This window comes from Hyla sarda, chromosome 1, assembly GCF_029499605.1.
Source record: "Hyla sarda isolate aHylSar1 chromosome 1, aHylSar1.hap1, whole genome shotgun sequence".
In the NCBI taxonomy this organism is placed as follows: domain Eukaryota; kingdom Metazoa; phylum Chordata; class Amphibia; order Anura; family Hylidae; genus Hyla; species Hyla sarda.
In genome coordinates, this window is record NC_079189.1 from 617,793,838 (window position 1) to 617,854,785 (window position 60,948).

The 60,948-nt window shown below is 42.6% G+C and overlaps 1 protein-coding gene across 2 annotated transcripts; it reads left to right on the top strand.

Moving 5' to 3' along the window:
• Positions 1 to 21,150: 21,150 nt before the first annotated feature.
• Positions 21,151 to 59,077, top strand: LOC130312552 (C-type lectin domain family 1 member A-like). 2 transcript variants are annotated; one of them, XM_056552583.1, is made up of 7 exons: positions 21,151 to 21,219; positions 31,871 to 31,999; positions 32,680 to 32,769; positions 33,796 to 34,098; positions 50,597 to 50,742; positions 51,041 to 51,132; positions 58,819 to 59,077. In XM_056552583.1, the coding sequence occupies exons 1-7, from the start codon at positions 21,156 to 21,158 to the stop codon at positions 59,000 to 59,002; spliced, it is 1,008 nt and encodes a 335-aa protein (XP_056408558.1). In that variant the 5' UTR covers positions 21,151 to 21,155; the 3' UTR covers positions 59,003 to 59,077. The 2 variants fall into 2 exon arrangements, with proteins under 2 accessions (XP_056408558.1, XP_056408559.1); XM_056552584.1 differs by having other exon boundaries at positions 33,796 to 33,981.
• Positions 59,078 to 60,948: the final 1,871 nt, after the last annotated feature.

The following is a 60,948-nucleotide window of genomic DNA, read 5'->3' on the forward strand; positions in this document are numbered from 1 at the left end:
TTAATTTTTTAATGGTATAAAAAGTGACCAAAAATAAGCTTTTTTGGACTTTGGAATTTTTTGGCGCGTACGCCATTGACCGTGCGGTTTAATTAACGATATATTTTTATAGTTCAGACATTTACGCACGCGGCGATACCACATATGTTTATCTTTATTTACACTGTTTAATTTTTTTTATGGGAAAAGGGGGGTGATTCAAACTTTTATTAGGGAAGGGGTTAAATGACCTTTATTAACACTTTTTTTAACCTTTGTTTTGCAGTGTTATAGGTCCCATAGCGACCTATAACACTGCACACACTGATCATTGTTATCCCATAGGGACCTATAACACTGCACACACTGATCATCGTTATCCCATAGGGACCTATAACACTGCACTCACTGATCTCTTATACTGATCATTGTTATCCCATAGGGACCTATAACACTGCACACACTGATCTCTTATACTGATCATTATTATCCCATAGGAGACTATAACACTGCACACACTGATCTCTTATACTGATCATTATTATCCCATAGGAGACTATAACACTGCACACACTGATCTCTTATACTGATCATTATTATCCCATAGGGACCTATAACACTGCACACACTGATCTCTTATACTGATCATTATTATCCCATAGGAGACTATAACACTGCACACACTGATTTCTTATACTGATCATTATTATCCCATAGGAGACTATAACACTGCACACACTGATCTCTTATACTGATCATTGTTATCCCATAGGAGACTATAACACTGCACACACTGATCTCCTATACTGATCATTATTATCCCATAGGAGACTATAACACTGCACACACTGATCTCTTATACTGATCATTATTATCCCATAGGAGACTATAACACTGCACACACTGATCTCTTATACTGATCATTGTTATCCCATAGGAGACTATAACACTGCACACACTGATCTCTTACACTGATCATTATTATCCCATAGGAGACTATAACACTGCACACACTGATCTCTTATACTGATCATTATTATCCCATAGGGACCTATAACACTGCACACACTGATCTCTTATACTGATCATTATTATCCTATAGGGACCTATAACACTGCACACACTGATCATTGTTATCCCATAGGAGACTATAACACTGCACACGCTGATCTCTTATACTGATCATTGTTATCCCATAGCGACCTATAACACTGCACACACTGATCATTGTTATCCCATAGGGACCTATAACACTGCACACACTGATCATCGTTATCCCATAGGGACCTATAACACTGCACTCACTGATCTCTTATACTGATCATTGTTATCCCATAGGGACCTATAACACTGCACACACTGATCTCTTATACTGATCATTATTATCCCATAGGAGACTATAACACTGCACACACTGATCTCTTATACTGATCATTATTATCCCATAGGAGACTATAACACTGCACACACTGATCTCTTATACTGATCATTATTATCCCATAGGGACCTATAACACTGCACACACTGATCTCTTATACTGATCATTATTATCCCATAGGAGACTATAACACTGCACACACTGATTTCTTATACTGATCATTATTATCCCATAGGAGACTATAACACTGCACACACTGATCTCTTATACTGATCATTGTTATCCCATAGGAGACTATAACACTGCACACACTGATCTCCTATACTGATCATTATTATCCCATAGGAGACTATAACACTGCACACACTGATCTCTTATACTGATCATTATTATCCCATAGGAGACTATAACACTGCACACACTGATCTCTTATACTGATCATTGTTATCCCATAGGAGACTATAACACTGCACACACTGATCTCTTACACTGATCATTATTATCCCATAGGAGACTATAACACTGCACACACTGATCTCTTATACTGATCATTATTATCCCATAGGGACCTATAACACTGCACACACTGATCTCTTATACTGATCATTATTATCCTATAGGGACCTATAACACTGCACACACTGATCATTGTTATCCCATAGGAGACTATAACACTGCACACGCTGATCTCTTATACTGATCATTGTTATCCCATAGGGACCTATAACACTGCACACACTGATCTCCTATGCTGATCACTGGCGTGTATTAACACGCCTGTGATCAGTGTTATCGGCGCTTGACTGCTCCTGCCTGGATCTCAGGCACGGAGCAGTCATTCGTCGATCGGACACCGAGGAGGCAGGTAGGGGCCCTCCCGGTGTCCTGTAAGCTGTTCGGGACGCCGCGATTTCACCGCGGCTGTCCCGAACATGCCGACTGAGCAGCCGGGATACTTTCACTTTCACTTCAGACGCGGCGGTCAGCTTTGATCGCCGCGTCTGAAGGGTTAATAGAGGGCATCACCACTGCGTGACCCCGCGGCATATCGCGGGAGTCGGCGGAGGACGTAAATATACGTCCTTCATCGTTAAGGGGTTAATTTTTATCTATGTGCTTGTTTTGTGGCTTTCAAACATCTGAAGTCTAGTAAATTGGGTTCTTATGATTTATTAGACAATTTTACATTTTAAAAAATTCTTCACCTGATCACCGCTTCAAGGTCACAGCCACAGAAAAAATTCTGAATTATAAAAAAAGATCTCGCTCGCTACGGCTCCAATAAATGAGAATTCTAAAGTTTTTGTGAAAGTTAAAATGCAAATAAAAAGTATCTGCCAAAAAGAACAAAAAATACTAAAATTAGAAAGCACCTGTGTGTAGGGTCTGAGAGAAAAAACGGAGGTTGTCACATGACTGAAAAAACTGCTATAAATAGTTCAACGCGCAAACGTTTCTACACTTCCTTCACTTTTCGTTTTATTGTTCCTTTGTGGTTAAAGGGGTACTCCGGTGGAAAACTTTTTTTTTTTATTAAATCAACTGGTGCCAGAAAGTTAAACAGATTTGTAAATGACTTCTATTACAAAATCTTTACCCTTTCAGTACTTTTTAGCAGCTGTATGCTACAGAGGAAATTCTTTTCTTTTTGAATTTCTTTTTTGTCTTGTCCACAGTGCTCTCTGCTGACACCTCTGTCCATGTCAGGAACTGTCCAGAGCAGGAGAAAATCCCCATAGCAAACCTCTGCTGCTCTGGACAGTTCCTGACACGGACAGAGGTGTCAGCAGAGAGCACTGTGGTCAAGACAAAAAAGAAATTCAAAAAGAAAAGAATTTCCTCTGTAGCATACAGCTGCTAAAAAGTACTGGAAGGGTAAATATTTTTTAATAGAAGTCATTTACAAATTACAAATAAATAAAAATAAATAAATAAAAAATGTTTTCCACCGGAGTACCCCTTTAAATAAAAATAAAATACCTGGCACATCATTGAACATTGAATATAGTCCAATCATTTTATATACTTTACAAGTGAAAAATAAATAATAAAATAAAGTCTAAAGAATTATATAAAACCCCCTCCCCTAATAAAAAAAATTAATAAAACCAGGGTTTTTTTCATTTTACCAAAAATGTTTTATTTATTTAATAAATAATTAAATGTAAAATAATTCATGTATTTGGTATCGCAGCGTATGTAATTGTCCGATCTATTAAAATATAATGTTCATGATCCCGCATGGAAACCAGTGTAACCACGAAAAACACTAAAAATGCTGATTTTTGGTCACATCATATATCAGAACAAAAAATTTATAAAAAGTGATCAAAAAGTCCCATTAAAACAAAACAAATTATAAAAAGTGATCAAAAAGTCCCATTAAAACAAAAAATTTATAAAAAGTGATCAAAAAGTCCCATTAAAACAAAAAATGTATCGATGAAAACCTACAGATCACAACGCAATAATACGCACAAATAAAAAAGATACAGAGGTTGAAAATTGGCCATTTTAGGAATATTGTTAAAAAAGTTAGTTTATTTTTATTTTTAATTTTATTTTTTTTAATAAGGGCTTGTCCAGAAATGGAAAACCAGAACTAATTTCTTCCAAAAACAGCGCCACCCCTTGGGTTGTGTGTGGTATTGCAGCTCGGTTCCATTGAAGTGAATAGAGATAAGTTGTAATACCAAACACAACCTAAAGACAGGGGTGGCGCTGTTTTTGGAAGAAATTAGCTCTGGTTTCCTCTTCCTGGACAAGTTGTACAGTAATAGAAAATCTATATAAATTGGGCATCGTATTTTAGCGCTGTGGAATCTGTGTGCGCTATATAAGTAAAGAAGTATTATTATTTATTAATCGTCTTGACTGACAGAATATACAGAACATGTCACTGTGTTAAAACCAACCCCCCCCCCCCCCCAAAGTTACAAAATAGCGTTTTAGTGTTTTTTTTTTTTTTTCATTTCTCAATAATATTTTATAATATTTTTTTGTTTTTTTTATGGTAAAATGATTGATGTCAATACAAAGTACAATTGGTGGGAAAAAAAAAACAACAAAAGCAACAACAAGTCTCATACGGTTCTGTGGATTTTAGAAGGTGAGGAGGAAAAAAATTAGGCAAAAATGAAAGCGGTCTGTGTCCTCAAGGGGTTAAAGAGGGACTCTGGTGGAAAACTATTTATTTATTTATTTTTTCTTAAATAAACTGGTGCCAGAAAGTTAAACAGATCTGTAGTTTACTTCTATAAAAAAAAAGAAAAATCTTATCAGTGCTTATCAGCTGCTGTAGGCTCCACAGGAAGTTGTGCAGTTCTTTCCAGTCTGAACACAGTGCTCTCTGCTGACACCTCTGTCCATGTCAGGAACTGTCCAGAACAGGAGAGGTTTTCTATGGGGATTTGCTCCTGCTCTGGACAGTTCCTGACATGGACAGAGATGTCAGCAGAGAGCACTGTGGTCAGACTGGAAAGAACTACACAACTTCCTCTGGAGCATGCAGCTTATAAGTACTGGAAGGATTAAGATTTTTAAATACACTGTTCAAAAAAAGAAAGGGAAAACTTAAACACCACAATGTAACTCCAAGTCACTGACACTTGTGTGAGATCCCACTGTCCACTCAGGAACAACACTGATTGACAATCAATTTCACATGGAACAGACAACACGTGGAAATTATAGGCAATTACCAAGACACCCCCAATAAAGGAGTGGTTCTGCAGGTGGAGACCACAGACCACTTCTCAGTTCCTATGCTTCCTGGCTGATGTTTTGGTCACTTTTGAATGCTGGCGGTGCTTTCACTCTAGTGGTAGCATGAGACGGAGTCTACAACCCACACAAGTGGCTCAGGTAGTGCAGCTCATCCAGGATGGCACATCAATGCGAGCTGTGCCAAGAAGGTTTGCTGTGTCTGTCAGCGTAGTGTCCAGAGCATGGAGGCGCTACCAGGAGACAGGCCAGTACATCAGGAGACGTGGAGGAGGCCGTAGGAGGGCAACAACCCAGCAGCAGGACCGCTACCTCCGCCTTTGTGCAAGGAGGAGCAGGAGGAGCACTGCCAGAGCCCTGCAAAATGACCTCCAGCAGGCCACAAATGTGCATGTGTCCACTCAAACGGTCAGAAACAGACTCCATGAGGGTGGTATGAGGGTCCGACATCCACAGGTGGGGGTTGTGCTTATAGCCCAACACCGTGCAGGACATTTGGCATTTGCCAGAGAACAACAAGATTGGTAAATTCACCACTGGTGCCCTGTGCTCTTCACAGATGAAAGCAGGTTCACACTGAGCACATATGACAGACGTGACAGAGTCTGGAGACGCCGTGGAGAACATTCTGCTGCCTGAAACATCTTCCAGCATGACTGGTTTGGCGGTGGGTCAGTAATGGTGAGGGGTGGCATTTCTTTGTGCTTGCCAGAGGTAGCCTGACTGCCATTAGGTACGGAGATGAGATCCTCAGACCCCTTGTGAGACCATATGCTGGTGCGGTTGGGTTCCTCCTAATACAAGACAATGCTAGACCTCATGTGGCTGGAGTGTGTCAGCAGTTCCTACAAGAGGAAGGCATTGATGCTATGGACTGGCCGCCCGTTCCCCTGAATCCGATTGAGCACATCTTTGACGTCTCGCTCCATCCACCACAGACTGTCCAGGAGTTGGCGGATGCTTTAGTCCAGGTCTGGGAGGACATCCCTCAGGAGACCATCCTCCACCTTATCAGGAGCATGCCCAGGCGTTGTAGGGAGGTCATACGGGCACGTGGAGGCCAAACACTACTGAGCCTCATTGGGACTTGTATTAAGGACATTAAGGTTCCATCGAGTCTGGTGGAGAAGTTCTGAAGATGTTCTACACTAGACTGATAGGTACTGTCGTCTAGATATTCAGTATGTTATAATTAACTATTAATTGACTGAGTGTTATTAAGAGATCATTATTAGTCAATAGTGTCACCCACTGGTCAAGCAAGTAAACTAGATAAATATCTCAATCACATGACCAGGACACTATCAGTATAGTAAACACCTACTGAGTTATCATCGGATCAGTCTTATTTGTCTGGGGTCACCAGGTTGCCAAGACTGGCCGGCCGGCCATGTACAACCAAGGGACTACTCCTAGTACTACTATGTCCAACATCCTCTCATGTATAGTACTAGTTATAGGTTATGGAGAGCCAGCCCACCCTTTGCTCGGGGACGACCATGGTGAACAACTAACCGGATGTCCATGTCGAGAGCTGGAAAAAGTGACATGGAGAGAGAAGGTTGGACTGGGAGACTCCTCCCTCAGAGTCTCTCTAATGGAAGCTAGCCTGAGGGAAGGTCATGTGACCAAGTATTCATGCATCCTTTACATGTGTAATCCACCAGTGGTGGCAGCCGACAGCAGAATATTCCCCATTGCAGATCCTGAATAGCACAGTGTATGCAGAGACAGCAGAGTGAAAGACAAAATGACAAAACCCAGATAAAGATTTAGATACTTTGAGAGAAACTCTTCAGCCAGATGACAACCTTAGGCTACAGTAGGTGGGAGATTGTACAGGGACACTGCGGTCTCAGAAGGGATAAGGGGAGCGGGGGAGATTAGCAGATTTCTCAAAGAAAATGGCCACTACGCATAATGTATCTGAACGAGGTGGTCTTATGTCTTATGGGGAGATTTCACTGTATATACTGGAATACCCCTTTACAGGGGTGTAGCTATAGTGGTAACAGTCGCACAGGGGCCCTGGTGCCTAAGGGGGCCCGAAAGCACATTTGCCACATAAGAGACGAGCGTTATAATTGGCATATGGGGCCATGTTGCAGAATTTGTTTCAGGGCCCAGAAACTAAAAGCTCCGTCTCTGTCCCTTTAAATTGTCTTTCACCACAACACAATGACATTCATCATCTGATCTCCTATAGAATTAAAGGAAACACAGCGGACAACGGGGGTATGAGACATCTCCTAGTACATGAGACCTCACCATGTATTTGGGGTATTCTGATACCTCCAGGAATTCATTTTGTACCCATCCCCCTCATACATGATCTGTAGGACTCCCGGTACAGATCCAGCGCCGCTGATCACACAGATGGTAAAAGAGGAAGACCTCAAAAAGTCATATGGCCCGGCGAAAGTCAGCGACACCACAAGGGAATTCCCATTTATTTATAGATATGAAGTGAGAAAATCTATTCTGTGAGAATGTATAGAATGTATATGTAATGTATAGAATGTATATGTAATGTATAGGGTGTATATGTAATGTATAGGATGTATATGTAATGTATAGGGTGTATATGTAATGTATAGGATGTATATGTAATGTATAGGATGCATATGTAATGTATAGGGTGTATGTGTAATGTATAGGGTGTATATGTAATGTATAGGATGTATGTGTAATGTATAGGGTGTATGTGTAATGTATAGGGTGTATGTGTAATGTATAGGGTGTATATGTAATGTATAGGATGTATGTGTAATGTATAGGGTGCATATGTAATGTATAGGGAGTATGTGTAATGTATAGGATGTATATGTAATGTATAGGATGTATGTGTAATGTATAGGGTGTATATGTAATGTATAGGGTGTATATGTAATGTATAGGATGTATATGTAATGTATATAATGTATGTGTAATGTATAGGGTGTATATGTAATGTATAGGGTGTATATGTAATGTATAGGGTGTATATGTAATGTATAGGATGTATGTGTAATGTATAGGATGTATGCGTAATGTATAGGGTGTATATGTAATGTATAGGGTGTATATGTAATGTATAGGATGTATGTGTAATGTATAGGATGTATGTGTAATGTATAGGGTGTATATGTAATGTATAGAATGTATGTGTAATGCATAGGATGTATATATAATGTATAGGATGTATGTGTAATGTATAGGATGTATGTGTAATGTATAGGGTGTATATGTAATGTATAGGGTGTATATGTAATGTATAGGATGTATGTGTAATGTATAGGATGTATGTGTAATGTATAGGGTGTATGTGTAATGTATAGGATGCATGTGTAATGTATAGGGTGTATATGTAATGCATAGGGTGTATGTGTAATGTATAGGGTGTATATGTAATGTATAGGGTGTATATGTAATGTATAGGATGTATGTGTAATGTATAGGATGTATGTGTAATGTATAGGATGTATGTGTAATGTATAGGGTGTATATGTAATGTATAGAATGTATGTGTAATGTATAGGGTGTATATGTAATGTATAGGGTATATGTGTAATGTATAGGATGTATGTGTAATGTATAGGGTGTATATGTAATGTATAGGATGCATGTGTAATGTATAGGGTGTATATGTAATGTATAGGGTGTATGTGTAATGTATAGAATGTATATGTAATGTATAGGGTGTATATGTAATGTATAGAATGTATGTGTAACGTATAGGATGTATATGTAACGTATAGAATGTATGTGTAACGTATAGGATGTATATGTAATGTATAGAATGTATATATAATGTATAGAATGTATATGTAATGTATAGAATGTATATGTAATGTATAGGATGTATATGTAATGTATAGGATGTATGTGTAATGTATAGGGTGTATGTGTAATGTATAGGATGTGTATATAATGTATCGGATATATATGTAATGTATAGGATGTATGTGTAATGTATAGGATGTATATGTAATGTATAGGATGTATGTGTAATGTATAGGATGTATGTGAAATGTATAGGATGTATGTGTAATGTATAGGGTGTATATGTAATGTATAGGATGCATGTGTAATGTATAGGGTGTATATGTAATGTATAGGGTGTATGTGTAATGTATAGAATGTATGTGTAACGTATAGGATGTATATGTAACGTATAGAATGTATGTGTAACGTATAGGATGTATATGTAACGTATAGAATGTATGTGTAACGTATAGGGTGTATGTGTAATGTATAGGGTGTATGTGTAATGTATAGGATGTATATGTAATGTATAGAATGTATATATAATGTATAGAATGTATATGTAATGTATAGAATGTATATGTAATGTATAGGATGTATATGTAATGTATAGGATGTATGTGTAATGTATAGGGTGTATGTGTAATGTATAGGATGTGTATATAATGTATCGGATATATATGTAATGTATAGGATGTATGTGTAATGTATAGGATGTATATGTAATGTATAGGATGTATGTGTAATGTATAGGATGTATGTGAAATGTATAGGATGTATATGTAATGTATAGGATGTATGTGAAATGTATAGAATGTATATGTAATGTATAGGATGTATGTGTAATGTATAGGGTGTATATGTAATGTATAGGGTGTATGTGTAATGTATAGGATGTATGTGTAATGTATAGGATGTATGTGTAATGTATAGGATGTATGTGAAATGTATAGAATGTATATGTAATGTATAGGATGTATGTGTAATGTATAGGGTGTATATGTAATGAATAGGGTGTATGTGTAATGTATAGAATGTATGTGTAATGTATAGGATGTATGTGTAATGTATAGGATGTATGTGTAATGTATAGGATGTATATGTAATGTATAGGATGTATGTGTAATGTATAGAATGTATATGTAATATATAGGATGTATGTGTAATGTATAGGGTGTTTGTGTAATGTATAGGGTGTATATGTAATGTATAGGATGTATGTGTAATGTATAGGGTGTATGTGTAATGTATAGGGTGTATATGTAATGTATAGGGTGTATATGTAATGTATAGGGTGTATGTGTAATGTATAGAATGTATATGTAATGTATAGGGTGTATGTGTAATGTATAGGATGTATATGTAATGTAAAGGGTGTATATGTAATGTATAGGATGTATGTGTAATGTATAGGGTGTATGTTTAATGTATAGGATGTATGTGTAATGTATAGAATGTATATGTAATGTATAGGATGTATGTGTAATGTATAGGATGTATGTGTAATGTATAGGGTGTATATGTAATATATAGGATGTATGTGTAATGTATAGGGTGTATGTGTAATGTATAGGGTGTATATGTAAGGTATAGGGTGTATGTGTAATGTATAGGATGTATGTGTAATGTATAGGATGTATGTGTAATGTATAGAATGTATATGTAATATATAGGATGTATATGTAATGTATAGGGTGTATGTGTAATGTATAGGGTGTATGTGTAATGTATAGGATATATGTGTAATGTATAGGATGTATATGTAATGTATAGGATGTATGTTTAATGTATAGGATGTATGTGTAATGTATAGGGTGTATGTTTAATGTATAGGATGTATGTGTAATGTATAGAATGTATATGTAATGTATAGGATGTATGTGTAATGTATAGGATGTATGTGTAATGTATAGGGTGTATGTGTAATGTGTAGGATGTAAGTGTAATGTATAGGATGTATGTGTAATGTATAGAATGTATATGTAATATATAGGATGTATGTGTAATGTATAGGGTGTATGTGTAATGTATAGGGTGTATATGTAATGTATAGGGTGTATGTGTAATGTATAGGATGTATGTGTAATGTATAGGATGTATATGTAATGTATAGAATGTATATGTAATGTATAGGGTGTATGTGTCATGTATAGAATGTATGTGTAATGTATAGGATGTATATGTAATGTATAGGGTGTATATGTAATGTATATAATGTATGTGTAATGTATAGGGTGTATATGTAATGTATAGGGTGTGTGTGTGTGTAATGTATAGGATGTATATGTAATGTATAGGATGTATATGTAATGTATAGGATGTATGTGTAATGTATAGGGTGTATATGTAATGTATAGGGTGTATATGTAATGTATAGGATGTATGTGTAATGTATAGGGTGTATATGTAATGTATAGAATGTATGTGTAATGTATAGGGTGTATATGTAATGTATAGGGTGTATGTGTAATGTATAGGATGTATGTGTAATGTATAGGGTGTATGTGTAATGTATAGGATGCATGTGTAATGTATAGGGTGTATGTGTAATGTATAGAATGTATATGTAATGTATAGGATGTATGTGTAATGTATAGGGTGTATATGTAATGTATAGGGTGTATGTGTAATGTATAGAATGTATATGTAATGTATAGGATGTATGTGTAATGTATAGGATGTATGTGTAATGTATAGGATGTATATGTAATATATAGGATGTATGTGTAATGTATAGGGTGTATGTGTAATGTATAGGGTGTATGTGTAATGTATAGGGTGTATGTGTAATGTATAGGGTGTATGTGCAATGTATAGAATGTATATGTAATGTATAGGGTGTATGTGTAATGTATAGGATGTATATGTAATGTAAAGGGTGTATATGTAATGTATAGAATGTATGTGTAATGTATAGGGTGTATGTGTAATGTATAGGATGTATGTGTAATTTATAGGGTGTATGTGTAATGTATAGGATGTATGTGTAATGTATAGGATGTATATGTAATGTATAGAATGTATATGTAATATATAGGATGTATGTGTAATGTATAGGGTGTATGTGTAATGTATAGGGTGTATGTGTAATGTATAGGGTGTATATGTAATGTATAGGGTGTATGTGTAATGTATAGAATGTATATGTAATGTATAGGGTCTATGTGTAATGTATAGGATGTATATGTAATGTAAAGGGTGTATATGTAATGTATAGGATGTATGTGTAATGTATAGGGTGTATGTGTAATGTATAGGATGTATGTGTAATGTATAGGGTGTATATGTAATGTATTGGATGTATATGTAATGTATAGGGTGTATATGTAATGTATAGGATCTATATGTAATGTATAGGATGTATGTGTAATGTATAGGGTGTATATGTAATGTATATAATGTATATGTAATGTATAGGATGTATATGTAATGTATATAATGTATATGTAATGTATATGATGTATATGTAATGTATAGAATGTATATGTAATGTATAGGATGTATATGTAATGTATAGGGTGTATGTGTAATGTATAGGATGTATGTGTAATGTATAGGATGTATATGTAATGTATAGGATGTATGTGTAATGTATAGGATGTATGTGTAATGTATAGAATGTATATGTAATGTATAGGATGTATGTGTAATGTATAGGGTGTATATGTAATGTATAGGGTGTATGTGTAATGTATAGAATGTATGTGTAATGTATAGGATGTATGTGTAATGTATAGGATGTATGTGTAATGTATAGGATGTATATGTAATGTATAGAATGTATATGTAATATATAGGATGTATGTGTAATGTATAGGGTGTATGTGTAATGTATAGGGTGTATATGTAATGTATAGGGTGTATATGTAATGTATAGGGTGTATGTGTAATGTATAGAATGTATATGTAATGTATAGGGTGTATGTGTAATGTATAGGATGTATATGTAAAGTAAAGGGTGTATATGTAATGTATAGGATGTATGTGTAATGTATAGGGTGTATGTGTAATGTATAGGATGTATGTGTAATGTATAGGGTGTATATGTAATGTATTGGATGTATATGTAATGTATAGGGTGTATATGTAATGTATAGGATCTATATGTAATGTATAGGATGTATGTGTAATGTATAGGATGTATGTGTAATGTATAGGGTGTATATGTAATATAAAGGGTGTATGTGTAATGTATAGGGTGTATGTGTAATGTATAGGGTGTATATGTAAGGTATAGGGTGTATATGTAATGTATAGGATGTATATGTAATGTATAGGATGTATGTGTAATGTATAGGGTGTAATGTATAGTTTGTATGTGTAATGTATAGGGTGTATGTGTAATGTATAGGATGTATGTGTAATGTATAGGGTGTATATGTAATGTATTGGATGTATGTGTAATGTATAGGGTGTATATGTAATGTATAGGATCTATATGTAATGTATAGGATGTATGTGTAATGTATAGGGTGTATATGTAATATATAGGATGTATGTGTAATGTATAGGGTATATGTGTAATGTATAGGATGTATATGTAATGTATAGGATGTATATGTAATGTATAGGATGTATATGTAATGTATAGGGTATATGTGTAATGTATAGGATGTATATGTAATGTATAGGATGTATGTGTAATGTATAGGATGTATATGTAATGGATAGGGTGTATGTGTAATGTATAGGATGTATATGTAATGTATAGGATGTATATGTAATGTATAGGATGTATGTGTAATGTATAGGGTGTAGGTGTAATGTATAGGATGTATATGTAATGTGTAGGGTGTATGTGTCATGTATAGGGTGTATGTGTAATGTATAAGGTGTATGTGTAATGTATAGGGTGTATGTGTAATGTATAGGGTGTATGTGTAATGTATAGGGTGTATGTGTAATGTATAGGATGTATGTGTAATGTATAGGGTGTATATGTAATGTATATAATGTATATGTAATGTATAGGATGTATATGTAATGTATATAATGTATATGTAATGTATAGGATGTATATGTAATGTATAGAATGTATATGTAATGTATAGGATGTATATGTAATGTATAGGGTGTATGTGTAATGTATAGGATGTATATGTAATGTATAGGATGTATATGTAATGTATAGGATGTATATGTAATGTATAGGGTGTATATGTAATGTATAGGATCTATATGTAATGTATAGGATGTATGTGTAATGTATAGGGTGTATGTGTAATGTATAGGGTGTATATGTAATGTATTGGATGTATATGTAATGTCTAGGGTGTATATGTAATGTATAGGATCTATATGTAATGTATAGGATGTATGTGTAATGTATAGGATCTATATTTAATGTATAGGGTGTATGTGTAATGTATAGGGTGTATATGTAATGTATAGGGTGTATATGTAATGTATAGGATGTATATGTAATGTATAGGATGTATGTGTAATGTATAGGGTGTATATGTAATGTATAGGGTGTATGTGTAATGTATAGGGTGTATATGTAATGTATAGGATCTATATTTAATGTATAGGGTGTATGTGTAATGTATAGGGTGTATATGTAATGTATAGGGTGTATATGTAATGTATAGGGTGTATATGTAATGTATAGGATGTATGTGTAATGTATAGGGTGTATATGTAATGTATAGGGTGTATGTGTAATGTATAGGATGTATATGTAATGTATAGGATGTATGTGTAATGTATAGGGTGTATATGTAATGTATAGGGTGTATATGTAATGTATAGGATGTATATGTGATGTATATAATGTATGTGTAATGTATAGGGTGTATATGTAATGTATAGAATGTATGTGTAATGTATAGGGTGTATGTGTAATGTATAGGGTGTATGTGTAATGTATAGGATGCATGTGTAATGTATAGGGTGTATATGTAATGTATAGGGTGTATGTGTAATGTATAGAATGTATATGTAATGTATAGGATGTATATGTAATGTATAGAATGTATATGTAATGTATAGAATGTATGTGTAATGTATAGGGTGTATGTGTAATGTATAGGGTGTATGTGTAATGTATAGGATGTATATGTAATGTATAGAATGTATATATAATGTATAGAATGTATATGTAATGTATAGAATGTATATGTAATGTATAGGATGTATATGTAATGTATAGGATGTATGTGTAATGTATAGGGTGTATGTGTAATGTATAGGATGTATGTGTAATGTATAGGATGTATGTGTAATGTATAGGATGTATGTGTAATGTATAGGATGTATGTGTAATGTATAGAGTGTATATGTAATGTATAGGATGCATGTGTAATGTATAGGGTGTATATGTAATGTATAGGGTGTATGTGTAATGTATAGAATGTATATGTAATGTATAGGATGTATGTGTAATGTATAGGATGTATGTGTAATGTATAGGATGTATATGTAATGTATAGGATGTATATGTAATATATAGGATGTATGTGTAATGTATAGGGTGTATGTGTAATGTATAAGTTGTATATGTAAGGTATAGGGTGTATGTGTAATGTATAGGATGTATGTGTAATGTATAGGGTGCATATGTAATGTATAGGGTGTATGTGTAATGTATAGGATGTATATGTAATGTATAGGATGTATGTGTAATGTATAGGGTGTATATGTAATGTATAGGGTGTATATGTAATGTATAGGATGTATATGTGATGTATATAATGTATGTGTAATGTATAGGGTGTATATGTAATGTATAGAATGTATGTGTAATGTATAGGGTGTATGTGTAATGTATAGGGTGTATGTGTAATGTATAGGATGTATGTGTAATGTATAGGGTGTATATGTAATGTATAGGGTGTATGTGTAATGTATAGAATGTATATGTAATGTATAGGATGTATATGTAATGTATAGAATGTATATGTAATGTATAGAATGTATGTGTAATGTATAGGGTGTATGTGTAATGTATAGGGTGTATGTGTAATGTATAGGATGTATATGTAATGTATAGAATGTATATATAATGTATAGAATGTATATGTAATGTATAGAATGTATATGTAATTTATAGGATGTATATGTAATGTATAGGATGTATGTGTAATGTATAGGGTGTATGTGTAATGTATAGGATGTATGTGTAATGTATAGGATGTATATGTAATGTATAGGATGTATGTGTAATGTATAGGATGTATGTGTAATGTATAGAGTGTATATGTAATGTATAGGATGCATGTGTAATGTATAGAGTGTATATGTAATGTATAGAATGTATGTGTAATGTATAGGATGTATATGTAATGTATATAATGTATATGTAATGTATAGGATGTATATGTAATGTATAGAATGTATATGTAATGTATAGGATGTATATGTAATGTATAGGGTGTATGTGTAATGTATAGAATGTATATGTAATGTATAGGATGTATATGTAATATATAGGATGTATGTGTAATGTATAGGATGTATATGTAATGTATAGGATGTATATGTAATGTATATAATGTATATGTAATGTATAGGATGTATATGTAATGTATAGAATGTATATGTAATGTATAGGATGTATGTGTAATGTATAGGATGTATATGTAATATATAGGATGTATGTGTAATGTATAGGGTGTATGTGTAATGTATAAGTTGTATATGTAAGGTATAGGGTGTATGTGTAATGTATAGGATGTATGTGTAATGTATAGGATGTATGTGTAATGTATAGAATGTATATGTAATATATAGGATGTATATGTAATGTATAGGGTGTATGTGTAATGTATAGGGTGTATGTGTAATGTATAGGATATATGTGTAATGTATAGGATGTATATGTAATGTATAGGATGTATGTTTAATGTATAGGATGTATGTGTAATGTATAGGGTGTATGTTTAATGTATAGGATGTATGTGTAATGTATAGAATGTATATGTAATGTATAGGATGTATGTGTAATGTATAGGATGTATGTGTAATGTATAGGGTGTATATGTAATATATAGGATGTATGTGTAATGTATAGGGTGTATGTGTAATGTATAGGGTGTATGTGTAAGGTATAGGGTGTATGTGTAATGTATAGGATGTATGTGTAATGTATAGGGTGTATGTGTAATGTATAGGATGTATGTGTAATGTATAGGGTGTATGTGTAATGTGTAGGATGTATATGTAATGTATAGAATGTATATGTAATGTATAGGATGTATATGTAATGTATAGGGTGTATGTGTAATGTATAGGGTGTATGTGTAATGTATAGGATATATGTGTAATGTATAGGATGTATATGTAATGTATAGGATGTATGTTTAATGTATAGGATGTATGTGTAATGTATAGGGTGTATGTTTAATGTATAGGATGTATGTGTAATGTATAGAATGTATGTGTAATGTATAGGATGTATGTGTAATGTATAGGATGTATGTGTAATGTATAGGATGTATATGTAATATATAGGATGTATGTGTAATGTATAGAATGTATATGTAATGTATAGGATGTATATGTAAGGTATAGGGTGTATGTGTAATGTATAGGATGTATGTGTAATGTATAGGGTGTATGTGTAATGTATAGGATGTATGTGTAATGTATAGGGTGTATGTGTAATGTGTAGGATGTAAGTGTAATGTATAGGATGTATGTGTAATGTATAGAATGTATATGTAATATATAGGATGTATGTGTAATGTATAGGGTGTATGTGTAATGTATAGGGTGTATATGTAATGTATAGGGTGTATGTGTAATGTATAGGATGTATGTGTAATGTATAGGATGTATATGTAATGTATAGAATGTATATGTAATGAATAGGGTGTATGTGTCATGTATAGAATGTATATGTAATGTATAGGGTGTATATGTAATGTATAGGGTGTATATGTAAGGTATAGGGTGTATGTGTAATGTATAGGATGTATGTGTAATGTATAGGGTGTATGTGTAATGTATAGGATGTATGTGTAATGTATAGGGTGTATGTGTAATGTGTAGGATGTAAGTGTAATGTATAGGATGTATGTGTAATGTATAGAATGTATATGTAATATATAGGATGTATGTGTAATGTATAGGGTGTATGTGTAATGTATAGGGTGTATATGTAATGTATAGGGTGTATGTGTAATGTATAGGATGTATGTGTAATGTATAGGATGTATATGTAATGTATAGAATGTATATGTAATGAATAGGGTGTATGTGTCATGTATAGAATGTATATGTAATGTTTAGGGTGTATATGTAATGTATATAATGTATGTGTAATGTATAGGATGTATATGTAATGTATATAATGTATATGTAATGTATAGGATGTATATGTAATGTATAGAATGTATATGTAATGTATAGGATGTATATGTAATGTATAGGGTGTATGTGTAATGTATAGGATGTATATGTAATGTATAGGATGTATATGTAATGTATAGAATGTATATGTAATGTATAGGGTGTATATGTAATGTATAGGATCTATATGTAATGTATAGGATGTATGTGTAATGTATAGGATCTATATGTAATGTATAGGGTGTATGTGTAATGTATAGGGTGTATATGTAATGTATTGGATGCATATGTAATGTATAGGGTGTATATGTAATGTATAGGATCTATATGTAATGTATAGGGTGTATGTGTAATGTATAGGGTGTATATGTAATGTATAGGGTGTATGTGTAATGTATAGGATGTATGTGTAATGTATAGGGTGTATGTGTAATGTATAGGCCACTCCGGCCACACTGCAGACATTGATGAGGAAAAAGGGGATAATGACCCTCCGGCCACACTGCAGACATTGTTCAGGAAAAAGGGGATAATGACCCTACGGCCACACTGCAGACATTGTTCAGGAAAAAGGGGATAATGACCCTCCGGCCTCACTGCAGACATTGTCCAGGTAAAAGGGTATAATGACCCTCCGGCCTCACTGCAGACATTGTTCAGGAAAAAGGGGATAATAACCCTCCGGCCACACTGCAGACATTGTCCAGGTAAAAGGGGATAATGACCCTCCGGCCACTCTGCAGACATTGTTCAGGAAAAAGGGGATAATGACCCTACGGCCACACTGCAGACATTGTTCAGGAAAAAGGGGATAATGACCCTCCGGCCACACTGCAGACATTGTTCAGGAAAAAGGGGATAATGACCCCCTGGCCACACTGCAGACATTGTTCAGGAAAAAGGGGATAATGACCCTCCGGCCACACTGCAGACATTGTTCAGGAAAAAGGGGATAATGACCCCCTGGCCACACTGCAGACATTGTTCAGGAAAAAGGGGATAATGACCCTCCGGCCTCACTGCAGACATTGTTCAGGAAAAAGGGGATAATGACCCTCCGGCCACACTGCAGACATTGTTCAGGTAAAAGGCGATAATGACCCTCCAGCCACACTGCAGACATTGTTCAGGAAAAATGGGATAATGACCCTCCGGCCACACTGCAGACATTGTCCAGGTAAAAGGGGATAATGACCCTCCGGCCTCACTGCAGACATTGTTCAGGAAAAATGGGATAATGACCCTCCGGCCACACTGCAGACATTGTCCAGGTAAAAGGGGATAATGACCCTCCGGCCTCACTGCAGACATTGTCCAGGTAAAAGGGGATAATGACCCTCCGGCCTCACTGCAGACATTGTTCAGGAAAAATGGGATAATGACCCTCCGGCCACACTGCAGACATTGTTCAGGAAAAATGGGATAATGACCCCCTGGCCACACTGCAGACATTGTTCAGGAAAAAGGGGATAATGACCCTCCGGCCACACTGCAGACATTGTTCAGGTAAAAGGGGATAATGACCCTCCGGCCACTCTGCAGACATTGTTCAGGAAAAAGGGGATAATGACCCTCCGGCCACACTGCAGACATTGTCCAGGTAAAAGGGGATAATGACCCCCTGGCCACACTGCAGACATTGTTCAGGAAAAAGGGCATAATGACCCTCCGGCTCCACTGCAGACATTGTTCAGGAAAAAGGGGATAATGACCCTCCGGCCACACTGCAGACATTGTTCAGGTAAAAGGGGATAATGACCCTCCGGCCACACTGCAGACATTGTTCAGGAAAAATGGGATAATGACCCTCCGGCCACACTGCAGACATTGTCCAGGTAAAAGGGGATAATGACCCTCCGGCCTCACTGCAGACATTGTTCAGGAAAAATGGGATAATGACCCTCCGGCCACACTGCAGACATTGTCCAGGTAAAAGGGGATAATGACCCTCCGGCCTCACTGCAGACATTGTCCAGGTAAAAGGGGATAATGACCCTCCGGCCTCACTGCAGACATTGTTCAGGAAAAATGGGATAATGACCCTCCGGCCACACTGCAGACATTGTTCAGGAAAAATGGGATAATGACCCCCTGGCCACACTGCAGACATTGTTCAGGAAAAAGGGGATAATGACTCTCCGGCCACACTGCAGACATTGTTCAGGTAAAAGGGGATAATGACCCTCCGGCCACTCTGCAGACATTGTTCAGGAAAAAGGGGATAATGACCCTCCGGCCTCACTGCAGACATTGTTCAGGTAAAAGGGGATAATGACCCTCCGGCCACACTGCAGACATTGTTCAGGTAAAAGGGGATAATGACCCTCCGGCCACACTGCAGACATTGTTCAGGAAAAAGGGGATAATGACCCTCCGGCCTCACTGCAGACATTGTTCAGGTAAAAGGGGATAATGACCCTCCGGCCACTCTGCAGACATTGTTCAGGAAAAAGGGGATAATGACCCTCGGCCACACTGCAGACATTGTCCAGGTAAAAGGGGATAATGACCCTCCGGCCACTCTGCAGACATTGTTCAGGAAAAAGGGGATAATGACCCTCCGGCCACACTGCAGACATTGTTCAGGAAAAAGGGGATAATGACCCTCCGGCCTCACTGCAGACATTGTCCAGGTAAAAGGGGATAATGACCCTCCGGCCACACTGCAGACATTGATGAGGAAAAAGGGGATAATGACCCTCCGGCCACACTGCAGACATTGTTCAGGAAAAAGGGAAATAATGAGATGAAGGTGGTGACTCGGCCTCCAGGTTCCCCTGATCATCTGTGGGATGTGCTGGAGAAACAAGTCCCCTCCATGGAGGCCTCACACCTTACAGGATCTGATCCCACAGGACACATCACAGATCTATGGGGTCCGGGCCTGATAGGACTTGAGCCATGAGGGGGTTCGGCACAATATGGTGGGTGGGGATTTGGTTCCGTCTGATCGATGTCTCGTATCGTGTCTGGAGATTAGAATATTCTCAGTTCCTCTTTCGCTTACACATTTCTGTTCTCGCCCCCGATCAGGACGGACATGGCTGTGACTTACGCTGATCTCAGATTTGCCGAGATTCCATTGAGGGAGATCAAAGTGTCCGGTACTGTCCAATCTTATTCCATTCCGGGGGGGGGCGGGTTCTGCAGACTCATATATTATGTATATCAGGTTTTATTATAACTTTTATCTGTAGCAGAAGGCGTATACTATAATATATACTATAGTTATGGATATGACGCCATCTTGTGGTGGTCACCGGGATGATGTAGCGGGTGATGATGAGGTCCCCGAAGTGTCACGTAGCGGTGTAACCCCTCTAATACAGCTGCTACCCTACACAATGCCCCACCTCATGATCCACCTCTTTTCCCAGGCTAGGGGGTGGGGTTGGGACAACTCCTGTATTAATTGGCTAGGAGTCCTACATGTGACTAGATTTTGGTTTAATCTGTACAGAAATACAGTGATACAAGTAATAAATAACCCTCTGCATGCTGGGGAACTCAATATATGCATGTTGTGATGGGAAAACATATATATATGTACCACCCAAATATATATTTTTTGCCCACCCCGTATATTTTGTGGTAAAATGATGATGTAATTACAAAGTAAAATTGGTGGTGTAAAAAACATCATCATCATCATCATCATCATCATCATCATATGGGTCTGTAGGTAGGAAACTGAAAGATTTATAGCTATCAAAATGCAAGGAGGAAAGGACTGAGCCCTCTAAGGGTTAATATCCTAGCCCCTGACTAGTCAGATGGGTGGCACTTGGTACGGCTGATGACTCTTCCTAAAATCCTATAAGCTAAAAGAGAGACAAACAATTGATAAAATACCCAAGTAATGTCTAATAGTGAAGAATCAATCATTTTGTGAACAAATCAGATTCGTAGCAAAATTTTACAATAAAAGTTTGTGATGAGAATCTGATTTTTTGGTGATTTTCCTCAGGGAAAGGAGTCGGGACTGTTAGTCCTCCTGCTGGGTACGGAATATCCACCTGGCTCTAGTGTAGGGGGCGCCACAAATCCTGTCCACTTTTCTTTATAGGAGTCCTGTCTAATCTTTTCATGGAAGTCCTGTCTGATTTTTTGATAGGAGTCATGTCCGATCTTTTGATAGGTGTCCTGTCCAATCTTTTGATTGGTATCCTGTCTGATTTTTTGATAGGAGTCATGTCCGATCTTTTGATAGGTGTCCTGTCCAATCTTTTGATTGGTGTCCTGTCTAATCTTTTGATAGGAGTCATGTCCGATCTTTTGATAGGTGTCCTGTCCAATCTTTTGATAGGAGTCATGTCCAATCTTTTGATAAGTGTCCTGTCCAATTGTTTGATCTGAGTCATGTCCAATCTTTTGATAGGTGTCCTGTCCAATCTTTTGATTGGTGTCCTGTCTAATCTTTTGATAGGAGTCATGTCCAATCTTTTGATAAGCGTCCTGTCCAATTGTTTGATAGGAGTCATGTCCAATCTTTTGAAAGGAGACATGTCCAATCTTTTGATAGGTGTCCTGTCCAATCTTTTGATAGGAGTAATGTTTAATCTTTTGATAGGTGTCCTGACCAATCTGTTAAGCAGAGATCCTACTCAATACCACATGATTCATTACACTGGCTGGGCCGGTCACTTTGATGAATCTGTAACTAATTTGACAATTTCACGATGGGAGGTCTCCTTATCTCTAACAAACAGCAGAGGCCCCCAGCTGGGGTACAGACATGGCAGTCACACCAAGGTGCTTGAGGGGCCCAAAGGCTCCTCTGCCAAATAAGATGGCACATGATAACCCAGTGGATAGGCTGCAGTCTATAAAGCCCACCTATTGCTCAGCAATAGCGCAGACCCCAGTACAGCTGTCCCTAGTAGGGCCGTAGAAGGGGCAATGTGCAAACTACATGCAAAGACTGTAATACGTGTCCCCTTAGTCATACAATGCCCATATAGTACCATACTGTCCCCACATATTACCGTACTGTCCCCACATAGTACCGTACTGTCCCCACATATTACCATACTGTCCCCACATATTACCGTACTGTCCCCACATAGTACCATACTGTCCCCACATATTACCGTACTGTCCCCACATATTACCATACTGTCCCCACATATTACCGTACTGTCCCCACATATTACCGTACTGTCCCCACATATTACCGTACTGTCCCCACATATTACCATACTGTCCCCACATATTACCGTACTGTCCCCACATATTACCGTACTGTCCCCACATATTACCATACTGTCCCCATATAGTACCATACTGTCCCCACATAGTACCATACTGTCCCCACATATTACCGTACTGTCCCCACATATTACCATACTGTCCCCATATATTACCATACTGTCCCCACATAGTACCATACTGTCCCCACATATTACCGTACTGTCCCCACATATTACCATACTGTCCCCACATATTACCGTACTGTCCCCACATAGTACCATACTGTCCCCACATATTACCGTACTGTCCCCACATATTACCATACTGTCCCCACATATTACCGTACTGTCCCCACATATTACCATACTGTCCCCACATATTACCATACTGTCCCCACATATTACCGTACTGTCCCCACATAGTACCATACTGTCCCCACATAGTACCATACTGTCCCCACATATTACCGTACTGTCCCCACATATTACCATACTGTCCCCACATATTACCATACTGTCCCCACATATTACCGTACTGTCCCCACATATTACCATACTGTCTCCACATATTACCATACTGTCCCCACATATTACCGTACTGTCCCCACATATTACCGTACTGTCCCCACATAGTACCATACTGTCCCCACATATTACCATACTGTCCCCACATATTACCATACTGTCCCCACATATTACCGTACTGTCCCCACATATTACCGTACTGTCCCCACATAATACCATACTGTCCCCACATATTACCATACTATCCCCACATAGTACCATACTGTCCCCACATATTACCATACTGTCCCCACATATTACCATACTGTCCCCACATATTACCGTACTGTCCCCACATAATACCATACTGTCCCCACATATTACCGTACTGTCCCCACATATTACCGTACTGTCCCCACATATTACCATACTGTCCCCACATATTACCATACTGTCCCCACATAGTACCGTACTGTCCCCACATATTACCATACTGTCCCCACATAGTACCATACTGTCCCCACATATTACCATACTGTCCCCACATATTACCATACTGTCCCCACATAGTACCATACTGTCCCCACATATTACCATACTGTCCCCACATAGTACCGTACTGTCCCCACATATTACCATACTGTCCCCACATATTACCGTACTGTCCCCACATATTACCATAATGTCCCCACATATTACCATACTGTCCCCACATAGTACCATACTGTCCCCACGTATTACCGTACTGTCCCCACATATTACCATACTGTCCCCACATATTACCATACTGTCCCCATATATTACCATACTGTCCCCACATATTACCATACTGTCCCCACATATTACCGTACTGTCCCCACATATTACCGTACTGTCCCCACATAGTACCATACTGTCCCCACATATTACCATACTGTCCCCATATAATACCATACTGTCCCCACATATTACCGTACTGTCCCCACATAGTACCATACTGTCCCCACATATTACCATACTGTCCCCACATAGTACCATACTGTCCCCACATAGTACCATACTGTCCCCACATAGTACCATACTGTCCCCACATAGTACCATACTGTCCCCACATATTACCATACTGTCCCCACATATTACCATACTGTCCCCACATAGTACCATACTGTCCCCACATAGTACCATACTGTCCCCACATATTACCATACTGTCCCCACATATTACCGTACTGTCCCCACATATTACCGTACTGTCCCCACATATTACCGTACTGTCCCCACATATTACCGTACTGTCCCCACATATTACCGTACTGTCCCCACATATTACCGTACTGTCCCCATATATTACCATACTGTCCCCACATATTACCATACTGTCCCCACATATTACCATACTGTCCCCACATATTACCGTACTGTCCCCACATATTACCATACTGTCCCCACATATTACCATACTGTCCCCACATATTACCGTACTGTCCCCATATATTACCACTGTCCCCACATATTACCATACTGTCCCCATATATTACCATACTGTCCCCACATAGTACCATACTGTCCCCACATATTACCGTACTGTCCCCACATATTACCATACTGTCCCCACATATTACCATACTGTCCCCACATAGTACCATACTGTCCCCACATAGTAGCATACTGTCCCCACATATTACCATACTGTCCCCACATATTACCATACTGTCCCCATATATTACCACTGTCCCCACATATTACCATACTGTCCCCATATATTACCATACTGTCCCCACATAGTACCATACTGTCCCCACATATTACCGTACTGTCCCCACATATTACCATACTGTCCCCATATATTACCATACTGTCCCTACATATTACCATACTGTCCCCATATATTACCGTACTGTCCCCACATATTACCATACTGTCCCCATATATTACCATACTGTCCCTACATATTACCATACTGTCCCCACATATTGCCATACTGTCCCCACATATTACCGTACTGTCCCCACATATTACCATACTGTCCCCATATATTACCATACTGTCCCCACATATTACCATACTGTCCCCACATATTACCATACTGTCCCCACATAATACCATACTGTCCCCATATATTACCATACTGTCCCCACATATTACCATACTGTCCCCACATATTACCATACTGTCCCCACATATTACCGTACTGTCCCCACATATTACCATACTGTCCCCACATAGTACCGTACTGTCCCCACATATTACCGTACTGTCCCCACATAGTACCATACTGTCCCCACATAATACCATACTGTCTCCACATATTACCATACTGTCCCCACATAGTACCATACTGTCCCCACATATTACCATACTGTCCCCACATATTACCATACTGTCCCCACATATTACCGTACTGTCCCCACATATTACCATACTGTCCCCACATATTACCATACTGTCCCCACATATTACCATACTGTCCCCACATATTACCATACTGTCCCCACATATTACCGTACTGTCCCCACATATTACCGTACTGTCCCCACATATTACCATACTGTCCCCACATAATACCATACTGTCCCCACATAGTACCATACTGTCCCCACATAATACCATACTGTCCCCACATATTACCGTACTGTCCCCACATATTACCGTACTGTCCCCACATAGTACCGTACTGTCCCCACATATTACCGTACTGTCCCCACATATTACCATACTGTCCCCACATATTACCATACTGTCCCCACATATTACCGTACTGTCCCCACATATTACCATACTGTCCCCACATATTACCATACTGTCCCCACATATTACCGTACTGTCCCCACATATTACCATACTGTCCCCACATATTACCATACTGTCCCCACATATTACCGTACTGTCCCCACATATTACCGTACTGTCCCCACATATTACCGTACTGTCCCCATATATTACCATACTTTCCCCACATAGTACCATACTGTCCCCACATATTACGATACTATCCCCATATATTACCGTACTGTCCCCACATAGTACCATACTGTCCCCACATAGTACCATACTGTCCCCACATAGTACCATACTGTCCCCACATAGTACCATACTGTCCCCATATATTACCACTGTCCCCACATATTACCATACTGTCCCCACATATTACCATACTGTCCCCATATATTACCATACTGTCCCCACATATTACGATACTATCCCCATATATTACCATACTGTCCCCACATAGTACCATACTGTCCCCACATATTACCATACTGTCCCCATATATTACCGTACTGTCCCCACATATTACCGTACTGTCCCCACATATTACCATAATGTCCCCACATAGTACCATACTGTCCCCACATATTACGATACTATCCCCATATATTACCATACTGTCCCCACATATTACCATACTGTCCCCATATATTACCGTACTGTCCCCATATATTACCGTACTGTCCCCACATATTACCGTACTGTCCCCACATATTACCGTACTGTCCCCACATAATACCATACTGTCCCCACATATTACCGTACTGTCCCCACATATTACCGTACTGTCCCCACATATTACCGTACTGTCCCCACATATTACCATACTGTCCCCACATATTACCATACTGTCCCCATATAGTACAATACTGTCCCCACATATTACCATACTGTCCCCACATAGTACCATACTGTCCCCACATAATACCATACTGTCCCCACATATTACCGTACTGTCCCCACATAATACCATACTGTCCCCACATATTACCGTACTGTCCCCACATAGTACCATACTGTCCCCACATAATACCATACTGTCCCCACATAGTACCATACTGTCCCCATATAGTACAATACTGTCCCCACATAATACCATACTGTCCCCACATAGTACCATACTATCCCCACATAGTACCATACTGTCCCCACATAATACCATACTGTCTCCATATATTACCATACTGTCCCCACATATTACCATACTGTCCCCACATAGTACCATACTGTCCCCACATATTACCGTACTGTCCCCACATATTACCGTACTGTCCCCACATAGTACCGTACTGTCCCCACATATTACCGTACTGTCCCCACATATTACCATACTGTCCCCACATATTACGATACTATCCCCACATATTACCATACTGTCCCCACATATTACCGTACTGTCCCCACATATTACCATACTGTCCCCACATATTATCATACTGTCCCCACACATTATCATACTGTCCCCACATATTACCGTACTGTCCCCACATATTACCGTACTGTCCCCACATATTACCGTACTGTCCCCACATAGTAGCATACTGTCCCCACATATTACCGTACTGTCCACACATATTACCGTACTGTCCCCACATATTACCGTACTGTCCCCACATAGTAGCATACTGTCCCCACATAGTACCATACTGTCCACACATATTACCATACTGTCCCCACATATTACCGTACTGTCCCCACATAGTAGCATACTGTCCCCACATAGTACCATACTGTCCCCACATATTACCATACTGTCCCCACATAGTACCATACTGTCCCCACATAGTACCATACTGTCCCCACATATTACCGTACTGTCCCAACATATTACCGTACTGTCCCCACATATTACCGTACTGTCCCCACATAGTACCATACTGTCCCCACATATTACCGTACTGTCCCCACATATTATCATACTGTCCCCACATAGTACCATACTGTCCCCACATATTACGATACTATCCCCATATATTACCATACTGTCCCCACATATTACCATACTGTCACCATATATTACCGTACTGTCCCCATATATTACCGTACTGTCCCCACATATTACCGTACTGTCCCCACATATTACCGTACTGTCCCCACATAGTACCATACTGTCCCCACATAGTACCGTACTGTCCCCACATAGTACAATACTGTCCCCACATAATACCATACTGTCCCCACATATTACCGTACTGTCCCCACATATTACCATACTGTCCCCACATAGTACCGTACTGTCCCCACATATTACCATACTGTCCCCACATATTACCATACTGTCCCCATATAGTACAATACTGTCCCCACATAATACCATACTGTCCCCACATAGTACCATACTGTCCCCACATAATACCATACTGTCCCCACATATTACTGTACTGTCCCCACAAATTACCATACTGTCCCCACATAATACCATACTGTCCCCACATATTACCGTACTGTCCCCACATAGTACCATACTGTCCCCACATAATACCATACTGTCCCCACTTAGTACCACACTATCCCCACATAGTACCATACTGTCCCCACATAATACCATACTGTCCCCACATAGTACCATACTGTCCCCACATAATACCATACTGTCCCCACATAGTACCATACTGTCCCCACATAGTACCATACTGTCCCCACATATTACCGTACTGTCCCAACATATTACCGTACTGTCCCCACATATTACCGTACTGTCCCCACATAGTACCATACTGTCCCCACATATTACCGTACTGTCCCCACATATTATCATACTGTCCCCACATAGTACCATACTGTCCCCACATATTACGATACTATCCCCATATATTACCATACTGTCCCCACATATTACCATATTGTCCCCATATATTACCGTACTGTCCCCATATATTACCGTACTGTCCCCACATATTACCGTACTGTCCCCACATATTACCGTACTGTCCCCACATAGTACCATACTGTCCCCACATAGTACCGTACTGTCCCCACATAGTACAATACTGTCCCCACATAATACCATACTGTCCCCACATATTACCGTACTGTCCCCACATATTACCATACTGTCCCCACATAGTACCGTACTGTCCCCACATATTACCATACTGTCCCCACATATTACCATACTGTCCCCATATAGTACAATACTGTCCCCACATAATACCATACTGTCCCCACATAGTACCATACTGTCCCCACATAATACCATACTGTCCCCACATATTACTGTACTGTCCCCACAAATTACCATACTGTCCCCACATAATACCATACTGTCCCCACATATTACCGTACTGTCCCCACATAGTACCATACTGTCCCCACATAATACCATACTGTCCCCACATAGTACCATACTGTCCCCATATAGTACAATACTGTCCCCACATAATACCATACTGTCCCCACATATTACCGTACTGTCCCCACATAATACCATACTGTCCCCACTTAGTACCACACTATCCCCACATAGTACCATACTGTCCCCACATAATACCATACTGTCCCCACATAGTACCATACTGTCCCCACATAATACCATACTGTCCCCACATAGTACCATACTGTCCCCATATAGTACAATACTGTCCCCACATAATACCATACTGTCCCCACATAGTACCATACTATCCCCACATAGTACCATACTGTCCCCACATAATACCATACTGTCTCCATATATTACCATACTGTCCCCACATATTACCGTACTGTCCCCACATATTACCGTACTGTCCCCACATAGTACCGTACTGTCCCCACATATTACCGTACTGTCCCCACATATTACCATACTGTCCCCACATATTACGATACTATCCCCACATATTACCATACTGTCCCCACATATTACCGTACTGTCCCCTTATATTACCATACTGTCCCCACATATTATCATACTGTCCCCAAACATTATCATACTGTCCCCACATATTACCGTACTGTCCCCACATATTACCGTACTGTCCCCACATATTACCGTACTGTCCCCACATAGTAGCATACTGTCCCCACATAGTACCATACTGTCCACACATATTACCATACTGTCCCCACATATTACCGTACTGTCCCCACATAGTAGCATACTGTCCCCACATAGTACCATACTGTCCCCACATATTACCATACTGTCCCCACATAGTACCATACTGTCCCCACATAGTACCATACTGTCCCCACATATTACCGTACTGTCCCAACATATTACCGTACTGTCCCCACATATTACCGTACTGTCCCCACATAGTACCATACTGTCCCCACATATTACCGTACTGTCCCCACATATTATCATACTGTCCCCACATAGTACCATACTGTCCCCACATATTACGATACTATCCCCATATATTACCGTACTGTCCCCACATAGTAGCATACTGTCCCCACATATTACCATACTGTCCCCACATATTACCATACTGTCCCCATATATTACCGTACTGTCCCCATATATTACCGTACTGTCCCCACATATTACCGTACTGTCCCCACATATTACCGTACTGTCCCCACATATTACGATACTATCCCCACATATTACCATACTGTCCCCACATATTACCGTACTGTCCCCACATATTACCATACTGTCCCCATATATTACCATACTGTCCCCACATATTACCATACTGTCCCCACATATTATCATACTGTCCCCACATATTATCATACTGTCCCCACATATTACCGTACTGTCCCCACATATTACCGTACTGTCCCCACATATTACCGTACTGTCCCCACATATTACCGTACTGTCCCCACATAGTAGCATACTGTCCACACATATTACCATACTGTCCCCATATATTACCATACTGTCCCCACATATTACCATACTGTCCCCACATATTATCATACTGTCCCCACATATTATCATACTGTCCCCACATATTACCGTACTGTCCCCACATATTACCGTACTGTCCCCACATAGTACCATACTGTCCCCACATATTACCGTACTGTCCCCACATAGTACCGTACTGTCCCCACATAGTACCATACTGTCCCCACATAGTACCATACTGTCCCCACATAGTACCATACTGTCCCCACATATTACCGTACTGTCCCCACATATTACCGTACTGTCCCCACATATTACCGTACTGTCCCCACATATTACCGTACTGTCCCCACATAGTACCATACTGTCCCCACATATTACCGTACTGTCCCCACATATTACCGTACTGTCCCCACATAGTACCATACTGTCCCCACATAGTACCATACTGTTCCCCATCTGTATCCAGGACACTAGAGTCCCTCTCATGTGTAAATCATTGCTGTTTATTTCTTTCCTATTACAGAGGACCTAGCGGAGACTGATGCAGAGGATGGAGATGTGATGTATGAGAACATTACTGGTCCAAACCAACCCAGAGTAAGGACAGCACCACCAGCGCCACCTACTGGACCTGACAAATATCTCAGGACAGGTATTAGCATTGCTGTATCGGTTTGTTTATTAAAGGACTAGTGCGTGTGTTTTATATAAAGTATATACTACCCAATTATTATACGGAAGAAATGGGCAACAAGATATTGAGTGTTGTCTTATATGTCGGAGTATAAAGCTTATAAAAGAGGTGCTGCTCACTGAAGAAAAGACATCACTTTATTAGTGCACAGACAACACATTTCCAGACTGTACAGTCTCTTCATCAGCTGACCTGATGAAGAGACCAATATGCTCTCAAAACACGTCTGAGCACTTATAAACAAGCAGAACTTACCATAGTGTACCTGACCTGTGTGGTGCAATCACTGTTGTATCAGGTATCGCTCTATGGTGCCCTGAGTATTCCTGCCAAACAATCATCCATCATTGTGGGACAACCTCCTGTCCTGCGGGGGCTGGGATGTCCTCCACCATCTCTACAGGGATTGTCATTGAATGATTCTGGTGACTTCTCTGGAATGAGCAGAAGACATTATAGGATAATATATGTATTAGGATTAAATATTTACCTTGCTGTAGTCTTTTCCAACAAGGGTGCCTGCATGTATTGTTAAAAACTACAACTTCCAGCATGCCCAGACAGCCAAAACATCAGCCCAAAGTGCCCTGGTTGGAAAATTAACTAGTTGGATATTAACTATTTTCTACCTCCTTTAGGATTCTGGGCCCTGGTTCCCCTCCCAACACTGATCCTCCTCCTGCTGTCTCTGCTGTTTTTGGCCTCCACTATTGGATTGACAGTGACATGTAAGTGATGTCCGGAATGATATTAAGGGTTAATGATTAGAAGTAGCAAAGTGCCCATCATGGACACCACGTAGAGTAAGGATGTCCCTGTGCTTTGCTCTATCTGTTATGTAGACTCTTGGGCCCAGTTCACACATTTATTTACAGTATGATGCAGTGGGGTGGGGGAGAGCTGAGCGTGCATCGCGGCCAAGGTAAGCAAAAGGATGTGCTACACGTCAGCCGCTGCCAACCGCTGATGTTGCACTTGGTTTTTAATGTGTTTTTTTTCCTCTATTGTTTTCCTGACCTTATTCCCAGACTGTGTTTTTGTGGTTTTCTTGACCATGGCATAACCGACACTTATTTTGTGAGGGGAACGTCACCCAGTTTATAGTCCATCACTTAGAGCAGATTGTCACACTTATTTAGTGAAGGGAATGTCACCCAGTTCATAGTCTGTCAGTTATGGCTAATTGTCACACTTATTTAGTAAAGGGACTGTCACCCAGTTAAGAGTCCATCACTTAGGGCAGATTGTCACACTTATTTAGTAAAGGGACTGTCACCCAGTTAAGAGTCCATCACTTAGGACAGATTGTCACACTTATTTAGTGAAGGGAACGTCACCCAGTTGATAGTCCATCACTTAGGGCAGATTGTCACACTTATTTAGTAAAGGGAACGTCACCCAGTTAAGAGTCCGTCACTTAGGGCTGATTGTCAAGTAGGAAGGGACAGAGTTGGGGCTCAGTTTGCACACTTATCTGCCCAACGTGACACACGTGTTTTGATTTTAACAGTTGCTGGAAGCAGTTTTGGCTTTACCAGGGGAATGGATCAAGACCTGTGATTTAGACCTGTGAAAATTGAAAAATTTTGGATTTATGAGAGAATACAGAAAAACAGAAGGACCGTGTGACATTAATATGCCCCCCTCTTCCCAACGCCTCCCCCCCACCACCACCACCACTTCCCGATCATTATTATTGATCGATGTTCATTCCCTCTAGAGTCTTTACTGATGGTGGATTCATTCATTTTCAGACATCGAATTGTCCCATCAGTTCCATCATCTAAACTGGAGTCTGACCCAGGATCTTCAGAGGAAGGAGGAGGAGTTATCAGCAGGAAAACGAAACCTGGAGAGGATCTGGGAGGAGAAGGAGAAGATGGTCCAGGAAAAAATACACCTTAATGCCTCTTTAAGGGAGTGTGACCGGAGATCTGCTGGTGAGCGGGAAGACTTGGTTTGGGGAATCAACCACCTGAATACTTCCTTACTGGAGTGTGAGCGGAGGGACAAGGAGTCCACTGATAAGAAGAAAGAGGCAGAGGAGCGTCTGAAGGGTAATATCCAGGATGAGGTCCCCGAGCCATAAAGTCACAGGACACAGATGTCCCATATGGGCAGGGAATCAGTGCACTTTAGCTCTCACCCAGAACCCCTGTCTCTGCCTATTGTGTAATCGCCCTAAACAATGATTTCACAACTAAAAGATGGTCCTTACTCTAGACTGAGTGCAGGAACGTCTCTGAAATACAATAAAGGTAAGGGAGGAACAGTCAGGACACAATTGGTTAATATGCACAGGATACTAAACTCAGAGTAGGCAAATAAACAGAAAGGATAGTCAGCCAGCCAAATCAAAAGCCAAGAGGACAAGAGAAGTACCAAATAATATAGCAACGGGTTAACCAAATATCAGAGCCGAAGTCACAGAACCAGAACACAGAATACGATGCAGGAAATAGAGGAGAGCTCTTTCACAAGCAAAGTCTGAGAGGACACTGCAGACTTAAAGGGGACTGTTCCGAATTCATGAGTCGGCGCCGGGAGCTTGTGACGTCCAAGCCCGCCCCTTCATGATGTCATGCCCCGCCCCCTCAATGCAAGTCAATGGGAGGGGGCGTGACAGCCGTCACGCCCCCTCCCATAGACTTGCATTGAGAGGGCAGAGTGTGATGTCATGATGGGGCGGGGCTATGATGTCACGAGCTCCAGGTGAATATACTGATCTAATAGTGGAATGGATGGAGTCATGCATTGTTATCCTTCAGGGAAAAGAAAAACAAGCACCCGGCAAAATAGTGAGTGCAGCTCTGGAGTTTCACCACTAGAGGCAGCATCTTCCTGTCAGACTGCTGAGTGTGGAGTGAGTCATTTGGTGAATGGTTTGGTGTGTGCTCTGAGCTCTGCGTGTGAACATCTGCGCCGGACACCGTTCTTCCTTCCCTGGAGGGAGAGTGTGTGTTCCGATATGAGTGAGGAGAGGAGAACCCCAACACCTGCCCCTCGAACCAGGTCCACAGGGGGAGCCAGCGACCAGCTGCAGAGGAGATGCCATCAGGAAACACATCTGAGATCTCCGGGTTAAGATGCAATTCAGCGATGCACCCCCAGCCCTCCCTGAACCAGATGTGACCAAGAGTAGTCGCAAGGCTGCTCCTGCGAGTTGTGGGACCATGTACACAAGTTCTGCTACAGGTACTGTGGAAATAAGCCCTGGAATTGTGACTGTGAGGTTAAATGCCCATGGAGGTGTGGAGGAGGATTGGGGAATGCCTAGGGCCCGGGAGCCTGGAGTCACCTATGGCTACTGGGTTGCGGAATGCCTCCATGGGTATGAAGAAGCCAGGAACATTTCCAAGAGGAGATAGGTGAGGTCAAAGCGTTGTTGGACACTGCGCCCAAGTGGCCAAAGGTTGAACTGTCTGCAAAAATCAAACAGCTGAAAATTTTTATAAAGAAGATAAAGAAAAAGAGAACTTTTATTTTGGACCATTCAGAGAAAAACTGTTAAATGACGACCGATTTATAGAAATGGAGAAAAAAACGGAGAGGAAGCTGAGGGGACCTCAGCCACGGGTGGAGACGGAAGGAGACGTTGAGGAGGACGATAATGTTGAGCCGAATTCACCCGGGGGTCTGCAACATCTGACCCCATACAGTGGGCCCCCCATACAGCGGACTGGCCGCAGGGTCAGCTTACTGTGTGAACCCCATTGATCAGCCCGGCTGAGTGCAGGATAGTGGGTGGAGTTTAATGTGGCGGTGAGCTCGTCGCTGTTTGCAGTAACAGTGGTGGAGCAGCTGAGGTATCGACTGTGAGGTATGACAGAGGTATTGGGCCAGCGATGGGCAGTAAAGGCTTTGATACATTAGGTTGTTCCCTAATGGAAGGGGGGGGCAACTTTGGAGCAGCGGTGTCTTCGTGAAAGAGCTGCCGGGGCTAAGATGTCTTCACCTACCAGAAAAAAGACTGAACTTAAACCTTTATTTTGTATTGGCGCCACTTATCCTGATCAGCGGCACCCAGGAGCTGGACAATCTAGTAATGAAGCGAAGGGTACCAGTAAAAAGCTGGGGCCACTACTAAACAGGCTAGGCAGGCTGCCCGGTCCTTGTATAAGGGACCGGCCACTTGTCCTGTGGAGGGAGCTTCAGCTATGGTACTCAGGGATACAGAGTGTACAAAATTCAAATCTGCTTCAGAACACACTGGTCCAGCCACTATGAATGAGAAGGTTAAAGGGGTACTCTGCCCCTAGACATCTTACCCCCTATCCAAAGCATAGGGGTATAAGATGTATGATCGTGGGGGTCCCGCCGCTGGGGACCCCTGCAATCTTCCTACTGCACCCGGTGTTTGTTTAGAGCGTTGGGTGCAGCGCCGGAGGCTCGTGATGTCACAGCCACTCCCCTAAATGCAAGTCTATGGGAGGGGGTATGACGGCCGTCATACCCCTCCCATAGACTTGCATTGAGTGAGCATGGCAGTGACATCATGAGCCTCCGCCTCGCATCGCCAGTCATCCGGCATGGTGCGAAGTTCACTCCGTGCATAAGATGTCTGGGGTGCTGCAGCCAAGATCTTGGGGTCCCCCGCGATCAGACATCTTATCCCCTTCCCTTAGAAAGAGGGTGAGATGTCTAGAGGCAGAGTACCCCTTTAATGTCGAGTGACTACTAATAATGATCTGTCTGGGGCTTTAAATGGTGGTATGGGCTGTAGCACAGGTAGAGGTATGGAGGGCACGTTGGCAAAAAAAGGTCCCAATGGTTTGAGTATGGAATATGTGGAGGAGGGTGGTGAAGCGGCACAGATTAGTCATGGGGACATAGGACCCGGTCCAGTCGCTTCCCAGGGGGGCACCTTCCTCATCCTCTGGCTCTGGGGAGAGCAATTTGCAGCAGTGTCTCCTGGGGGGCCTTAAAGGGGTACTCCAGTGGAAAACTTTTTTTTTTTTTTAAATCAACTGGTGCCAGAAAGTTAAACAGATTAGTAAATGACTTCTATTAAAAAATATTAATCCTTCCAGTACTTATTAGCTGCTGAATACTACAGCGGAAATTCTTTTCTTTTTGGAACACAGTGCTCTCTGCTGACATCACGAGCACAGTGCTCTCTGCTGACATCTCTGTCCATTTTAAGAACTGTCCAGAGTAGGAGAAAATCCCCATAGCAAACATATGCTGCTCTGGACAGTTCCTAAAATGGACAGATATGTCAGCAGAGAGCACTGTGCTCGTGATGTCAGCAGAGAGCACTGTGTTCCAAAAAGAAAAGAATTTCCGCTGTAGTATTCAGCAGCTAATAAGTACTGGAAGGATTAAAGGGGTTATCCAGGAAAACATTTTTTTATATATATCAACTGGCTCCAGAAAGTTAAACAGATTTGTAAATTACTTCTATTAAAAAATCTTAATCCTTTCAGTACTTATGAGCTTCTGAAGTCAAGGTTGTTCTTTTCTGTCTAAGTGCTCTCTAATGACACGTGTCTCAGGAACCGCCCAGTTTAGAAGCAAATCCACATAGCAAACCTCTTCTAAACTGGGCGGTTCCCGAGACACGTGTCATCAGAGAGCACTTAGGCAGAAAAGAACAACCGTAACTTCAGAAGCTCATAAGTACTGAAAGGATTAAGATTTTTTAATAGAAGTAATTAGCAAATCTGTTTGCTTTCTGGCACCAGTTGATTTAAACTAAAAAGAGTGTTCCACTGGAGTACCCCTTTTAAGGAGAGGGGAGAGGTCAATGTAGAGGGTAGGGAGGTTGATCTATCCTTCTGGACAGAGAGACATGGTCTTTCAGCCTTCCGAGAGGAAAGAGGGGGGGATACTGTGTGGTCCCTCCCAACAGCCGGGCCAGGTGGTCTCCGAAGGAATGTGGTCCGGCTGAGGTGGAGAGGAAGTGATACATGTCCTCCAAGATCTAAAGTTGTTGAGCTTCTGCTGAAGTTGGGCTTTAAGGCAGCTGACATCATCTACGCCTTGATACATCCTTATGGTACCCCTGAGTTCGATATCAGCTTTGTTTGGCCGGAGGGGCTTGAGCTCTTCTGGTCCAATTATGAGCTGGTAAAGAATGAGCCCGGCTGGCGAGACTTTGCCACTCAGGCAGTGTCTCGCCAAAATAACTTGTTTTAACCCGTAATGAATCACTCTCTTGTATTGACATCATGACGTGGCTAGCTCAGTATGGAGAAGTGGTGGAGGTCCCAAAAAAGAACAGGGATGAATATGGCATGGACATTTATCGTCAAGCTCAGGCTTTCAGGAAACACCGTTACCCATATACCATCTGCGACCTTCCTCGGAAGAGATCGTATCCAGATCTTCTACCAGGGTCAGCCGAAGCTCTGTCACAGATGTGGTGACCCCACACATTTTAGTGCCAATTGCACTGTGCAGAAGTGTACTCTGTGTGGGGAAATTGGCCATCTCGCTACATCTTGTGCAGAGATTAGGTGTCACCTGTGTGGTGACTTAGGTCACCCATTCAGTCGCTGCCCTCATTTTTTTGTCAACGCGGTTGATGCCCCGATGGGGGTAAGTCATGAGGTGGACTCTGCTGGGGGGATGGCTGGCGGGGATGAAGGGGTTCAGGGGCCAGGGAAGTAAAATAAGCAGAAGATGCCTGCCCAACTGAGGCGTCTCAAGAAGCGTCAAAGGGATAGGGAGATTCGGGAGTCACAGGAGCATCGGCCAACTGAGGTGTCTTCTGATCCTGTCCCTGTGACCAGTCTTACTGCTGGGGCCCTGGGGGATAGTGAACTGGATGAGGAGTTTGGGAGGATCCACAAAGACGAGGATGCTGTATCCTCGCTGTTCTCCCATGGTGAGAGCACGGATGAGGACAGTGGGAGATGGAGGAAATAAAGTGGGGTACTCGGAGGAATAAGTAAGGGAGATTTAAGATCTTCTCTCACCCACCAGATGCCAATGGAAGGTACAACTGACCCCCCTCTGATTGATCTCTCCAATAAATTCTAGGCCCTCTGCGACATTTCCTCTTCGGAGGAGGCTGGGGGTGAGGATCCGGTTGTTGCAGTGGGGCCCACAGGAGATGCTGAGTCCTCTCTCCCTGGGGAACCTATATCTTCAGGGGGGGAGACTGGCCCAGAGTCAAGGGATGAGGAAAATATAAAGATAGGGAAAATGGACACATCCATCTCACTAAAAAGGGGTAAACCATCATCTGATGAGGAGGGTGGTGGGGTGGATGGGAAGGATGGTGGGAAAAGGAAAGCTGTCTAACTCAATCCCCCTTGATGGCGGCACCCTCTCCGTTGACTCTGGCGTCCATTAACATTGCCAGCATTAATTCAGATATGGCTCAATTTGCAACCTTTGATTTTTTGGCCCATATTAATGCTGATATTTTATTTTTGCAGGAGACGAGGCTTACAGACATGTCATCTATATATAAGGCTAAAAGAGAGTGGAGGAATGGGCCCTCCTACTGGTCTCTTGGGGCCGAGCCGTATAGCGGAGTGGCGGTCCTTTTTACAGCATCGGTAGAATGTTGACGGTTTATCAAGTTAGAAATGGGGAGGTGCCTGATCTTAGATGTCCTCATGAGGGGACAAGAACTTCGCCTTATTAACATCTACGCCCCACAGTCTAAGTGGGACCGGAAGTGTCTCTTTATGAGGATCAAGCCCTATCCGTTTACAAGTCCGCAGGTGGTCTTTGGAGGGGACTTCAATGCTGTCACGAGGCCCCAAGACAGGGGAGGTGCCAGAGACAAGCTGACTTATGATAGCGTCGCCCTTAATAGCGTAGCAAGTGAGGCTCGCCTGGTGGATGTCCACATCCGGCACACCCCAGGCCACGCGGGATTCACCTATCATAGGGGTAGTTGTAGGTCTAGGATAGATAGGTTTTATTTAAAGGAGGAGGCCGTCTCTTCAGCAGTGTCTGTTGTTGAGGTGGAGTTCTCCGATCACTGTTTAATTTTGTTTTCTCTGAATGTCCCAGAGACTCCCCGGATGGGCACTTGAGCACTTTGTCTCGACTGGAGGTAGTCGTGATGATATCTCCAGAGTGAAGTCCTTGCTGATGAAGTGCCAGTACGACAGACAAGCATCTTTGATTTTTGAGAGGGACTACGGAAAGTACCGCTCGCCCGACCCTTACAGAAACTGCAAGATGTCAGTGAATAGTAAAATAGTCCCAGGACTGATTGATAGTAGGGGATCCTTGAAAAGGTCCAGATCAGGGATCCTGAAAGTCATCAGATCCTTTTACTCACACCTCTTGGGGAGGAAGGATCTAGATCGGGATAAGGTGTCGGCTTTCTTGGCTGAAACCGTCCCTGAACCAGGAGTAGACCCCTCTCTTGACGTTTTGACAGAGATGATCTGGGAAGAGGAAGTCAGGATGGCTATTGATGGGCTTGCCCTAGAGAAGTCACCCGGTCCAGATGGCTTAACATCTGTGTTCTATAAGACCTTTAAGGACACTTTGGTTCCCCTCTTGACCGAGGTATTTAATGAATATCTATCCTCGGGCACTCTGCCGAAGTCAATGAGGAGGTCAGCGCTAATCATCCTGTCAAAGGGTAAAGACCCATCCCTCATTGAGAATTGGTGTCCCATAGTGCTTCTCAATGCAGAAAGATTCTGACAAAAGTGCTGTTTAAGCGGCTGGTAGAGTTGGCACCCGGCTCCTTTCGGGGGCTCAGCATTACTCTATTCCGGGCCTCAGTGTCCGAGAGGCTGTGGAGAAAGGTATGGCTGGCCACTGGAAGGGGTACTTGCTGTCCTTGGATCAGGCAAGATCGTTTGACCGGGTTAACCATGAGTACCTCTGGTCTGTTCTTCTGAGATATGGCCTGCCGGGCGGTTGTCCTTTGAGCCCAATGTACGTGTTTGCAGTTGATCCTTTCCTTAGGAGGATTGATTGTGGACCGTTGGTGGGGGTGAGAATGGACCTGGTGGTGCCGGATTCGGCTCTGAGGGCGGTAGCGTATGCTGATGATGTCACCGTGTTTGTCTCCTCAGAGGCATCCGGGTCCAAGATCAACCAGCATAGGTTCGACAGTCTCTGGCTGGGAGGGGGAGATCCTGGTTTTGAACAAAACTGGGACAGCAGGCTTAAGATCGCCGCTCAGAAGGTGGATCAGTGGAAGGGTTGGCCTTTGACCCTCAGGGAAAGGGTTAACCTGATCAAAACATTCCTGCTCCCTTTACTGATATACCTGGGCAGTGTATGCATGTTGCCAGAACCTCTCTGGACCCGGGTCTACAGTGTGTTCTTCCAAATGTTATGGGGGAATAGACTGAACCTAGTGAAGAGGGAGGTTACTTACCATGCAAGGAGACTAGGGGGGTTGTGTATGGTCAACCCCGTGGTATTCCTAGTGAATACCTTTCTTAAGACCAATATTGAAAACCTCTGGAAAGAAAAGGCTCCTCTGTGGGTATCCTCCTGTAGGGGGCTCCTCCGTGGGTATCTTCCTGTAGGGGGCTTCTCTGTGGGTATTGTAAGGAGATCTGATCATATCTAGGTACCCCTGGTACCGAACTTCGGTGGTTAGCTTGATTTAAGTCTTTATCTGGATCCAGGAGAATGAATCTACCAGAAATAACACGTAACAACAGTTTGTCTGGTCAAATTCACTCTAGTTTATTCAGTAGTCCGTAAGCACATAATATAGGGGGGGGGTTGCACCCCTTCTTCCGTCACTCAAACATTTGGTATAATCTCTAGCCTATAATATTAGGTATACGGAGGTTTCTGAGAGAATTCATGGGAGAGACAGATGATCGAGAAAGCCATAACACATGTAAGAATAGGAAGTCCTAATATGGTTAATTAACCTTCGCGGCTACATTCCTAGCAAAGAGATAACATTAAATGCTGAGAGGATAAAGACACTGAGTGATGGATACATACAATACAGTAACCCCTTCAATCCCCTCTTAGAACCTTATAATATTTTATACTATACGGTTCTCCTTTTTTTAACTTCCTTTCTCTGTAGAGTTTTAGGTATTGCATGTATCCACTGGGTGTAGTGTCTTCATTAGGCAATGAGGGCGTGGCCTGGTAAAATGTGGCCGTGGCATTGGCGACTCCCTTTTCTAGCAACCTCCTAATACATGGTATCACACATAGAGAAAATGCAGCAATAACTATAATGATTACAAAAATTATAATGGCTAATTGTGTTAATCATGTTTCCAGTTAGTAAACCATCCAAAATATTGATCCCAGGGATCTGTAATACCTGAGTTCTTTTTTAGTTCGGCAGACAGGTCCTCTAACTTTTATATTGCAATAGTTACTTTACCATTGGGACCAGTGTTGTTAGGTATGAAGGTGCAGCATGATGTAGGATCCACAAGCACTTTGCACACCCCACCTTTTTCTGCCAGAATCATATCGAAGACCATTCTGTTCTGGAATGTCATAATGGAATCAGCTTGGAGCTGCTCTGCAACACCTCGTAACGCATCCCTCGTGTAGTTTACAAACCTTTGTTGTTTATAATAAATGTAATTAATCCAGTCTACATTTTTGTTCACAGTGATTATAGAAAGGATAGATTCAAAGCCTGCAGCGACTTGATTCCTGGCTTTGAACTCATCAGGGACCCCTCTTGGGACCCCTATTGTGTCTATGTATACATGTGGATGGAAGCTACCTGCAGGTGTTGACCTCTTTATCCTTTTTGTGGCAGAGTTTACGTGTTCTCCCCCTTCTGTGAATATGTGAATGTTCATAATGGCTCTAGCTTGAACCTTATTCTACCATCGCCACAGATCCAGTAAATGTCACCTATTGAAAAAACTTGGTTCTGAGTGAGTGACACTTCTACAGAGCTATAACTAGCACAATATCTCTTTGTAGAGTTCTTTCTATTGACACCTTCCTTTTCTCCCCTATAGCATGTGTAATTCCCTGGGTATATGGGTATACCTGCCCCTGAGTGTGGGGTCTCTGTTAGCAAAGGGTATTTCAGGTTCCGCAATCAGTGTCATTATTAGAAATATTCTTGAAAAGATTTAAAAAACATTTTTCTATATTTGAGGGAAGCGTGAATGGCACCGTACCCAAATGTGGTTTCGCAGTCCCGCAAATATAACAATTACTTTTATTGATGGAAGCTGCTGTGTATTTCATCCATTCTACCCAAAGATTGGCATCTGAGACTCCTGTTTCCATTGCTAAAGTGTCCTCATATGTTGAATCAGATACCGCTCTTTTATTCTTGAAAGCCATGGTGTGGGGTATTAGAGGATTCTGCTGCTTGTAATTTTGCTTATAGCTCTCCGTGTCACTACATGTCAGAAAAGTCAATGAGATTGTTATCAGTATGATTTGGGGTGTCATTCTTGTCAATTAACTGCCAGAACTCATGGAGACTTTCGCTTAGTTGGGGGTCAGGGCTGTCTGCCCCCGTTTGTACCCCTTTTCCGCCTTTTTCGAGGTCAAGGCTGTCTGCCTCCGTTAGTACCTCTCTTTTCTTATAACAGCTTGATCCTTGTGGCGTGGATCCAGGTGGGTGACTGCTCTGTGAGGACCGCTGTTCTGGTGATGGCGACTACCTCGGTGGGTTGTCCGTAGATGAAGCTCCCCGACTTCTTTCCCTTCTGGAGGGCCTTGACAATCACCTGGTCTCCTACCCGGAATGGGTGAGTTGGTTCCTGTGGAAGAGAGGGAGATTTACAAGCAACTTTTTCTTCAGTTTTACTGAGGACCTTGATCAGATTAATAACATACTCATCTCTGATCAGGTCCAAATCCCCTTCCTGTATCACTAGGGGGCGCTGTGCCCAGGGTGTAGGGAAGGGCCTACCCATTAGAATTTCAAATGGTGACAACCCTAGCTTCTTATTAGGTGTCATTCTGATCTCTGCAAGTATTATGGGCAGGATTTGTTTCCATTTTTCGAATGTTCCAGCAGTGGCCTTCCTAAGTTTGTCTTTCACTGTTCTGTCCATCCGTTCCACGACCCCTGAACTCTCTGGGTGATATGGAATATGGAATTTCCACTCCACCTGTAATAGTCTTGCTATCTCCTTGTTGAGCTTTGAGGTGAAGGCCGGCCCACGGTCTGATTCAATGACCAGAGGACGGCCCCACCTTGGGACTATCTGTTGGGTCAGGATTTTGGCTCTAGTTTTAGCATCCTCTGATTTTGTAGGAAAGACTTCTGGCCATCTGGAGAACATGTCCACTATCACTAATGCATATTCCTGTTTCCCTTTTGTTTTAGGTATATGCGTGTAATCCACCTGCAAGTGAGTGAATGGTGTAGTGGGGTAGTCAAGGTGTTGGTGAGGAATCTTCAATGGGTTGTTAGGATTGTTTCTCAAGCATGTGATGCATCTGTGTATGTAGTCTGTGACTAACTGCTTGGCATCAGTGATGTGGAAACATCAGTAGAGAGACTCAAGGTTGTGAAGGGAAAAGCATGTGAAGCAGCGTGAGGAATGTAGGATTAGCAGAGCTGAAACTGTATAAAAATGTGCAATGAAGACAGATGCGTTGTGTTTTGGTAGGCACGGCTTCCCCTCTTTGCAGATCAATCCTGTTTTTGGATTTTTCTGCAAAATTGGATAGCACCAATCTTTGTGCTGACATGTGCTGTGTATGTACACCTTTAAGTAACATCATGTGTGGTGTGCAGGAAGGTCAAGTGTCCCAGGGTAATAGGAGTTGTCAGTTCTACCATCATTGCACAGGCTGCAAGGGAACGCAGACATGCCGGCATCCCCTGTACAGAGGTGGGCATCACCTTTGAGAAAAATACACAAGGACATAACTTGCCTCCATGTTCTTGTGTCAGTACCCCCGCCATGGTTTTACAATTTTGGCGTGCAAACATGTGAAAAGGCATTTTATAGTCAGGGAGGCCAAGCCCCGGACTCGACATGACATTTCAAATAATCAAATGCATCATACATTCCAGGAGACCATTTCACCAAATCTGGACTCTGTTCCAGAGTGGCTTGCCTCAGAACATTGTCATAGTAGGAGCAATCAGGGATCCATTGTCTACAGTAGTTTATCATACCAAGGAAGGAAAGCATTTCTTTCTTGGTGTGCGGGGTGACCAGGCCTGCAATAGACCTGACCCTTTCTGTGCTGATTATCCTTTCTCCCTTCGTGAGGACAAACCCTAAATATTTCACCTGCGTTTTACACCATTGCATTTTCTTAAGTGCCACTTTGTGACCACATCCTGATAACCATTGTAACAGTGATAAACCATCCTGAATGCTGGCCTCCGCTGACATGCTACATAACAACAAATCATCGACATATTGCAGCAGCACAGAACCTTGGGGGGGGGGTACCATGGTTTTAATGTGGCTTGGAGGACTATGCTGTACACAACAGGTGAATCAGCATATCCCTGGGGCATTCTGCACCCGGTCAGTTGACGTCCGTCAAAGGAAAAAGCAAAAAGTGGTCTGGTCGCCTTATCAACTGGGATAGAAAAGAAAGCATTCTTCAGATCTATCGCACTGAAATAGACAGCGTCTGCAGGAATGGCAGAAAGAAGTGAATTAACATCTGGGACAATAGGAGCAATAGGCACAATGATGTTGTTTATTGCCCTCAAATCCTGTACCAAGCGGGTAGTACCATCTGCCTTTGTCACTGGATTGACGGGCGTGCTGTAGGGTGAAATCACCTCTTCCAGGATTCCTTTTTCTAGGAATTCTTCTATCATTGACCTAAGTCCATCAAGTTTTTCTCTTGAAAGGGGGTATTGTTTCTGATATACAGGTGTACTGCCTTCCCTTGGGGTAGCTTTGTATGGTGTGCAATCAATGAGCCCTGTGTCATAGTCCCCATTTGCCCACAGTGATGGGTCTATGTCCCCTAGCTCTGGGTGTTCCTGTATGTTTGTAAAAATCAGTGGAGTTACAATGGACAAAGCATCAGAGTATATACTGATACCGTTGTTTTCAACTGTGAGCTGCAATCCCAGCTTTACAAACAGATCTCTCCCAAGAAGACTCACGGGGCACTCAGGTATAATGCTGAAAGTGTGATCTGTAATGTATTCCCTGTCAATGGTCTCTAGATCTATGGGCTTTTTTATAAGGTGCTGTCCTGCTGTTAGAAAAGGGGAAAACATTTTAACTTCTTCACTTACTTCTTGTTTGTCAGACATACTGCGGGTCTGGACCCCCCACTAGTAACTCCTTGAGCACCAGCGTCCTTATCTCTTCCTGCAGCTCCCTCCCCTCCTGCTAAAGGTTGTGGCTGGGATCTCTCCTAGTTATGACTGCTGTGACTGCATCTTCTTCATCTGGAGTCAACACTGGGTACTGAGGCACTACTGGAGGGGGTCTGTTATACGGTGAAGGGGGTGGAAATTTCTGGTCTCTCCCTTTCAAACTTATTTCCCGTTCTATCTCATGAAGGGACCTATCATCTTTGGGACAGCTGTGGTTCTTATTCCTTTTCTTATTACCTGCATCATACCAATGGGGGGCTATTTCTAGCCACTGTTCCCCTCCCTTGGACATATAATCCATGTCCCAGGAAGGGTCCGCATCGAAATGCGGCCAGGCTGCCTTATCACCCAGACATAGTCCTTTGACCATATCCATATGAAACACACTATTGTCACCGTCTCTGGGGAATGGATCTGCAGCATCCATTACCTCAGTCCAGCCTGCTAAATCGTCTACCCATGGATTGATCAGGTAATAGTTTGTTTGGACTAACACGGGTTACATAACATTTGCAAGTTTCCCCTGGCTCTGGTTTAGGGTACTTAGTTTTAGAGTCTTTTGCTCCCATGTTAGTATGTTTTGTTTTGGAGTGTGATCATACAATCACTGTCAGGACTGGCTGTACTGAGCCGCAGAGGCTCCGACAATTCCTGTCAACTGATCAGCGGACTCGTGTCTTAATGTTTGCTCACTCTCCCAAAACCCCTATCGACTAGTGCTGTTTTGAGCCGCCACTTGCGTTCACCGGTCTCTGGGTCAACAGATTCTCTCCTAGCCAGAGGGGTGGGGCGTCTTGCAGCTCTCCACAACGCATGCAATTTTACACAGACAATGATGTTAGTACAAAAAAATCACAGTGAGATTTGACCGTACACTTACCACCCGGTCAACGTCTCACACAAACAAATGATCTTATCACTTCTAAAATTTCTTATTATTACAAACTACATATATATAAGAGTTAAATCAAGCTTGTAACCTTCTGTTCCCCGAACAGCTTCTTTTAGTTTTAAGTGCACTTATCTCTGACTAAGGTGATATGGGGCTCCCGGAGCACCTCTTATAATCACCAACGACTCCCTGAGCCTTTGTCTATTGTGTCCCTGACACTCTGTGTCCCAGACACAGCAACCCCCCGAAGTTTCTAAGTAAATGGTTCTACTTACTTGGATTGAGACGCTGTCAGTGCCCTCGGATCAGACAGAGGATAAAACAGATATCCCTCATACGGATCCGGGGATGACTTTCTCGATCCCGGACGAGCCCCCAGATTGTAAGGAGATCTGATCATATCTAGGTACCCCTGGTAGCGAACTTCGGTGGTTAGCTTGATTTAAGTCTTTATCTGGATCCAGGAGAATGAATCTACCAGAAATAACACGTAACAACAGTTTGTCTGGTCAAATTCACTCTAGTTTATTCAGTAGTCCGTAAGCACGTAATATAGGGGGGGGGGGGTTGCACCCCTTCTTCCGTCACTCAAATATTTGGTATAATCTCTAGCCTATAATATTAGGTATACAGAGGTTTCTGAGAGAATTCATGGGAGAGACAGATGATCGAGAAAGCCATAACACATGTAAGAATAGGAAGTCCTAATATGGTTAATTAACCTTCGCGGCTACATTCCGAGCAAGAGATAACATTAAATGCTGACATGATAAAGACACTGTGTGATGGATACATACAATACAGTAACCCCTTCAGGTATCCTCCTGTAGGGGATGGTTTCAGCCTTTCTTCCAGGAATGGGAGACAGGAGGGCAAGTGAAGGATCTTCGCACACCACACGGACATCTCCCGGCTTATGCTACCCTGGTTCTGAAGGTTATTTGTCAGTGGGGTCTGGGGATGTGGGAGATTAGGACTCTGTTGAGGAAATTCCTTGACAAGAGGGTTCTGTCTTCTCATTTCCAGAGGCCTTTGGCGCTCAAGGATTGCCCAAGTCGGGATCTGGAGGTTGGTTTAGGGCTTTTGAATTCTATCAGGATCCCCTTGAAGTTTTGGGACTTGACTTGGCGCTGCTTCCATGGGAAACTGTGTGTGAGGGACAATCTGAAGTGCAGGAGCTCTGATGACCGGGGATGTCCCCGCGAGGAGTGTGGAGGCATGCTGGAAAGCATGGAGCATTTTCTGCTTCATTGTCCCTTTAACACAGAGGTTTACACCAGGGTGGGCGCTTCCATTGGTTGGCCTCGGCTGGCCAGTCTCTCCTATGCGGAATGGGCCTATGGGGCATTCAGAAACCTTGGAGGCTGGGACCGGAACACTGTATTCTTAGTCAGCTTAGTGGTCAGGTACTACACGTGGAACGCACAGTGTTTAGTGTCGACGCAGCGTAAAATCTTCCCTGTGGGTGAGGTGGTTAGGAACATACTGTGTGACCTGGTGAAGGTGCCTTCTCTGGAGTACGAGAGGCTGGGTGCTGGCAGGGCCTCTCGTCTGTGGAGGGGCTGGGTGCTGGCAGGCCTCTCGTCTGTGGAGGGGCTGGGTGCTGGCAGGGCTTCTCGTCTGTGGAGGGGCTGGGTGCTGGCAGGGCCTCTCGTCTGTGGAGGGGCTGGGTGCTGGCAGGGCCTCTCGTCTGTGGAGGGGCTGGGTGCTGGCAGGGCCTCTCGTCTGTGCAGGGGCTGGTTGCTGGCAGGGCTTCTAGTCTGCGGAGAGGCTCTACCTTAGCCTGTTGTCTCCCCCTGGTGGTGGGCTGATGCTGGCACATTAGTCTTTTTGTTTTGAGCTGTATGTACACGGTAATATAGGGCTTTCAGGCGCTGAACTTGAGCTTTAGTGGTTTGTGGGGCTGAAAAGCCTCATTGTTGTTTTGGTTTATAGTGTTATATGTATTTTGTTATTGTATTTATTTTTGTAGTCTATGTGTAAATTTATGTACTGTATATATTGTTAGTTTGTGTATATTTTATGTATTGTATACATTGTGTTATGCCACCTATGGTGGCATCACAGAGAACATGTGCACTTTGCAGTGGAATCCTATTGCCAGTAATGGGACTCTGCTGCTCCAAAATTTCCAAGTGAAATTTTAAAGAGGAATTCCACTCAGAAACTCCATCGTGTGAACTTAGCCTTATACTATAAAGCTTCTGTGTAGTCTTAGCTTTCTCCTCCAGCAAAATCAGATGGGCACTTAGTGGGGAGAACAGTCAAATCAGTAAGGCTGGGTTCACACCATGTTTTGTCTATATGGGGACTGGATCCCTGCCGGACCCGGCCCACATCTCATTCATTTGAATGAGCCGACCGGTGTCAGATAGTGACTCAGTTCGGCTCATTTTTGTCCCGTAACGGTTTTGTGACTGGACCTAAAACCGTAGTATACTGGTCACAAAACCGGATACGGGGCAAAAACGAGCCAACTGGAGTCACTATCTCACTCTGGCCGACTCATTCAAATGAATGAGACGTGGGCCGGGTCCGGCTGGCATACGGGGGCAACCGGTTTTCCCATCCCCCAGCTTGATCCGATCCCCATATAGACAAAACATGGTGTGAACCCGGTCTTACTCAGCTGCCTCCCAGGACCATAACACTAAACAGAGTTATTCTGCCATCAGCACTCATCCTATATCCACAGAAGTATTGACCACTGTGATCCCAAATGATCTTGAGAACAGGGCTTCTGTGTATCCAATCAGAATAGAGCGTTGGTCATGTATGTGCACTGCTGCTCCATTTATTGTCTATGGGACAATGTTCTGTATTAGACAAGGCAAACAGCAGTAGACACAGCTCCCCCTCTCGCCCACTCCACGTCACGAGACCAGGACTGGACCCCCGATCCAGAGAAACAGCAAAGACAAAAGGCAATGTCCAGCGTGGAAGTTCAAGCAATTCTTGGAAGTTTATTCAGCAATTAGCCAACATGACAAACAGGTACCTGTTTGTCATGTTGGCTAATTGCTGAATAAACTTCCAAGAATTGCTTGAACTTCCACGCTGGACATTGCCTTTTGTCTTTAATGTTCTGTATTCTACCGTTCAGTCCCATAGTCTTTATATGGAGCGGCATTGCACATTTGCTGATATTGTCCAATGGGAGACTTGGGACCCCTGTTCTAATGACTGCATGTCGTCCTAGTTGTGATCATACATTCATCATGGGGATAAGTGATAATGTTGAGGCAATGTCTTGAATTGAGGGGCCCCTTCAACCTTATAGGGACCGTGCACCCTAAATTTATGCTTGGACTCTCATCCCAGACCACAGTAAAGTGCAGATCAGATGCAGGCGGCCGGCGGTCAGGGGTCAGAGGTAAGCGGTCAGCATAGGCTTTTTCTTTAGTAGTTTGAGACAACTTCTTCTTTCTTCGTTTTGCATGATGACGTCCATATTTTCTCTATATTCCAGATCTTTGCCCTGATGATTGGATTCTGTTTGGTAGAAAATGTTTATGGTTCACAAATGAGAAGATAAATTGGTGGAAATGTGACCAGTACTGTAAAAGTGAGGAGGGGAACCTTATTGTTGTCCAAAAGAACGATCTGAGGCTTCAGGTACGATCCAATGGTCTGATGAGGGGTTTACTTCTGAGTCATGTGTCTCATGTAATCAGATTACCCCCACCCCCCTTTTTTAATGGACCCTTTTCTCCATCTATTTAGTCCTTCATCCTTCTCCTGATCATTTATAGATATTACGAGATACAGCACCCCCTCCTATACCTAAAATAGTGATGGGGTAACAACCAATCAGACATGTACGATACATAAAACATCACTGTCATGTGTGGAAGGACCCGCAGGACACCATAAGGAATGATGCTCCCTGATTACTATGTGTCTCTATTTACAGGATTTTCTGTTCAATAAAACTGAAGATTCCTGGGTTGGAAAAGAATTTAACAGAAATTGGTACCAAAGGTGGAAATGGCCAGATCAGTACGAGTAAGTCCGATCATGTATTATTACTTCATGTATATTACAGGAATATAGAATGTAGATACATAACAAGACAATATAAGACAATCCAGGTTTATTCGGTCCATGTTATCTACCTGCACATATTATATTTAGTATCAGTCGAGAATTTCCTAAATACAGGGTCAAGTGTTTCCTGCAGTGTCCACCAGGGGGAGCATCTTACAGTGAATCAGTCACCAGAATATGGCGTCTTATGTAAGGACATGATATTACAGACCAGGACAAATGTCACAAAAACAATGAACACAAAACCCACTTGACAATAAATCAGAGAGGAGATGAGAAAAAGAGGGTAGGTGAGTAGGACAAGAGGGGAGGAGAGAAGAAAAGGGGAGGGGAGGAGAGAAGGAGAAGAAAGGGGTAGAAGGAGAAGAAAAGAGGAGGAGAGAAGAAAAGGGGAGAAGGAGAAGAAGAGGGGAGGAGAGAAGTAGAAGAAAGGGGGAGAAGGAGAAGAAAAGGGGAGGAGAGAAGGAGAAGAGAGAAGGAGAAGAAGAAGAGGGAAGGAGAGAAGGAGAAGAAGAAGAGGGAAGGAGAGAAGGAGAAGAAGAAGAGGGAAGGAGAGAAGGAGAAGAAGAGGGGAGGAGAGAAGAAAAGGGGAGGGGAGGAGAGAAGAAAAGGGGAGGGGAGGAGAGAAGGAGAAGAAAGGGGTAGAAGGAGAAGAAAAGGGGAGAAGGAGAAGGAGAAAAGGGGAAAAGGAGAAGAAGAAGAGGGGAGGAGAGAAGGAGAAGAAATGGGGAGAAGAAGAAGAAAAGGGGAGAAGGAGTAGAAAACGGGAAAAGGAGAAGAAAACGGGAGAAGGAGAAGCAAAGGGGAGAAGGAGAAGAAAAGGGGAGGAGAGAAGGAGAAGAAAAGGGGAGGAGAGAAGGAGAAGAGGGAAGGAGAGAAGGAGAAGAAGAAGAGGGAAGGAGAGAAGGAGAAGAAGAAGAGGGAAGGAGAGAAGGAGAAGAAGAGGGGAGAAGAAGGGGGGGAGAAGGAGAAGAGGGAAGGAGAGAAGGAGAAGAAGAAGAGGGAAGGAGAGAAGGAGAAGAAGAAGAGGGAAGGAGAGAAGGAGAAGAAGAAGAGGGAAGGAGAGAAGGAGAAGAGGGGAGAAGAAGAGGGGGGGAGAGAAGGAGAAGAAGAGGGGAGAAGGAGAAGAAGAGGAGAGAAGGAGAAGAGCACAGGAGAAGGAGAAGAAATGGGAGAAGGAGAAGAAAGGGGTAGAAGGAGAAGAAAAGGGGAGGAGAGAAGGAGAAGAAAAGGGGAGGAGAGAAGGAGAAGAGGGAAGGAGAGAAGGAAAAGAAGAAGAGGGAAGGAGAGAAGGAGAAGAAGAGGGGAGAAGAAGGGGGGGAGAAGGAGAAGAGTAGGGGAGAAGGAGAAGAAGAGGAGGGGAGAGAAGGAGAAGAAGAAGAGGAGGGGAGAAGAACAGGGGAGAAGGAGAAGAAAAGGGGAGGGGAGAAGGAGAAGAAGAGGGGAGGAGAGAAGAGAAGAAGAGGGGAAAAGAGAAGAAAAGGGGAGGGGAGAAGGAGAAGAAGAGGGGAGGGGAGAAGGAGAAGAAAAGGGGAGAGGAGAAGAAAAGGGGAGGGGAGAAGGAAAAGAGGGAAGGAGAGAAGGAGAAGTGGGAAGGAGAGAAGGAGAAGAAGAGGGGAGAAGAAGAGGAGAGAAGGAGAAGAAAGCAGGAGAAGGAGAAGAAAACGGGAGAAGGAGAAGAAAAGGGTAGAAGGAGAAGAAAGGGGGAGAAGGAGAAGAAAAGGGGAGGGGAGAAGGAGAAGAAAAGGGGAGGAGAGAAGGAGAAGAGGGTAGGAGAGAAGGAGAAGAAGAGGAAAGGAGAGGAGAAGAAGAGGGAAGGAGAGAATGAGAAGAAGAAGAGGGGAAGGAGAGAAGGAGAAGAGAGGGGAGAAGAAGAGGGGGGAGAGAAGGAGAAGAGTAGGGGAGAAGGAGAAAAAGAGGAGAGAAGGAGAAGAAGAAGAGGGAAGGAGAGAAGGAGAAGAAGAAGAGGGAAGGAGAGAAGGAGAAGAAGAAGAGGGAAGGAGAGAAGGAGAAGAAGAAGAGGGAAGGAGAGGAGGAGAAGAAGAAGAGGGAAGGAGAGAAGGAGAAGAAGAAGAGGGAAGGAGAGAAGGAGAAGAGGGGAGAAGAAGAGGGGGGGAGAGAAGGAGAAGAAGAGGGGAGAAGGAGAAGAAGAGGAGAGAAGGAGAAGAGTACAGGAGAAGGAGAAGAAATGGGAGAAGGAGAAGAAATGGGTAGAAGGAGAAGAAAAAGGAGAAGGAGAAGGAGAAGAGGGAAGGAGAGAAGAAAAAGAAGAAGAGGGAAGGAGAGAAGGAGAAGAAGAGGGGAGAAGAAGGGGGGAGAAGGAGAAGAGTAGGGGAGAAGGAGAAGAAGAGGAGGGGAGAGAAGGAGAAGAAGAAGAGGAGGGGAGAAGAACAGGGGAGAAGGAGAAGAAAAGGGGAGGGGAGAAGGAGAAGAAGAGGGGAGGAGAGAAGGAGAAGAAGAGGGGAAAAGAGAAGAAAAGGGGAGGGGAGAAGGAGAAGAAGAGGAGAGGGGAGAAGGAGAAGAAAAGGGGAGAGGAGAAGAAAAGGGGAGGGGAGAAGGAAAAGAGGGAAGGAGAGAAGGAGAAGTGGGAAGGAGAGAAGGAGAAGAAGAGGGGAGAAGAAGAGGAGAGAAGGAGAAGAAAGCAGGAGAAGGAGAAGAAAACGGGAGAAGGAGAAGAAAAGGGTAGAAGGAGAAGAAAGGGGGAGAAGGAGAAGAAAAGGGGAGGGGAGAAGGAGAAGAAAAGGGGAGGAGAGAAGGAGAAGAGGGTAGGAGAGAAGGAGAAGAAGAGGAAAGGAGAGGAGAAGAAGAGGGAAGGAGAGAATGAGAAGAAGAAGAGGGAAGGAGAGAAGGAGAAGAAGAGGGGAGAAGAAGAGGGGGGAGAGAAGGAGAAGAGTAGGGGAGAAGGAGAAAAAGAGGAGAGAAGGAGAAGAAGAAGAGGGAAGGAGAGAAGGAGAAGAAGAAGAGGGAAGGAGAGAAGGAGAAGAAGAAGAGGGAAGGAGAGAAGGAGAAGAAGAAGAGGGAAGGCGAGGAGGAGAAGAAGAAGAGGGAAGGAGAGAAGGAGAAGAAGAAGAGGGAAGGAGAGAAGGAGAAGAGGGGAGAAGAAGAGGGGGGGGAGAGAAGGAGAAGAAGAGGGGAGAAGGAGAAGAAGAGGAGAGAAGGAGAAGAGTACAGGAGAAGGAGAAGAAATGGGAGAAGGAGAAGAAAGGGGTAGAAGGAGAAGAAAAAGGGAGAAGGAGAAGAAAAGGGAGGAGAGAAGGAGAAGAGGGAAGGAGAGAAGAAAAAGATGAAGAGGGAAGGAGAGAAGGAGAAGAAGAGGGGAGAAGAAGGGGGGAGAAGGAGAAGAGTAGGGGAGAAGGAGAAGAAGAGGAGGGGAGAGAAGGAGAAGAAGAAGAGGAGGGGAGAAGAACAGGGGAGAAGGAGAAGAAAAGGGGAGGGGAGAAGGAGAAGAAGAGGGGAGGAGAGAAGGAGAAGAAGAGGGGAAAAGAGAAGAAAAGGGGAGGGGAGAAGGAGAAGAAGAGGGGAGGGGAGAAGGAGAAGAAAAGGGGAGAGGAGAAGAAAAGGGGAGGGGAGAAGGAGAAGAGGGAAGGAGAGAAGAAGTGGGAAGGAGAGAAGGAGAAGAAGAGGGGAGAAGGAGAAGAAGAGGAGAGAAGGAGAAGAAAACAGAAGAAGGAGAAGAAAACGGGAGAAGGAGAAGAAAAGGGTAGAAGGAGAAGAAAAGGGGAGAAGGAGAAGAAAAGGGGAGGGGAGAAGGAGCAAGAAAAGGGGAGGAGAGAAGGAGAAGAGGGTAGGAGAGAAGGAGAAGAAGAAGAGGGAAGGAGAGAAGGAGAAGAAGAAGAGGGAAGGAGAGGAGAAGAAGAGGGAAGGAGAGAATGAGAAGAAGAAGAGGGAAGGAGAGAAGGAGAAGAAGAGGGGAGAAGAAGAGGGGGAGAGAAGGAGAAGAGTAGGGGGGAAGGAGAAGAAGAGGAGAGGAGAAGAAGAAGAGGAGGGGAGAAGAACAGGGGAGAAGGAGAAGAAAAGGGGAGGGGAGAAGGAGAAGAAGAGGGGAGGAGAGAAGGAGAAGAAGAGGGGAAAGAGAAGAAGAGGGGAGGGGAGAAGGAGAAGAAAAGGGGAGGGGAGAAGAAGAGGGGAGGAGAGAATGAGAAGAAGAGGGGAGGGGAGAAGGAGAAGAAAAGGGGAGGGGATAAGAAAAGGGGAGGGGAGAAGGAGAAGAGGGAAGGAGAGAAGGAGAAGGGGAGGAGAGGAGAGAAGGAGAAGAAGTGGGAAGGAGAGAAGGAGAAGAAGAGGGGAGGGGAGAAGAAGAAGGGAGGGGAGAAGAAGAGGGGAGGAGAGAAGGAGAAGAAGAGGGGAGGGGAGAAGGAGAAGAAAAGGGGAGGGGAGAAGAAGAGGGAAGGAGAGAAGGAGAAGAGGGGAGAAAGAGAAAAAGAAGGGAGGAGCGAAGGAGAAGTGGGGAGGAGAGATGGAGAAGAAGAGGGGAGGAGAGAAGGAGAAGAAGAGGGGAGGGGAGAAGAAGAAGAAAAGGGGAGGGGAGAAGAAAAGGGGAGGGGAGAAGGAGAAGAGGGAAGGAGAGAAGGAGAAGGGGAGGAGAGGAGAGAAGGAGAAGAAGTGGGAAGGAGAGAAGGAGAAGAAGAGGGGAGGGGAGAAGAAGAGGGGAGGGGAGAAGAAGAGGGGAGGGGAGAAGAAGAAGAAGAGGGGAGGGGAGAAGAAGAGGAAAGGAGAGAAGGAGAAGAGGGGAGAAGGAGAAAAAGAAGGGAGGAGCGAAGGAGAAGTGGGGAGGAGAGATGGAGAAGAAGAGGGGAGGAGAGAAGGAGAAGAAGAGGGGAGGGAGAAGAAGAGGGGAGGAGAGAAGGAGAAGAAGAGGGGAGGGGAGAAGAAGAGGGAGGAGAGAAGGAGAAGAAGAGGGGAGGGGAAAAGGAGAAGAAGAGGGGAGGGAAGAAGGAGAAGGAGAGGGGAGTGGGGAAGGAGTAGAAGAGGGGTGGGGAGAAGGAGAAGAAGAGGGGAGAAGGAGAAGAAGATGAGAGAAGAAGAAGAGGAGGGGAGAGAAAGAGAAGAAGAAGAGGGAAGGAGAGAAGAAGAGGAGGGGAGAAGGAGAAGAAAAGGGGAGGAGAGAAGAAAAGGGGAGAAGGAGACGAAGAAGAGGGGAGGAGAGAAGGAGAAGAAAGGGGGAGAAGGAGAAGAACAGGGGAGAAGGAGAGAAAAGGGGAGGAGAGAAGAAAAGGGGAGAAGGAGACGAAAAAAGATGGGAGGAGAGAAGGAGAAGAAAGGGGGAGAAGAAAAGGGGAGAAGGAAAAGAAAACGGGAGAAGGAGAAGAAAACGAGAGAAGGAGAAGAGGGAAGGAGAGAAGGAGAAGAAGAAGAGGGAAGGAGAGAAGGACAAGAAGATGAGGGAAGGAGAGAAGGAGAAGAGGGAAGGAGAGCAGGAGAAGAAGAGGGGAAGAGAGAAGAAAAGGGGAGGGGAGGAGAGAAGGAGAAGAAAGGGGTAGAAGGAGAAGTAAAGGGGAGGAGAGAAGAAAAGGGGAGAAGTAGAGAAGAAAAGGGGAGAAGGAGAAGAAGAAGAGGGGAGGAGAGAAGGAGAAGAAAGGGGAGGAGAGAAGGATAATAGGGGAGGAGAGAAGGATAAGAGGGGAGGAGAGAAGGATAAGAGGGGAGGAGAGAAGGATAAGAGGGGAGGAGAGAAGGATAAGAGGGGAGGAGAGAAGGATAAGAGGGGAGGAGAGAACAATAAGAGGGGAGGAGAGAAGGATAAGAGGGGAGGGGAGAAGGATAAGAGGGGAGGAGAGAAGGATAAGAGGGGAGGAGAGAACGATAAGAGGGGAGGAGAGAAGGATAAGAGGGGAGGACTGAGAACGATAAGAGGGGAGGAGAGAAGGATAAGAGGGGAGGAGAGAAGGATAAGAGGGGAGGAGAGAAGGATAAGAGGGGAGGAGAGAAGGATAAGAGGGGAGGAGAGAACGATAAAAGGGGAGGAGAGAAGGAGAAGAAAAGGGACCTGCCGGTAATGGCAGACATTAACTCCTCAGATGCCGTGCTCAATTCAGATCACGGCATCTGCGGCAGCGCGGCACTTAAAATGGCTGATCTGATCGCCCGCGGCACTGCTGCGGGGATGAGATCAGCCAAGATGGCGGATGGAGGTCCCCTCACCTGCCTCCGTCTGTCTTCTGGGGTCTTCTGCACTAATCTGCCTTCCAGCAGACCAGAGCAGAAGATCACCTATAATATTGATCAGTGCTATGTCCTATACATAGCACTAAACAGTATTATCATCTAAGGATTGCTATAAATAGTCCCCTGTGGGGTATATTAAAGTGTAAAATAAATGTAAAAAAAAGTGAAAAAAACATGTGAAAAAGCCCCTCCCCCAATAAAGTTTTAAATCACCACTTTTCCCCATATTAATACACAAAAGTGTAGAAAAACATAAATAACAAACATATTTGGTATCATCACATGTGTAAATATCTGAACTACAAAAAATATAATGTTAATGATCCCCTCCGGCGAACGGCATAAACGCTAAAAAAAAGAAAAATTCAAAATTTCTGCTTTTTTGTCACATCAAACTGCAATTTTTTTTATTATAAAAAGCGATCAAAAAGTCACATATGTGCAAACATGGCACTAAAACAAACTACAGATAATGGCGCAAAAAATGCGCCCTCACACATCTCTGAATACTTAAAACTAAGAAAGTTAAAGGTGGTCAAAGAAGGGCAATTTTATATGTACTGATTTTGTTAAAAAAAAAAGTTAGAGATTTTTTAAAAGCAAAACAATAATAGAAATGTATATAAACATGGGGATCGTGTGAATCGTATTGACCCAGAGAATAAAGAACACGTCATTTTTAGCATAAAGTCTACGAAGTTTGCATAATTATGCTTTTCAATTAAACTTCCCTATTTCCTTACAAAAAAAATATTTTTGGGGTTTACCATACATTTTAGGGTAAAATGAGTGATGTCATTACAAAGTACAACTGGTCACACAAAAAACAAGCCTCATATGGGTCTGTAAATGGAAATATAAAGGAGTTATGGATTTTAGAAGGCGAGGAGGAAAAAACAAAAATGCAAAAATAAAATTGGCTGTGCCTTAAGGTGAAAATGGGCCTGGTCCTTAAGGGGTTAAGGGGTTAGAATATGCACAAAAATTGCGTTGCAAAAGGCAACATTACAGGGGTATTCTGGCCAAAGGCATTTTATCCCTATCCATAGGGCCCACCCCTGGGACCCCCTGCGTTATATGCCAGGCTGGTGCTCCAGTCTCTGAAAACTCTTTGTTTCTGGGACTGGAGACATCACGCCGTCCCCCATTTTATGTCTATGGGACTGGAGCAGCAGCCCACTATAGGATGCGGGGGCTGCACAGAGATCGCCAGGGCAGTAGGCCCCCCCATGATTAGACATTTTATCCCCAATCCTTTGTATAGTGGATAAGATGCCTTTGGTCGGAATTCCCCTTTAAACTGTCAGAATGAGAAAGGTAAATCTGGGTCAATCGATTATCATTTCAGGATTCCGCCCTCACCTCCAGGGGGCATCACCTGTGCAGGGGCTCTGGTCACCAGTTTTAGGCCCGTACTGTATAAATGCGTGTGATGTGTATCTTTGTTGTATTTTATATTCTTTATTTTGTTTTTTTCAGGAACGATTGGGGAAAATGTTGGCATATCAAAGATAGAAACTTGAAGCAAGAGAGCTGTTCAGAAACGAAAAAGTGCGTCTGTGAGAAGAATCTGGTCCACGTGTCAGTAAAGAAATACAAAAGTGATGATTCTCCACAGTTAAAGCTCTGGGGCACGTCATATCATTGCTGGAAAAATGATTAATCAAGAGATAAAAAAGGTTAATATACACAAGCATCAAACCTGCCCCGACCCCTGCTCTGCGCTTGTCCCAATGTCACCTTCACCTGTAGAGCGATAATAAAGCTTCAGTCCTTCAGGTTTTATACTGTTCCTGTGTCAGGGTCGGTCCTTCGCCCCCCACGTGGTCTGCACCAATGTTATTTTATTTTCTAATTAGATTATAAACAATGCGCTGCACTCTAATATACCCTAACCTGGTTACTGGGAAACCGCAGCCTAAAAATATGTGAATATTCCCACAAACTGGGGGAGATTTATCATAATCTGTGCAGAGGAAACGTGGTGCAGTTGCCCATAACAACCAATCAGATATCTTCTTGATGTTTTAGAAAGCTTTTGATCTGATTGGTTGTTATGGGCAACTACACCATTCTTCCTCTGTACCAGTTTTGATAAATCTCCTCCACTGACCATATAGGGGTAGATACAGGAAGCACTCCGCAGACAGTATAAGGGATTACAGCTACATGAATCACAGGTGACGTCTTCTCTAAGTGACTCACAGGGGACGTCTTCTCTAAGTGACTCACAGGTGACATCTTCCCTAAGTGACTCACAGGTGACGTCTCTCTAAATGACTCAAAGGGGACATCTTCTCTAAGTGACTCACAGGTGACGTCTTCTCTAAGTGACTCACAGGGGACGTCTTCTCTAAGTGCATCACAGGTGACGTCTTCTCTAAGTGAATCTCAGGTGACGTCTTCTCTAAGTGACTCACAGGTGACGTCTTCTCTAAGTGACTCACAGGGGACGTCTTCTCTAAGTGCATCACAGGTGACGTCTTCTCTAAGTGAATCTCAGGTGACGTCTTCTCTAAGTGCATCACAGGTGACGTCTTCTCTAAGTGAATCACAGGTGACGTCTTCTCTAAGTGAATCACAGGTGACGTCTTCTCTAAGTGAATCACAGGTGACGTCTTCTCTAAGTGAATCTCAGGTGACGTCTTCTCTAAGTGAATCTCAGGTGACGTCTTCTCTAAGTGAATCTCAGGTGACGTCTTCTCTAAGTGAATCACAGGTGACATCTTCTCTAAGTGAATCACAGGTGACATCTTCTCTAAGTGAATCTCAGGTGACGTCTTCTCTAAGTGAATCTCAGGTGACGTCTTCTCTAAGTGACTCACAGGTGACGTCTTCTCTAAGTGAATCACAGGTGACGTCTTCTCTAAGTGAATCACAGGTGACATCTTCTCTAAGTGACTCACAGTTCTCTAAGTGAATCACAGGGAACGTCTTATCTAAGTGAATCACAGGGAACGTCTTATCTAAGTGAATCACAGGGAACGTCTTCTCTAAGTGAATCACAGGGAACGTCTTCTCTAAGTGAATCACAGGGAACGTCTTCTCTAAGTGAATCACAGGGAACGTCTTCTCTAAGTGAATCACAGGTGACGTCTTCTCTAAGTGAATCACAGGTGACGTCTTCTCTAAGTGACTCACAGGTGACGTCTTCTCTAAGTGACTCACAGGTGACATCTTCTCTAAGTGACTCACAGGTGACGTCTTCTCTAAGTGAATCACAGGTGACGTCTTCTCTAAGTGACTCACAGGTGACGTCTTCTCTAAGTGAATCACAGGTGACGTTTTCTCTAAGTGACTCACAGGTGACGTCTTCTCTAAGTGACTCACAGGTGACGTCTTCTCTAAGTGACTCACAGGTGACGTCTTCTCTAAGTGACTCACAGGTGACGTCTTCTCTAAGTGACTCACAGGGGACGTCTTCTCTAAGTGACTCACAGGTAACGTCTTCTCTAAGTGAATCACAGGGGACGTCTTCTCTAAGTGAACCACAGGTGACATCTTCTCTAAGTGAATCACAGGTGACGTCTTCTCTAAGTGACTCACAGTTCTCTAAGTGAATCACAGGGAACGTCTTCTCTAAGTGAATCACAGGGAACGTCTTCTCTA

Bases quoted from the DNA above. Each gene is read 5' to 3' on its own strand.
- LOC130312552 (XM_056552583.1), top strand. From the start codon at position 21,156: ATGGCTGTGACTTACGCTGATCTCAGATTTGCCGAGATTCCATTGAGG. The intron at 50,743-51,040 runs GTACGATCCAAT...CTCTATTTACAG, and splicing joins AGAACGATCTGAGGCTTCAG to GATTTTCTGTTCAATAAAAC. The intron at 51,133-58,818 runs GTAAGTCCGATC...TGTTTTTTTCAG, and splicing joins AAATGGCCAGATCAGTACGA to GAACGATTGGGGAAAATGTT.